This window comes from Pelmatolapia mariae, linkage group LG22 (assembly GCF_036321145.2).
Source record: "Pelmatolapia mariae isolate MD_Pm_ZW linkage group LG22, Pm_UMD_F_2, whole genome shotgun sequence".
Lineage (NCBI taxonomy): Eukaryota > Metazoa > Chordata > Actinopteri > Cichliformes > Cichlidae > Pelmatolapia > Pelmatolapia mariae.
In genome coordinates, this window is record NC_086245.2 from 20,460,665 (window position 1) to 20,532,408 (window position 71,744).

Below are 71,744 nucleotides of genomic sequence, written 5' to 3' on the forward strand. Positions count from 1 at the left end.
ATGTTGCTCTCTGATGTATCCATCAGACTGTGAATGCTGTGTGAATGTTAGTTAGCAACAACTTAGGAAAAAGTGCTTGTGTGATTGGGTGAATGAACAAGTGTAAAGTGCTTTGAAATCTCAGAGTAGAAAAGCGCTCTGTAAGAACCAGTCCATTTACATGAACAGTCAATCACTTCAACTCTGAGATGAAGAAATAAAATCCTTTAACCACCCTTTAAAGATTGTGTTATAAAAATTTTTATTTTTTTCCTCAAAACCTTACTGACCTCCATAAAGAAGGCAGATGGATGTGGTCTGATGGTTGTGCAGTAGATTTTGTCTACTGGGATGCAGGACAACCAGATAACTGATGCAAAGAAGTGGAATGACTGCCCGTGTTCTGCCATTTTACCTTCTGTTCGTGCAGTATGGATAAACTGCACTCAGAAACAAAAATTTACATTTTCCCTGCACCGTTGATGCTGTCTGTCTTTAGTGTGTTTTTGCAAAAGTCACAAAATTCCACGGATGTCGATTTTCATAAATGTGGAATCAACCACTAGCAGCTGCACTCAAAGGGAATATTTACTCATCGTTTCAATGTCAAAATTTATGAAAGCAAAGACTGTTTTTGGTGCACAAATAAATGGTTAAAACTGCTCTAAAGTAAAAGGAACGAAAAGCTGTAAATGAAAACTCATGATCAGTTCCTTCATTGTGTATCTCTGGGGTTACGAGACACGTCTGCGACATCAGTTACCACATTTCATCTGTAGTTGTTGACAAACACTAAGTATTACAAAAGGAAACAAATGGAGATAATACACATCTACCTTTATCATTACCAGGAAAAACTCAAGTCCTGTTAGGATCTGTTGTTTGGCTTTATCCCAAAACACACATACACACAGAGAAGTATATCACTGAGGAGGTGAGGAGAGAGGTACAGCAGTGAGTGTCTACAGCCACAGCCTGTAAAGTTAACATCCAAAGAAGAGGTTTGACTGTTCTTCAGGAAACATACAAAGAGGACCACTTACCTACGGTATGCAAACTTATGGTATGTGTACAGCAACTGGTCTACTTTTGCAACCTAAATGGGCTTTTAGCCACTGTTAGCCACTGTAGCTGTCAGTAGTGATAAAGACTCCAAAAATAAAAGCAAAACTAGAGAAAATCAGTAAGAAGGGACAAGAAGAGAGCAACGATTTGTAAAATCATTCCCTTCTTGATGATCTTTTTCCAGTTGTCAATTTCATTTGCGCCAAAGTCATGTGAAATGGATCCACAAGATTCATGCTTCCTAAATTGACAGATTAGCAGATAAACTTTAGGAACTGATGATTGTGACATTGAAATTACTTATACATGTGATTCTTCAGTGCTACCATAAATTTTCTTTTATTTAATTTGTTTATTTTGAGAAGTGTATAAGTGGGTTCACTGGAAGGAAAGAAAGGAAGGAATCTTCTTGCATGGAGAGGAGGAGGGGGTTTATTCAGTCTTTGTTTACTGGAGCAGCTCAGGAGTTTCTCCTTTTCTCTTCCCACATAGCAAGCAGGTATGGCCCGGATCTGGTATCAAGCCGGCACTGCTGACTGACTTCTGGCATGACAAGACATATGTCATCCAGATATGGGCCAGGCCTGGCATAGATGGCACTGTCTATGTCATGGTATGCCACATCTGACTCGATTGTTGTTTAGTTTATGTGGCCCAGGGTCATAGAAAACAGGTCTGGCCCGGATCTGGCATCAAGCTGGCACTTCTGACTGACTGGTGTCATGGCAGTGTATGTCAACCAGATGTGGGCCAGGTCTGGCAATGATGCACTATTTATGTTCCTATTTTCCTATTTTAGTTAGAAGATCCAAATGCCATGTTGCAATACTATACTGCTATGGTAGCCAATGTTTCAAATTCAGGTTTGACAGGTTTGTGAGTTTACACTTTATCCCAAATCTAGTGAGGGTTTACTTATCTTTACAGTGGGTAGCTGTAGCTCAGGTGGTAGAGCAGATCACCTATTGATCGGAAGGTTAGTGGTTCGATCCCTGGTTCTTCCAGTCTGCATGTCAAGAGTGTGAGTGTTAATGTGTACGAATGTAGTTAGGAAGCACTCAGTTAAGAGAAAGTGTCTGATTGGGTGAATGTGGCATGACTCTGGGTGCTCCTTCTGAGTCTCCTCATTGACTACAGTACAGGATAGAATGAAAAGAAGTTTCATGTCTAGTGTTGTTGATGTCATGATGCTGCAGTGCACTCACACAGTGGTGTTGCCAGCGTGGTTTGTCATTAATAGCCTAATCAGACGTTTGTTGCTGCGGCAGAAAGAAGAGGTAATTTCATGACACAAATCCTTGGTGCAGATTTAAAACAAACTTTAACCGAAATATAGCAAAAGTTCAAACTGTTCTGAAATTTGCGGACATTGCAGTGACTTCTAAAGTGTCCGCTTATATTTTCTAATAATAGTGTCAATAACATTAGTTATTGACGTGTGTTCAGTCTGGCTCTGGGTGCTCCTTCTGAGGCTCCGTCTGATGGCAATGAAGTGAAGCTCCAACTGTAACTGTCTCATATTCTGACTGCTCTTTTCTCTACTTTTACCTTTATTTGTGTCTTTATTTATTTCACTGTGAGAACATGTTGTTCATGTTTCTGATGTTTCTGTTTCAGCAGATTCTGTGATACAAAATTCTTGGTGTTGGACTGTAGCATAGATTTTTTCCCAATGTCTATGCTGTAGAGTTATGATAAAAACTTGCTTGTAAACACAATAAAGGCAGCTTACTTCTCTGCATGTTTTAACTTTCACAGTGTCAACTGTGCAGATATACTTCTCTGATGTGCTGGAGAGCCAAACAATGGTGGAACAAATGAACACTGTGTTCACTAACTTGTCGGACTTAAAGAAGTGGAATGATCAGCAATGTTCTGTCAATTTACCTTCTGTTTGTGGAACACGGATAAGCTGCCCTTAGAAACTGAAATGTACATTTAACCTGCACTGTTTATTATATCTGTCTTTATGTGTTTGTGCAAAAGTCACAAAATTTCACCAGCCTTGATTTTCATGAATCTGGAATCAACAATTGGCATTTGGCAAGGGGATATTTACTCATCGCAAAGACTGTTTTTGGCACATAAATAAATGATTAAAACGGCTCTGAATTAAAAGGAATGAAAAGTTATAATAAAAAATCATGAAAATTCATGACCAGTGCCTCCACTGTGTATTTCTGGGGTTACAAGGCATGTGACAAGTGTGCAAGCACATGCCCGCAACATCAGTTACCCCAATTTCATCAGTACACAATTATTGAAGCTGAGTATATCAAAAGGAGGCAAATGGAGAAAAGCCTCTTCTACCTTTATCATTACCAAAAATAACTCAAATCTTATTAAGATTTATTTATTAAGATTTATTTAATTCATTCATTAATTTATTTATTCTAAAAAGAAAACAAGACAGGAGTATACCACTGAGGAGGCCAAGGGAGAGGTACAACAGTGAGTGTCTACAACCATCTGCAAAGTGAAAAAGTTAACGAAAAAAAAAAGAAGAAGCTTTGAATGTTCTTCAGGAAATCTGGAGAACCTTTCCTGAAGACTGAAGTCATACCAAATATTGATTTTCAAGCTTCCCTCCCTCCTGCTTTAACAGCAGCAGATTAAATGTGCACATCTAATCTTACTGCACAAAGGTGTCAGTACATTTCGTCATAGATTTCTTCCTCGTGCATTAGGTTTTATTGAAGTTATCATCTTGTTTTTATCAGGAAAAAAAAAGGTTGTTGATGGTGTGTTGATGCTTTTCTATAGTCCTGTCCAGCTCTTCTCAGGTAACAGCCTTTCTCCTGGTATCTCCTACACACTCTTGAGACTGTGCCCGGGACTCACAGCAGACCTTCTTGCAAGAGAATGTATGGCTGTGCTAACACTGGCTTTCTGGCTGTAAATCTGTGTCCCTATTATTTGCCTAGAGAATTCACACACACTGTCACTGTCATTGTTTACATTCCTCCAATCTGACGCAGAGACTGTGAGTGATGTCATCCACTCCACTGTTGCTAAAGTGCAACAGTACCTACTGTATGGAAAAAAAGAGAATGTACACAAACTTGTCATTTGCCAAGTTCATTTGCACCAAAGCATGTGAAATGGATTCAAAATATTTATGCTTCCTAAATGGACAGATTAGCAGGTAAACTTCAGAAAATGATGTTCATGAATCATACTGTGATGCTTCAGTGCTACCATACATTGTAGTTTATTTGATTTGTTTTTTTAATTTAATGAGCTCCCAGAACTTCTTCTGTATTTTACATGTTTATTTCTTAGAATTTATGAGTTGTGCTGACAGATTTCTTTCTTTGCCATGTAGAAAAACAATATGTAACTTCTTCACACTGACAGAAAGGGGAGTTTCACTGGTCCGGCCCACTTAAGATCAAAGTGGGCTGTGTGTGGCCCAAGGTGTAAAATGAGTTTGGGGCTGGCTATAAATTGGGACCCATCAAGACCATCATGGCTCCTCCAATTTCCAGCTTCCAACCCGGCTGTGTCTTTGTGTATTGTGTCTGATAAAGTTTGTTTATCTATAAGGGCTAGAATAGTTATTTGTGTATATATTGTACATATTAGTTATTGCCAAATGAAGCTTTCTGAAGCATTGAAAGTAGTGTTGAAAAAGGGTTCATGACTCAAAGCTTTTTAACACTGTCCTCTTTGGTGGCATCTAGTGGCCAGAAATATGAAGAGCTAATTAAATGAATTTTTAAATGAAATTAAACGAACTGCTTCATTATCATTTCCCACTCTACAGAGCTAATTTAACAGGTTGTGTTTAGTATCATTTGTCATTTCTGTCTGATATGGGGCTACCACTGTAGGTTTTGGGGTAAAATAAATGTTTTCTCTATTTGATGAATAAATCAAATAGAAATAGAATCCGCCATCTGGTGTGGGGGACCAGGAGAAAGAGCTGGCTGTATGCTTCTCTCCACCCCAGAGTAAACAGAAACATCTCTTGGATCTGGGGGCGGATTGCCCCTCTGGGGGTGATGGTACCTGGAATACCAAAAAGCACCACTGAACAACACAGGAAATCATTCCTGCCCGTGGCCATCTCCCTGTACAACTCCTCCATCTAATACACTGTAAACACTGCAATAGTTACACCCTTTTTGAAGACGCTATTTCTACTTTCCTGTAATATTCCTGTCAATATTCTTGATATTTATTTATAATCACTGCTGTTAATCCTTGAATATATTAGTGCTATTTTTAGATGTAAATCTGTAACAAAAACTAATCCCATACGGCTTGTGTCACAAATTTGATTGATGACCCTAGCCTTGACCTTTTGACCCCTCGCCCCCCCCCTTCCCCCCCTCGCCCCTCCGGAAGTGTGTAATTTGATCCATAATCGCGTCACGTGTTGCGGCACCTGTTGTTTTTGAAAAAATAAAAAAAAGTTTTTAGAGGGAGGGGGGTCTGTGGAGGAAAGAGAATAAAAACAGAGAGGAGGGCGGCGCACTATACTATCCTATGCACAGACGAGGAGATGGATCCTTTCATTCTGCAGCCCTGCGTTCCTCTGTACTTGGACGGGGAAGAGATCTGCTCTCCCGAGGCCGTAAGCATGGGAGGCAGCAGCGGCGAGTGGTCTTCGTGGATTATCAGCGACACTCCCGTCACCGTCTACAGTAACAGATCTGAAGCAACCGATGCTCCGCGGAAAGAAGGGAGAAATAAGAACATCTTCATGTTCCGCAGCCAGATACCTGCTCCGAGGAGCTTGCGGGGAGAATGGACTCTGCCTTTTGAGGGCTGTGGAAAGTGGGGCTACATATTCAGATACAGCATATTTACTATTGAAGGCCTCAATCCAGACCTTTTGACCCTACCAGAAATACTCCGGAAGTGTCTAGTCATTTTCAGACCTGTTGCAACATGTTCCATAAGCATGAGGGGAGGGGTATGGTTGCTGGGGAGATCAGAGAGGGAGGGAGGGTTCCTGAAGCATAGGGGTGACGCAGCTGTTGAGTCAGTGCTGTGTAGAGAGACAGAGCGGCAGTTAGTTTTCCACAAACTCATAGTTTGAATTCTGTTTAAATATTATGACAATTTTCTCTGTATTTCATTTTTTAACAATAGCGGATGCATTTTACTTTCTTAAGATGCACCGGCGCTTGTAATGAAAAGAAGAACTTTCTATCCGCTTGTAACCTACAGACCACCTACCTCGTATGTGTAAACCTTAGAGGAAAAAAAAGCGCTGCGCACATATTCAGAAATCGGCCTTACTTAAACAATTAAAACACCAGGTATTTTGGTTTTGTGCAGCCACTGCTTGTCAGACCAAAGTAAAAAGTTTTTCTTCATTTTTTGAGCTACTTTTACAATGGGTTTTCTATGGGGCGCCGTTTGTAAAGTGAAACATGCTGAAATTAACGGCAACATTTTTCCACATTTAGCTCAAAACCTTACAAAAACATGTTTTTTCTTACAAAAACATGTTTTTTCGAGTAATTTTTTACAACATTTAGTAAAATATTTGTAACTTTTCATCAAATGTTAAATATTAAATCTAAATGTTAAATGTTAAATCTAAATGTTAAATGTTAAATCTAAATGTTAAATATTAAATCTAAATGTTAAATGTTAAATCTAAATATTATATTTAAATCTAAATGTTAAATGTTAAATCTAAATGTTAAATGTTAAATCTAAATGTTAAATATTAAATCTAAATATTATATTTAAATCTAAATGTTAAATCTAAATGTTAAATGTTAAATCTAAATATATTTAAATCTAAATGTTAAATGTTAAATCTAAATGTTAAATGTTAAATCTAAATGTTACAGAAAACTAAATATTAGGCTAACATGCAAATTTATTGTACGGATCAACGGAAATACCAAAATAAAAGCTTTCCAAAAACCTCCAGCACAAAAGTGTGCCAGTAGTGGTCAGAGATTGTGTCTGCTCTCCCCCCTCACTTCTCCCCGCCATGAGCTGCTTCACTTCTTGCCTACGAGCAGCGATTTTGCTGGACATATGCTGCAGCGATTGTGAAGTGGAGACTGCAGCTGCTGAGAGTGCACTACTGCTGAACCTTTGGATGGCCGACAAAACGGATCTTCCGATGTTTTCAGCTAAATCGCTGGACGTGCCTTCTCATGGTCCGGGCCGGGTTATGGCTGAATTCCAGTGGAATAACGGTCCCGCCGTAATAGACGTTCCAGCCATGTGTTCCAGCCCTAAACCTAACCTTATCCCTAACCATAACCTTATTCCTAACCTTAACTAGCAGTTAAATGACGTAAAATAGTGTTTTCCAAAGCGATTTTCAGAAAATGAACGAACGTGTGCAGATTGAGTCCAAACGGTTCTCATCTGCTCTCCTTTTTCTGATGCCGTCATTTAGGAACGTGTTGGGTACCCGAAAGCATAAAATGTTGACGATTTGTCACCTAGCGTAAAATATTACGCTTAGGGAGTGAGAACGTGTCTGACCACTACCAGCACACTTTTGCGCTGGAGGTTTTCGGAAAGCTTTTATTTTGGTATTTCCGTTGATCCGTACAATAAATTTGCATGTTAGCCTAAACATTTAGATTTAACATTTAACATTTAGATTTAACATTTAACATTTAGATTTAACATTTAGATTTAGATTTAAATATAATATTTAGATTTAACATTTAACATTTAGATTTAACATTTAGATTTAGATTTAAATATAACATTTAGATTTAACATTTAGCATTTAGATTTAAATATAATATTTAGATTTAACATTTAACATTTAGATTTAACATTTAGATTTAGATTTAAATATAACATTTAGATTTAACATTTAACATTTAGATTTAAATATAATATTTAGATTTAACATTTAACATTTAGATTTAACATTTAGATTTAGATTTAAATATAATATTTAGATTTAACATTTAACATTTAGATTTAACATTTAACATTTAGATTTAACATTTAGATTTAGATTTAAATATAACATTTAGATTTAACATTTAGCATTTAGATTTAAATATAATATTTAGATTTAACATTTAACATTTAGATTTAGATTTAAATATAACATTTAGATTTAACATTTAACATTTAGATTTAAATATAATATTTAGATTTAACATTTAACATTTAGATTTAACATTTAACATTTAGATTTAACATTTAGATTTATATTTAAATATCACATTTAGATTTAACATTTAGCATTTAGATTTAAATATAATATTTAGATTTAACATTTAACATTTAGATTTAACATTTAGATTTAGATTTAAATATAACATTTAGATTTAACATTTAACATTTAGATTTAAATATAATATTTAGATTTAACATTTAACATTTAGATTTAACATTTAACATTTAGATTTAACATTTAGATTTAGATTTAAATATAACATTTAGATTTAACATTTAGATTTAATATTTAACATTTAGATTTAACATTTAAAATTGTGTTTTAAATATGAAAAGTTACAAATATTTTACTAAATGTTGTAAAAAAGGACTCGTTTTGAGCTAAATGTGAAAAAATGTTGCCGTTAATTTCACTTTACAAACGGCGCCCCATAGAAAACACCCTCTCAGGCAGCTATAAAAGAAAGCAGGACCAACTCTCTGCAGAAATCTGAACATCCTGTAGGACAGACCTTCCCAAAGTGTGGGGCCCGCCCCCTAGGGGGGGCGCAGAGCCATTGCAGGGGGGGCGCGGCATGAAAGAGGGGGGGAAACAAAACGCTTGGACGCTGCTAGCACGGCGGCCACAGAAACGCAAAGCAGGAGATGAAGCATCGCTGAATATGTTTCCAAACCAACTTCATTCTAAGCCAAAGACTAGAAAATATGGTGACGCATATCTTCCCTTTGGTTTCACCTGCACAAGTGCTGAGGTAGGTCTCCCCTGTAGAATTGGTTTTCCCTGTGTCGGGAGCAGCGCTGGGCTCTTCAAATCACAGACAAACAGTATCCCACAGCTGTTTATGTTTTTGAACCCATTTTGCACAGAGAGACATTTTTTGAAAAATGTATTGATAGCAATGTTGAATATTATTACACAGGGGAAAAACAACTACACGTAAAATAATTACACTGTGAGGCCTCTGCCTTTCTAAATGGAGGGACAGTAACTGCGTGTGTGTATGTAAGCGTGTAAAACCTGCAGACAGTCAGATTAACAGTATTGTGCCTCTATCTGCCATTCTGCAATTCATCTCATGTAAACAATAACGTGGCGCACAGCGTGAAGTGAAAAAAGGCACATACCTTTGACGTTGCTTGATGAACTCTGCATTCCTCATCCACACGTAAACGCAAAAAAGGAGTTTAAAAAAATCTCCGTTTTCGGTGATTCGAAACACCGTTTACGTGTGGACGAAACAGCTGCGTTTCCAAAAATCCCTTGTAGGTGTGGACGTAGCGTGAAAGAGTTAGTAGTTTATTTTATTACTACCTGTAATTTATTGCAGATTACTTGTATTTGCTTAATTTTTTACTAAATGTTTGAGGTGTGAAATAAACCGCAATGGAGCAAAATATGGATGTGTGTGGTTGGTGGATGTGTGCGCGCGTGTGCGTGCGCGCGTGGGGGGGGGGGGCGCAAACATTTTTCTTGTAAACAAAGGGGGGCCCAGCAAAAAAAGTTTGGGAACCACTGCTGTAGGAAGAAGCTTCAGGAGCTCCTGATCATCTTTGAGACTTAAAGCTCCAACATGTTCTTGCTCCTCTTCTTATTTGGGTTGCTCTGGGTGCTGAGTCCTCTTTAATGTTGAGATTTTGTTCTGTCTTTGTTTATTATTATTCTTCTTATTACAACTCTGACCTTTCATGTTTGTTTAATCATTATGCTGAAAAGGCCTTTGATCATATCATAAATGCAGAATTACAGCAACAACAGTCACGTTCTTCTGAGCCTGCCAGGAGGACGTGGCTGTTCAGCAATTATTAAGTTCATTAGAATTTTTACTGCCTGGTGTTAGTTATGTTTACAATGAAGAGTTTTTTTTCCATTTGGCCAATGATATCACAGTGATCAGTGAAAACACCCTCTCAGGCAGCTATAAAAGAAAGCATCTCCAACTCTCTGCAGGAATCCTGTACAAAGAAGCTTCAGCAGCTCCTCATCACCTTTGAGACTTAAAGCTCCAACATGATCTTGCTCCTCTTTCTGTTCAGTCTGGCTCTGGGTGCTCCTTCTGAGTCTCCTGGTGGCAGTGAAGTGAAGCTACAACTCGGTAACTGTCCTATTCTGACTCTTCCCTCCCTTCCTTTATTTTAACTTTATTTGTGTGTGTGTGTGTGTGTGTGTGTGTGTGTGTGTGTGTGTGTGTGTGTGTGTGTGTGTGTGTGTGTGTGTGTTTATTATCTTAATCACATTTTAATCAAACACTCCAAGATTTTCTTCTGTGTCTGTTTCAGCAGTCAGTGATACAAAATTCTTGGTGTTGCATTGTAACATAGATTTTTTTTTCCCCATGTCAAATGGGTCCGACTATAATGTAGAGTTATGATAAAGACCTGCTTGCAAACATAATAAGAGCAGCTTACTTCTCTGCATGTTTTAACTTTTGCTGTGTCAACTGTGCAGACATGCTTTTCTGATATTTTTCAGACGTTACATCAAAGAAAAAAATTCAGCCATACTGACAAAAACAGTTCTTGTTTGTTTTTCATCAAGTTCTGACTGCTGTGTCTTCTTCAGATGACCACAGAGTTAAACTACTGCGTGGAAGCTGTCCCATGTTCTGGTACAGTTTCAATGGCCGCTGCTACAAATATGTGGCCACACACATGAGCTGGGCTGATGCAGAGCTCTACTGTGTGTCACAGCGAGCCAACCTGGTGTCTATCTACAGCGAGGAGGAACAGGAGTTTGTTAAATCATTAATTAAGAACTTTGATCATGCTGAGGGATACACCTGGATTGGACTGAGTGACCTCCATAAAGAAGGCAGATGGATGTGGTCTGATGGTTGTGCAGTGAGTTTCGTCTACTGGGATGCTGGCGAGCCAAACAACAGTGGAACAAATGAGCACTGTGTTCACACTAATGTGCGTGAAGCAAAGAAGTGGAATGATCACCAATGTTCTCTCAATTTAGCTTCTGTTTGTGCAACACAAATAACCTGCCCTTAGAAACTGAAATGTATTTTTTCCCTGTATTGTACAGAAGCAAATAGTTTTTGGCACATTAATAAATGTTTAAAACTGCTCTCAATTAAAGAAAAAAACAAATATACATGAAAATTCTTCATCAGTGCCTCCACTGTTTAACTCTGGGGTTACAGGACCTATGACAAAACATGCAAGCGTGTAACTGGTGTCACAGACATGCGCTTGCATGTTTCATCAGTATGCAGTTAGTATTTCAAATAGGGATGAATGCAGAAAATACACCTCCTCACTGATCTTCCCAGAATAACTTAAAGTCTAATTACAGTTTTTATCAATCGATTTGGCTCAATTACCACAGCAGAAATGTCTTCATGCAGTTCTCAAAACAGTGAGGGCATTTTTTCATAACACAGGCTCAACTGCACAAAACACGTTGATTTTAACAATAATTTTTTCACATTTCGCAATGTTTTGGTGGCTGTAGCTTAGGTGGTAGAGCAGGTCACAAACACAGGTTTGTGGATTGATCCCAGTCTGCTCCAGTCTACATGCCAAATATTCTTGGGCAAGATACTAACCCCATGTTGCTCTCTGATGTATCCATCAGACTGTGAATGCTGTGTGAATGTTAGTTAGTAACAGCTTAGGAAAAAGTGCTTGTGTGATTGGGTGAATGAACAAGTGTAAAGCGCTTTGAAGTCTCGGAGTAGAAAAGCACTCTGTAAGAACCAGTCCATTTACATGAACAGTCAATCACTTCAACTCTGAGATGAAGAAATAAAATCCTTTAACCACCCTTTAAAGATTGTGTTATAAAAAAATTTATTTTTTTCCTCAAAACCTTACTGACCTCCATAAAGAAGGCAGATGGATGTGGTCTGATGGTTGTGCAGTAGATTTTGTCTACTGGGATGCAGGACAACCAGATAACTGATGCAAAGAAGTGGAATGACTGCCCGTGTTCTGCCATTTTACCTTCTGTTCATGCAGTATGGATAAACTGCCCTCAGAAACTAAAATTTACATTTTCCCTGCACCGTTGATGCTGTCTGTCTTTAGTGTGTTTTTGCAAAAGTCACAAAATTCCACGGACGTCGATTTTCATAAATGTGGAAACAACCACTGGCAGCTGCACTCAAAGAGAATATTTACTCATCGTTTCAATATCAAAATTTATGAAAGCAAAGACTGTTTTTGGTGCACGAACAAATGGTTAAAACCTCTCTAAAGTAAAAAGAATGAAAAGCTGTAAATGAAAATTCATGATCAGTTCCTTCATTGTGTATCTCTGGGGTTACGAGACACATGTCTGTGAATCAGTTACCACATTTCATCTGTAGTAGTTAATAAACACTAAGTATTACAAAAGTAGACAAATGGAGATGATACACATAATTACCTTTATCATCACTGCCAGAAAAAACTCAAGTCTAGTTAAGATCTGCTGTTTGGCTTCATCCTAAAAAACACACACACAGAAGTATATCACTGAGTAGAGTCAGTCTTTGTTTACTGGAGCAGCTCAGCAGTTTCTCCTTTTCTCTTATTGTTCTACCTCTAACCTGTAAGTTTGATTAATCTTATGTTGATAAGGCCTTTTATGATACAATAGATGTCCAACTATGGCCTTTTTTTAAGCTTATGTTAAATATTCCTAGTGTTTTTCTCTTCTTTGACTTTAACTAATTAACTTCAGTAGTTATAATTATTATTATTTTATATACATGCATCTATGGATTCTTTCTTATCTTTTCTTTTTTTTTCTTAAGAGCATTAGAGCAATAGATTTGAGCCTGGAGGAGTCTGGAGGTGGAAAGAGAGTCTTTAACCATAACCAGGGGTTAAAGTGGGCTGGAAGGATCCTGAACTGTGTTCTGGTTCCTTCGATTAATGAGCAGTTAAATCTGATAGGCAGATGAATGTGTATTACTGGGAATCAGTTAAATTATCATGTAATGCAGCCTGGTGTTGAGTCCACTGATAGAGTAAGAAGAAAATAAAGACATCTGACGGCTCGCTTATCTGTACATGATGCGCTGCTGAACTATGTTCTTCTGAAATGTCTTGAAAAACAAACTGAAGAAACATATGTTATTTTTTTGTTATTCAGAGGTTGCATGAAAATACTATAACAGGCAGTTTTGTTCAGGCTAAACTAGTTTATACTGATAAACTGTGCTGGGCTGCTCCACTGCAGGCTGTGGTGTCCATGGTCAATGTTAGGATGTGCATCAAGGGTAAGAGACATGAATTTATATTTAAAGTGATGATGCTTTATGATGTCAGTGAAATGAGTTTGTGAGACATCTGCTTATATCTTGTTGAATTCAGCTGAAAATCCTGTCCTTGGCATGGATGCACCAGCAAACATTCACTAGGAAAAAAAGTGTGCATGGTACCATGTTAGATATTTAACCATGTCATTTACTGTAAAAATAAATTACATATATTGTATAACAAATATATTATAAAACGATATGTTGTAAACAACTGATATTAACAAAACATATCTGATAATTATTCTGTCATTTAAAAATTAAACAGCAAATCTGGTGTTTGTTAAACTTTGTGTCTGATTTTCTTAAAATCTCAGAACTCCATAAACTCATTAATGTGGCACTAAATCATTCTTTAAATTTGATTGTAGGAATGTTGTCAGGTCACTAAATACTACGGCCCCAGTACCTGAACTTTGCTGTAGTTTTATTGTATCATAAAGGTCCTTCTTGGCAAAGTGAAACCTTTAGATCAGATCTCAAAACGTGAGCTCTTCACTCTCCTTTTTTTTTTTTTATATAACAGTAAAGCCTCATCAAAATGAGTTAACTATGGAGGCCAATGTAGAGTCACTAAAGACCTCTGTCTATACAAACCACTGGCAGACATGTTATTTTAAAAACAACTTAAATAAAATGATATGGTGGGAGTTAAGATGAGAGCTGGAGGATGAAGAAAGCTTCAAGACCACATTTCACATTTCAGTGTAGAAAGCGACACAAACCCCCCACGTGAATGCCAGACATCTGCAGGACAGCCTAGCTGGCACAGCAGTGGTAATGATCTGCTTTAATCTAAACGTCTATTTACTGCAATGGTTTTATTTAGTTTGGCTTTTTTAAAAATGTAATAGACACAAGGGCATTTAAACATTTGTACAAGCTGCAAGATTAAGTGTATAACTCTTACAGTTACATAGACAGTCTTTCTTTTTTATTGACTCTGAACAGGCCGGCCACAGTCACTTCATTTATATGTGTTCACTGCAATAAAAAGTGTGCACATGGTTTGTTTTGGATTTGTTTACTGAGAATGGTTGTACACTTCTATTTCGTCTTCCTGATATAGTAACCTATTCTGTTTAGCATTTTGCTGATGATGTGATTTTATAATATAATAAAACAATAAATACTCAGACAAACAAACAACGAAGTTCTCTGGAAAAGGCCAGAGCTCAACACGTGTCAATAAGTAAAGGATGACTTTGAGTTGTGGATAATTTTACCCAAACACACTTGAATCATTTTTGCAAAAAAAAGACTTCAAGCTCAACGATGATCTCATAAATAAATAATATGTCTGTCCTGAGACCTTCTGTTAGAAATGAAGTAAGCTAACTAACACTAGGAAAGTCAAGCAGTTTCATTCATATGGACTTCACTATGAGTTTAATTTCCACCTGTTTTGCTTTTCTTTTTTGAAGAATAGAGCTTACTTATAGCGGACCCATCCTACTGTCTCTTTCTCCTGCTGAGGTCCAGTTCTAGGCTCCGCATCAGCTGGGAGCGTGTGCACCTGGACCAAACCAAAACATGAAATAAGGAGGGGGGAGGCTGACTGGTTATTATTGTTGTTGCCAAAAACAAAACTACACTAATTGCCCTCTCTGTTATAGCTCAGGTCTATTTTTTGTAATATACTTACTACTATTACTATAATTACTACATAGAATAAAAAGTAGCTATTTCTGGCTCTCTCCTTTTGCATATTTACACAGAGGCAGTCATATTCAATATGCAATCAAATAATAAATCAATTCATTGATATCCATTGATGTCTATATAAAGCACTGTGAGATCATAAAAAGCTTGATAAACATTAAATGTTAATGACATTGACATTTGGAAAAATGTTTTAAAATTTGAATGTCTGTTTTCTGTAGATGTGGCATTGAAAAATGTTTCTTATTAAATTTAAATAAGAACAAATTTTTAAAAAGGAAATAAATAAACAAATTGCAGTAATCCAGTATTAAAAAATCCATTTATAAACCAAAGGTCCTAATTGTATTATTTAATTTATTTTTATAATTTTATTTATTTCAACTTTGCCTGCCATAGTAGAGTCAAATATCTCTGAGTTGACTACATAGAGAGGATCCTTCCTCCTGAGCGAGGGGAGAGTTTAATCTGTCCTTGTTTACTGGAGCAGCTCAGGAGTTTCTATTTGGTCCTTCCTGTTAGAGATCTGATTCACTCAGTTCTTTGGACTTTGATGTATTTTTCTGGCTCATTTTTAGTGTTATTTTTTGTGGAGATAGTGACACGACAGTGGAGAGTTTTGGGCCATTTGGCCAATGATATCACAGTGATCAGTGAAACGACCCTCTCAGGCAGCTATAAAAGAAAGCAGCTCCAACTCTCTGCAGGAATCCCATACAAAGGGTGGAGTGCCCACTCCGGGTCAGGGACAGTTATTATGTGTAAAGTATCAACATGTCCTTTGAATAGCTGATTCTGTCAATCTGGGATGTTTTATTGATAACAAAAGATCAGTCTGTCCATAAAGATGAATGTTAAAATGCAAAGAGAAGTAAACTGCTCTTTCATTAATGAGCAGGTCTTCATCATAACTCTGTGGTGTTGTAGAACCCATTTGGGCATGGCAAAAATATGCATTTCAAAATCCAACATAAACATCAGAGACATGGGGAAAAAAGTGTTCTTGGACACACACACACAAATAAAGAAAAAGTAAAGAAAAGAGGAGTCAGGGTATAGGACAGTTGCCAAGTTGTCATCAGAAGGAGACTCAGAAGGATCAAACAAGAGGAGGAGAAAGATCATGTTGGAGCTTTAGCTCTCAAAGTGTGATGAATGGCTGCTGAACCTTCTTTGTACAAGATGGTGAGATTTCTACAGAGCTTAAGCACTGCTTTCTTTTATAGCTGCCTGAGGCTATGTCCACATGTACCACACATAAACTGCGTTTTGGGTCACTGAAAACAGATTTTTAAAAAGGGTGGAGACTTTCAAAAAACTTCGTTTTTGCGTTTACGTGTGGATGAGGAAGACAGAGATTTAGTCATGCAACCTTAAAGGTGTGCGCCTTTTTTCATATCAAGCTGTGCGCCATGTTATTGTTTAAATGAGATGAATTTCTACAATGGCTGATAGATACAAAATACTCTTGCTTTTAATCTTACTATCTGCAGTTTTTACACGCTTACATATACACATGCAGTTACTGCCCCTCAATTTAGAAAGACAGAGGCGGCTTCTAGATTCAGCATAGACGCTCTCGCAACCCAAATCCCGGTGCCAAAGTCATCGTCGGTTTTGAATAAATACATTTTTTTCAATTTAAATTTATGTATGCTATAGAATATATATACTGGATGTGCTGGGTATACAAGTCTGGCCTAAGTCTTCGGTCAGAAAGACTGCAGCAGTACAGGAGTTTAGTTTACTGTCTTTAATTAAGCTCCACAGAAGAATTGGTTACATAAGAGCTTGCCATGTTTAATCCAAATGTGATGCAGCCAGATATGAACTTATAGTTGTAGCAGATGCAGTATATGTGACCATAGCTGGACTGGCCATCGGGCATACCGGGCATTTGCCCGGTGGGCCGCTGCCGATTTTTTGTTTTTATGGGCCGATGGATTTTTTTTTAATTTTTTTTTTAGGAAGGGTATACATAATGAAAGGTGTTGGCCAATTGGTCATGATCGACTCTGGGCTGGACCAATTACAGTCGAGGAGGCCGGATGCACCCTCCCTCTTGTTTAGCAATCTTATAGACGAACTAAAGAAAATGGAGAACAAAAAAAGGAAAGGTGTTTATGAAAATATCACTAAATCTGTCATTTATTAATTTTAATATTAATTAATGATCATGTCTCACCTCTAGTGTTCTTGGTCTTAATTTAAGGTTTCTACCATGTGTTGTAGATAGTTCAGGAGGTTAACTCGACCAAGCAGTCTTTTTGTTTCCGCTATGTACTGTTTAAAATCCAGAATAGGGAGGATGGTGTAGGTTTAAGTTTATTAGATTGATACATATGTACCAACAAGGCAGTGTACATCAAAGCAGTTGTTTTCATGCAAAGGCTTTATGGTTTTTCCTATAGCAATTGACAGATCACGTGACTTTCGCGCATTGCATGCCGGGAACTCGTGGCAAAACAATCCAAGTACCGCATCAAATGCAAGCATTTGCAGCACCGCAAAACGTTCATTCTCCGGTTCCAATACCTTCTTGGTTTTTCTTTGCCGCACAAAAAAGGAATGTACAAAACGAAGGAGAACAATGCCGGACCGTACAAAGACAGACTCGACGAAAAGGCAAAGAAAAGATACGAGGAAAAAATCAAAGGAGTGAAAGGGTCAGACCCTTACGAGCACACAGAGTGGACAAAAGACGTTAGCGTGCTGCCCAACTTTCACCACGCTCAGATTTATAATTATATGGTTCTTGGAGTGAGTGCATACACTCATGAAGTTTTTAGTAACTTCAGGTCACTGCAACAAGCCCAGGTACAGTTTACCGACGGATGGGTACAGGACCTTGAAATGCACCGTGTAGAACACAAGACCATCGTACGAACAAAGGTAAGTTTACCAGTCTCACAAATCGTCGTCATAAATACACATTCGTTAACCGTTTATTAATATAACCTTTGAGCTGAACGGTAATTAATTAGTAGTGGAAATAATTTCTGGTACGCATTACAGAAATGTAGCAGTGACAATAATATTGTATGTTGTAATCGCACTGGACAATTAGTGATACAAAACAACTGTTTTATCCTGTGAATAAAAGTATATGTTTTTGTCAATGTACCGTGGTAATAACAGAAGCGAAACGCAATATTGTGTCAGGACAATTCACTATTTATGCACAATAAATAAAGGAGCATAGCGCCACAATTTCTGTTCTTGCTTGTAACCTATATCACCAATTATGTTAAGAAAAATGACGTATTAACTACTACAAAACACTGACCTTTGTGGGAATGCTTGGAGCAGACTAACATGTGAGCTGGAGTGTTCTGAGACGTTATATTTGGTATATCCAGACCATCCGTCGGCTCTTACTTCGGAAACATGGCTTAAAAAATTTCTCTTCAACGACGTAATCCGATAAAAAACTATCTCTTTACCCGTCGGCTTCCCGTGGCTGTCATGCGACCGGCTATTGCAGTTAATAATACAACAGCTTCTTGCCATTTTTTGGGTTTCTTTTTATCGCTGTGTAACTGAGTTCAATTGAAAGCCTGCGTGCGCTAGTACCGCTTGCCACAAGTTCCCAGAATCCTTTGCGGTTTTACCCCTGAATGACGTCACATTTTCAATCTCTATCCTGGTGGGCCGGTCTCTAGTCAAAATGCCCGGGCCGATTTTTTGTCCCAGTCCAGCCCTGGCTGGATGTAATTATTGCAGGAGATTCTGGCCATGGTATTAACTTAGAGCAACTTAATTAAATAAGCCTACCAACATGGTATCAATATACCGAGGCATAACTTTAGCTTTAACGTGCACAAACAACTATAGCTATTATCATACAGTTAACCTGTCAAAGGTAATAACACATACAGGTTCATTAACGCACACGTAATCACACAAAACTGCGTTACAACTGCCATGCTCTGCCGCTGCTCCTTTCGTCTCTCGCTCTTCCTCTGCGTGATGCGCACATGACCACTGATGCGCTCATTCCCTTTGGGTGCGCTTGATTCCTGCCTCTAGACGTCCTGAGGCCGAGTCAGCAGGGAATTTGCACATATGCTGTATGCATTTTGTCCATTCCAAAGTTGTGAGTCTACACCGGCCAAAATACTGTTTTTAATAATTAACATTTGAAATGATGAAGGCACAAAATTAGCTGCCTTCCCAGAAAAACACAAAAACATTTCAGAAGTACTTAAGGGTTTGTGAGGGCACAAAACACTGTTTACTCTTTCCCTCCCGGGCTTCTAGACTTCTAATTGGCCAACATTTCTACACAGTTAGGATTTGGCATGTTCTTGACAGCGCTTGATTTCGTTTTTAGTGTTTACATGTGGACGGAGATATGTTCTTTAACCTGCTCACTGCTTTCTTTCATAGCTTCCTGAGAGTGTGCTTTCACTTCTGGTGTGACATCATTGGTCACATGCACCAAAGCAGTATTTAGATATGAACACAAAGGAAAAAAAATAGCAAAAAAATAAGCAAAAAATTAAAAAACAAAGAAAACAAGCACAAAGGGACTTAAAAGTGATTCACTTTTAAGTCACAGCGATTCTGCTGTAGAAACATGAACAGGACCAAAAAAAAGAACTGTCCCATTATTTTCCTCCACTCCTGGCCCAAACACTCATAAATGCAAAAACAGATGAAAGAAGAGGGCTCTTCCTTTTTGCATTTTACAGAAAATTTTGATTTAAAAAGTGAGAGATGATGCTCTTTAATGTAAGGAATTTGTTCTGTCTTTGTTTATGAGAGCAGCTCTGCTTGCCCCTTCTTGTTACAACTGTCCTGTTTCTTTAATCATTATGCTGAAAAGGCCTTTGATCAAATCATAAATATAGAATTACAGCAAAAACAGTCACGTTCTCCTGGAAGTACCAAGAAAATGTGACTGTTCAACAACTTTTAACTTTTTTGGCATGTGATATTTTTTCTGGCTTATGTTTATTGTTATTGTGTACAGTGGAAAGCTTTGGTCCATGTGGCCAATGATGTCACACCAGCAGTGAAATCACACTCTCACTCAAGTATAAAAAAAAAGCAGCTTCAACTCTGCAGAAATCCTGTACAAAGAAGCTTCAGCAGCTCCTCATCAAACTTTGAGACTTAAAGCTCCAACATGATCTTGCTCCTCTTCTTGTTCGGTCTGGCTCTGGGTGCTCCCTTTGAGGCTCCGTCTGATGGCGGTGAAGTGAAGCTACAGCTTGGTAACTGTCTCATATTCTGACTCCTATTTTCTCTACATTTACCTTTATTTGTGTCTTTTTTTTTTTTATTTCATTCCGAGAACATGTTGTTTATGTTTCTGTTGTTTCTGTTTCAGCAGATTCTGTGATACAAAATTCTTGGTGTTGGACTGTAGCATCGATTTTTTTCCCCATGTTTATGCTGTAGAGTTATGATAAAAACTTGCTTGTAAACACAATAAGAGCAGCTGACTTCTCTGCATGTTTTGACTTTCACAGTGTCAACTGTGCAGATATACTTCTCTGATGTAACCTCTCTGAATAATATCAAAGAAAAAAGTCAGTCACAAGGTGTCACCCTAAAACCTATTTCAGTATTAATAGAACTAAAATAGTTCAGTTCTATTTCAGTCACACTGACAAAAACAGTTCTTGTTTGTTTTTCATTAAGTTCTGACTGCTGTGTCTTCTTTAGATGACCACAGAGTTAAACTACTGCATGGAAACTGTCCCATGTTCTGGTACAGCTTCAATGGCCGCTGCTACAAATATGTGGCCACACACATGAGCTGGGCTGATGCAGAGCTCTACTGTGTGTCACAGCGAGCCAACCTGGTGTCTATCTACAGTGAGGAGGAAGAGGAGTTTGTTAAATCATTAATTAAGAACTTTGACCATGCTCAGCGATACACCTGGATTGGACTGAGTGACATTCATAAAGAAGTCAGATGGATGTGGTCTGATGGTTGTGCAGTGAATTTCACCCACTGGAATGGTGGTTAGCCAAACAACGGATTTGGAGGAAAAACTGAACACTGTGGTCACGCTATCGGTTACTTAAAGAAGTGGAATGATCAGCAATGATCTCTCAATTTACCTTCTGTTTGTGCAACACGGATAAACTGCTCTTAGAAAGTGAAATGTACACCAAATGTACATGTAAACCTGCACTGTTTATGCTATCTGCCTTTTGTGTGTTTGTGCAAAAGTCACAAAATTTCACGAAACTTGATTTTCATAAATCTGGAATCAACAATTGGCAATTGAATATTTACTCATCGCAAAGACTGTTGTTGGCACATGTACATCTCCTCCATCTAATACACTGTAAACACTGCAATAGTTACACGCTTTTTGCACACGCTCTTTCTACTTTTCTGTAACATTCCTGTAAATATTCTTGATATTTATTTATAATCACCTCTGTTAATCCTTGTATACATTAGTGTTATTTTTAAACGTGTAAGTCTGTAACATATTGTATCATTTAATTAGTTTAGTCTGTTATTGGCGCAACTATAACCCACATAATTTCCTTAGGAATTAATAAAGTATGCTGATTCTGATTCTGATTATGTTGTTTGCTGACCTGTTCATCTTTTTGTAGGTGTGTAAAAGCAAAAGTTTTATCCAATTTCATATTATGACAACTGTGACACAAAATATACAATATCAATTGTATATAACCGAAACAACACACTGGGTTCCAATTTAGGGATCTACAGTTCTCAGCTAGCGCTCTTTGACTCTGAAAGTGAGTCAAAGGAGTGAGTGTGACACATGAAGTTCAAGTACACTTCTGGTTTTACATTTGAGAGAAGCAGCGCAGCACTGACCTGCTCTTCTGCTCCCTTCAAGTTGTCACAAAAGATGACATAACATAATTTCACATTCCAGCATTGCAACTTCAAAGGACAAACATCTTTTCTTCTTCTGTACACTTCTACATCGCTGAATAAGCAATATAGTATAATAAACTGAATATGTATGGTTAGTCACTTTGCTTTGTAAGACAGTTAATGTTAGGTAGCTATATCTGATTTTATGATTCCACTACTGCTACTCTCACACTTCCAAATTAATGATTAGGTACATGCTTAACACTAAAGAAATGCTTGAACATTATCAGTGTTTCGTGTGGCTGCTATTTTATCAAATTAAGCAAATTGGCCTATCCCATCTACCATAGGGCGAGAGGCAGGGTACACCCTGGACAGATCGCCAGTCTGACAAAGGGCATGTTATTAGCAGTACAAGAATAAAGATTTTACCATTAATAGAAAATTTAACATTAGCTGCATAACATACAGACACTGTGTTTAGTGTTTCATAATTGAAGGAGGCATTAAAAAAAGCTCATACAAAAAATATACTGCAGTAGTTAGGTCGTTAGTTATAGGTGCAAAAACTTCATTTGTTGAAAGGTAGGAGGGAATTAACACTTTATTAACATTCAACCTGGTCTTAATAAGCAACAATACAAACAACTCTCCCAGTCCCCACAGACTATGAAGTTTTTTTACTGTTCAAGCAAGAGATTATTAACAACCATATCTATATTTTTTTTAATTTTCTATATCTTTTTTTCTAATTGTGCATTCAAAGCATCATCATCATCATCATCATCATCGTATGACCCCTCAGCCTGAATGTAGCAAATAAACCAGGCAACATTTATTGGACCTGGCAGGGACCACCTGAATGCCCTTCCCAGCTTTCTTAAGACTGACGATAAATAAATAAATAAACGTTTTAATTACGTGATTTGTAAAATTGACACTGGGAAAGTTTACACTGGATAAAAAAACAAACAATATTAATACTGGACATTTCTTGTAAATCAATGCAGTGATTTTAAGACCAAAAGCAACTTTTACACACAGGTAAGAGAGTCCAGAGCATCACAGCAGATTCTTCAATCCATTCAAACAGCTCCAACTCCCCACAGCAGGCCATCGACTTCCACACCTCGGCCCAAATATCACTGTCTGTGCCCTGGTATGATTTAAACACACATCCTCTTGGAAGAAATAATTAACAGAAAGTATTTACATGACACTGTTATGAAAAAAATCTTCTTTGTACTTCAGGACAACATTACAGTTTTTTTAGTGCTTTATCATTTTAGTGCTTGTCGTTCAGCTAACGCCATCATTTGCATTACATTGAAACTATCTTCACAGCTTAGTGACAAATAAAGGCCTTCCTTCTACAGACAAGCAGCAACTGCCATCTCTACCTGTCTGTAAAACGCTCAGTAAATGCCATTAATGTGTTTTGTCTTTTAATAAAATTAATCAAAGAAGATTTGATTCTGATTGCAATCCAGAGTATATTAATAAAACTGGTCTTAAGATATCTGCAAACTTTGTGACATCATGTTGAATTTATAAGTGTAAAGTGTAACTTAAAAATATGCAGAAGTCATTTCCACTTAATGGAAATGACTTCTCGATGAAAATTCAGAATATGCTTATGTTTAGTTTTTTTAGGTTTGCTAAATAAGACAAAACAGTTTTCGGCTCAGAGCTGTGTTCATGAAAACTCTGGCATCACAATATCACTCTTGGTATCTTGGTGTAATTGGGAGAGATTCTACTTTTAACAATTTTTTTCAACAAAAACTCAACCACAAGTAGAAAAACTTTAAATTTATAGAATTAACAACAGTCTAGATGGTATTTTATTTTATTAGTCTTCTAATGTCCCGTAAGGTATCCATGAGATTGCCTTGTGAGTTTAGATGAATGTGAAGTGAGGAAACAGTCCTGTGTTCTGGTACAGCTTCAGTGGCCATTGCTGCAGTTATACAGCCAAATTTATGACCTGGGCTGATGCAGAGCTGCACTGTGTGCAGTGTTGGGCAAGTTACTTTGAAAAAGTAATTCAATTATAGTTACTAGTTACTTCTTCAAAAAAGTAAGTAACTGAGTTACAATATTCTAAAAGTAATTACTTACTTGAAAAGTAACTACTGCGTTACTTTAAAAAAAAAGTTTAACCCTCTGGGGTCCAGGGTATAATTGGCCATTTTTAACTACTTTTGATTTTCCCTCCACATTTCACCTTTAAAAACTATTTAATTTGCCTTGTTTGGTATCATCCTTTTCAGCACAACCTCACGTGTCTGAATTTACAATTATGTTTTCATTTTGACATACTGTATTAACACAATTGATCTAAAATCAGACAAAAAACATAAAATCAGAGTAGAAAAAGTTATATTTTTTACTGTAACAACCACAAACATCTTTAATGAATCATATTTCATAGCTTTAAATGCAAATATAAATTGTCAATTTTAAAATCCTATGCACAAGTTTACTTTTACCCTTTTTTTAAATAACCATTTCAAACTATTTACAGAACAATCAGCTGTTCTGCATTCAATAAGATGCCACACAAATTATTTGTGCCACTCCAAATATTTCTGTCCACTATAAAGGAGAACATCACAGCCTGATACCTGCAGGTCTGACAGCAGCAGGTGTATCACTCCTTTTTCTACCTGGAGACAGCAGTCGCCTCATTGTTCTGACACACAACACAAAACTATCCACAACACTACACACTAACTACACAAGACAACACATTAACTACACACTCCAAACACGCTAAACGTCACAAATCTCTCACATCTCAAAACTCGCTCTCTCTCTTTTTCTGCTCTCTCTCTCTCTCTCTCTCGCCGTCACTCCTAAAACTTCTGCTGTTTTTTTGTTTGTTTTTTTGGTCATAAGCACAGAGTGCTTGCTAGTGCTGTCCTTAGACAGTAAACGTGACGAAACTATTGAGAAAAAAACGCCGCGTATATCTTGTTTATCGTGACTCTGGTTTTACGTGGCCTATCAACATAATTTATAAACTGGTATATATCACCTTGTTGCTTTGTCTTTAAGTGGTCATGTGATTGGCTTACCACGACTACTTTATTCTTCCTCAGTCAAACAGCAGCACTCATGCGACTGTTTTGCCCCCTTAGCTCCAGGTGTTGTGCTAGACAGTGATCGTGATTTTCGCGTCCGCGGGAGCGCGCAGCTGCTTAAAGCTGTAGCGCCCAGATTACTTACATAGTCAGCTACTTCTGTGCAACTGATATAAGATGCGGTAAGCTGAACACAGCTTCAACTGTCTGTTTGTTGAAAAATAGTAACGGACCGCGTTTCCTTGTTAGTAACTGTAACGGCGTTGTAACGATAGGAATAGTAATTAGTTAGATTACTCGTTACTGAAAAAAGTAATGCTGTTAGTAACGCCGTTACTTGTAACGCCGTTATTCCCATCACTGACTGTGTGTCAGAGCCAACCTGGTGTCTATCCACAGTTTGGAAGGAGATTGAGTTTTTTAAACTGCTACTCCAAAACTTTGATCCTGCTCATAAACATACCTGAATTGGACTCAGTGACTCAGTCAGGATGGATTTGGGTTAATGCAACTGAAGTCAGCTTTGTTCTTAGAAATGATGGAGAGCTGAGCAACAGAGTGTATAATGAGCACTGTGTGCATTTCAACCAGGCCACAGACTTGTTATGAAACAACAACACATTTGAAAACATTCTCTTGTGTTTGCTGAACTCTCGCACTGAGCAGCTTATTACTGATTTAACTCACTGATTTTACATCTGTGGTTCTGTGGTGATGATTAAGTGTGCTTAAGTACAAAAGTGTCAAAATTGTATTTCCAGGTGTGCTTGACACTAACACAAACAAGCTCAAAACATTTGGATAAAATCACTGCACTATTTTTCCTAATTTAACAATGAAATAAATAAAGATTTAATGTAAAGAGTGTAAACAAATCCAATCTAACCACTGCCCTTCATCATTATCATTCACATTCATAGGCAAAAATATTATTCAGATGCCTTTGAAATCTCAGACCTTCCTACTATCAGAGTTATCTTCCAGGCATGGAAGCAAAAAAGAAAGAAATCCTCTTGCATGGAGCGAGTTTGTTGTCTCTCTGTTTACTAAAGCAGCTCTGGAGTTTCTTCTTTTCTCTTCCTGTAAAAGCTCTGACCTGTCTGTTTACTTAATCAATGCCTTTTATGACACAATTGAATATAATTGCACAGTAAAAACAGTCACAGTCACGTGTTGGTATTCGTTGGAATTCAATGGTCTTTTCTGGCTTGTGTTTAATGTTGTTTACAGTGGAGAGTTCTGGTCAGTTTGGCCAGTGATGTCACACCAGCAGTGAAAACACCCTCTCAGGCAGCTATAAAAGAAAGCAGCATGAACTCTTTGGAGGAATCCTGTACAAAGAAGCTTCAGTAGCTCCTCATCACACTTTGAGACTTAAAGCTCCAACATGATCATGCTCCTCTTCCTGTTCAGTCTGGCTCTGGGTGCTCCTTCTGAGGCTCCTTCTGATGGCAGTGAAGTGAAGCTACAACGTGGTAACTGTCCTGTACTTTGGCTAATCGTTTCTTTATTTACTTTGACCTTTATTTGTGTTTTTTGTAATTTTAGCACCTTTTAGTTAAACACTCCAAGAATATGTTTGTTTTATGTTTCTGATGTTTTTTGTTTCAGCAGGTACTGTGATACAAAAACGATTATTGAAGCATTATAACATGGATTTTTAATCTTCCCATATCAGATGGTTTCTCCTAAGTCATAGAGTTATGATAAAGACCTGCTAATAAACATGATAAGAGCCACTTTGTTCTCTGTGTATTTCAACTTTCGCCTTGATGGACAAGCTTTCATCTTTGACTTTGGCACTATAAATAATCTCCAGAAGGGGATCTGTCAACACTTCAGATTAAGTAGATGATCATATTTTCCTTTTGATGCTTAACTGTGTTGGCTTCTACCGTTTGCTAACTATGGCCCAGTTTATTTATTGTATCATAAAAGTCCTTCTTGGCAAAATGAAACATTTAGATTAGATGTTAAAACGTGAACTCTCCACTCCCTTTTTTCATAACAGGAAACCTGCATAAAATTGGATCAATTATGGAAGGCCTACTTAGAGTAACTAAATAACTTTCTATACAGTAGTTTCTATATACCAACCACTTGAAGGCTATAAAAAGATAGATGTGCACTTACAGTTGTCAGTTTCCACTGTTAGAAATGTTACCAGGAAACTTCAGTAAAGGGATATGGTGGAAGCTCAGATGAACAAAGCTTTAAGACGATCACACAAACCTCTCACGAGTGCCAAATATCTGCAGGACAGTGTAGCTGACACAGCAGTGGTAATGATCTGCTTTTAGATTAGTCTGGTTACTGCAGGGGTTTTATTTTGGATGCTTTACAATTGTAATAGACACAAGGGTGCTTAGACATTTGTGTACACTGTAAATATCTCAAAGTGGAAAAGTAAAAAAAAAAAATACAAACACAGTCTTTTTTAATTAATCTAAACAGGCCAGCCACAATCACTTTATTTATGTCATGATCCTGGGCCATGTTGGCCCAGCATTCTTAGTTTTTCGTGTGTTTTGGGAATTGTTCTTTATTTATGCCTTGGTTTCTAGGTTCTGTTAAGATGTTTCTTATTTGATTACCCCCTGTGTGCCCCTCTGTGTATCTGAGCCCTCGTTTCCCCTCCTTGTGTTTCATTCAATGTTTTCCCCAGCCCGTTATGTCTGTCCTCTCTCTCTCCGCCTGTCTGAACCTCTGTGCACTTCCTGTTTTCTTTGACAGTCCCTCGTCAGTATGCGTCACGTTGTGTTCACTCCTGCCCTGTCTCGTTATGATTATCAGTGTCACCTGTGTTCCCCGTGTATTCCCACTTCCCTCGTTAACCCTCTGTGTATTTATGTCTGCGTCTCCCTCAGTTCTGTGTCGCGTTCTCCCTCATACTGTGTGGATCTCCCCGTGTCTCTCTGTGAGTTTAGTTTGTGATTTTCCAGTTTAGTTTAGGTTGCTTTTGTATGCTTTTTCCCAGCCTGCAAATAAAGCTGTGGTTTTGAGTTCATCCCTTGTGTCTACGAGTTTGCGTTTGGGTCCTCTCCCTGCTCCCACACAGCCAGTCCATGACAATTTATATGTGTTCACTGTTGTAAAAAAACAAAGTGCACAGGTTTTGTTTTGTATTTTTTTACTGGAAAGGATCATGAACTTCTGTTTCCTCTTCCTGGTACAGTCATTTATTCTGTTTTCTTTTTGCTGATAATGTGATTTTATAATATAATAAAACCATAACTATTCAGACAAACAAACAGTGAAGTAAATCTACTAAACCAAAGGTCCTAATAGTTTATCTATTTTGTCATTTACTCCAATCAGGCCTGCCATAGCAGTCACACATCTCTGGGTCCAGTACTAAGAGAGGATCCTCTTGATTGTGTGGAGTTCATTCTGTCTTTGTTTAATGGACCAATTCAGTAATTCTGCATAAATGCAGAATTACAGCAAAACAGTCACGTTCTTCTGAGTCTGCCAGGAGGACGTGGCTGTTCAGCAATTATTAATTTCATTAGAATGTGATGGTCTTTACTGCCTTGTGTTAGTGATGTTTTAAATGAAGAGTTTTTTTTCCATTTGGCCAATGATATCACAGTGATCAATGAAAACACCCTCTCAGGCAGCTATAAAAGAAAGCAGCTCCAACTCTCTGCAGGAATCCCGTACAAAGAAGCTTCAGCAGCTCTTCATCAAAGTTTGAGACTTAAAGCTCCAACATGATCTTGCTCCTCTTCTTGTTTGGACTGGCTCTTGGTGCTCCTTCTGAGTCTCCTGATAAAAATGAACTGAAGCTCCAACTTGGTAACTGTCACACATTCTGACTCTTCTATCCCTTCCTTTATTTTAGCTTTATTTGTGTGTGTGTTTAATTTTCTCTTAATCACAATTTAGTCAAACACTCCAAAAACATGTTGTTCAGATTTCTCATATCTCTGTTTCAGCAGTCAGTGTTACAAAATTCTTGGTGTTAGATTGTTTTGTTTTGGATTTTTTTCCCTCCGTCACATTGGTTCAACTAGACCGTAAAGTTATGATAAAGACTTGCTGGTAAACATAATAAGTGCAGCTCATTTCTCTGCATGTTTTAACTTTGACAGTGTCAACTGTACAGACATGCTTCTCTGATCTACCCTCTGAAAAATATATTTTTTCTAAAATGTCAGTCACACTGACAAAAACAGTTATTAGTTTTTATTTCATCAAGTTCTGACTGCTGTGTCTTCTTCAGATGACCACAGAGTTCAACTACTGCGTGGAAGCTGTCCCATGTTCTGGTACAGCTTCAATGGCCGCTGCTACAAATATGTGGCCACACACATGAGCTGGGCTGATGCAGAGCTCTACTGTGTGTCACAGCGAGCCAACCTGGTGTCTATCTACAGTGAGGAGGAACAGGAGTTTGTTAAATCATTAATTAAGAACTTTGATCATGCTGAGGGATACACCTGGATTGGACTGAGTGACATCCATAAAGAAGGCAGATGGATGTGGTCTGATGGTTGTGCAGTGAGTTTTGTCTACTGGTATGCTGGCGAGCCAAACAACAGTGGAACAAATGAGCACTGTGTTCACACCAACTTGTCGGACTTAAAGAAGTGGAATGATCGCAAATGTTCTCTCATTTTGCCTTCTGTTTGTGCAACACGGACAAACTGCTCTTAGAAACTAAAATGTGTATTTTCCCTGCATTGTACAAAAGCAAATATTTTTTTTGCACATGAATGTTTAAAACTGCTCCAAAGTAAAATGAATAAACAATTATACATGAAAATTCATCATCAGTGCCTCCACTGTTTAACTCTGAGGTTACAGGGCCTATGTCAAAACATGCAAGCGTGTAACTGGTGTCACAGACATGCGCTTGCATGTTTCATCAGCACGCAGTTAGTATTTCAAATAGGGATGAATGCAGAAAATACACCTCCTTATTGATCTTCCCAGAATAACCTAAAATCTTGTTTTGTACAGCAGATAAGTCTTTATGCAATTTTCAAAACAGTGAGGGCATTTTTTCATAACACAGGCTCAACTGCACAAAATACGTTGATTTTTAACAATAATTTTTCCACATTCGTCAAAATTTGACACGCCTTTTCGTGGCTGTAGCTCAGGTGGTAGAGCAGGTCACCTACTAATCAGACAGTTGGTGGTTCGATTCCAGTCTGCTCCAATCTGCATGCCAAATATGTTTATTTTTTTCCTCAAAACCTTACTGACCTCCATAAAGAAGGCAGATAGATGTGGTCTGATGGTTGTGCAGTAGATTATGTCTAATGGGATCCAGGACAACCAGACAACTGACGCAAAGAAGTGGAATGACTGCCCGTGTTCTGTCAGTTTACCTTCTGTCCATGCAATATGGATAAACTGCCCTCAGAAACTGTTTGTGCAAAAGTCACAAAATTCCATGGACCTCGATTTTCATAAATGTGGAAACAACCACTGGCAGCTGCATTCAAAGGGAATATTTACTCATCGTTTCAATGTCAAAATTCATGAAAGCAGAGACTGTTTTTGGTGAACAAATAAATGGTTAAAACTGAAGTGAAAGGAATGAAAAGCTGTAAATGAAAATTCATGATCAGTTCCTCCATTGTGTATCTCTGGGGTTACAAGACACGTCTGCGACATCAGTAACCACATTTAATCAGTAGTATTTAATAAACACTAAGTATTACAAAAGGAGACAAATGGAGATAATACACATCTACCTTTATCATTACCAGAAAAACTCAAATCTAGTTAAGATCTGTTGTTTGGCTTCATCCTAAAAAACACACAGAAGTATATCACTGAGGAGGTGAGGAGAGAGGTACAGCAGTGAGTGTCTACAGCCACAGCCTGTAAAGCTAACATTCAATGAAGAGGTTTGACTGTTCTTCAGGAAACATACAAAGAGGACCACTTACCTACGGTATGCAAACTTATGGTATGTGTACAGCAACTGGTCTACTTTTGCAACCTAAATGGGCTTTTAGCCACTGTTAGCCACTGTAGGTACCAGTAGTGATAAAAACTCCAAAAATAAAAGCAAAACAAGAGAAAATCAGTAAGAAGGGACAAGAAGAGAGCAACAGTTTGTAAAATCACTCCCTTCTTGATGATCTTTTTCCAGTTGTCAGCTTCATTTCCATGTGAAATGGATTCACAATATTTATGCTTCCTAAATTGACAGATTAGCAGATAAACTTTAGGAACTGATGTTTATGACATTGAAATGACTTATACATGTGATTCTTCAGTGCTACCATAAATGTTATTTTATTTTATTTATTTATTATGAGGAGTGTAGAAGTGGGTTCACTGGAAGGAAAGGAAGGAAGGAATCTTCTTGCATGGAGAGGAGGAGGGGGTTTATTCAGTCTTTGTTTACTGGAGCAGCTCAGCAGTTTCTCCTTTTCTCTTATTGTTCTACCTCTGACCTGTAAGTTTGATTAATTATTATGTTGATAAGACCTTTTATGATACAATAGATGTCCAACTATGGCCTTTTTCAAGCTTATGTTAAATATTCCCATCTATGGATTCTTTCTTATCTTTTCTTTTTTTTCTTAAGAGCATTAGAGAAATAGATTAACGCCCAGTATCAGGGACTCCTGAACTGTATTCTGGTTCCTTCGATTAATGAGCAGTTAAATCTGATAGGCAGATGAATGTGTATTACTGGGAATCAGTTAAATTATCATGTAATGCAGTCTGGTGATGAGTCCACTGACAAAGACACTTTATAAGTAACAAGAAAATAAAGACATTTGACGGCTCGCTTATCTGTACATGATGCGCTGCTGAACTATGTTCTTCTGAAATGTCTTGAAAAACAAACTGAAGAAACATATGTTATTTTTTTGTTATTCAGAGGTTGCATGAAAATACTATAACAGGCAGTTTTGTTCAGGCTAAACTAGTTTATACTGATAAACTGTGCTGGGCTGCTCCACTGCAGGCTGTGGTGTTCATGGTCAATGTTAGGATGCACATCAAGGGTAAGAGACATGAATTTATATTTAAAGTGATGATGCTGATTAGTTCAACTCACCAATTTACCTTTTATACCAGCTTTATGATGTCAATGAGTTTGTGAGACATATGCTTATATCTGATGTATAGCTGAAAATCCTGTCCTTGGCATGGATGGACCAGAAAACATTCACTCTCTGCAGAAATCTGAACATCCTGTACAAAGAAGCTTCAGCAGCTCTTCATCACACTTTGAGACTTAAAGCTCCAACATGATCTTGCTCCTCTTCTTGTTCAGTCTGACTCTGGGTGCTCCTTCTGAGTCTCCTCATTGACTACAGTACAGGATAGAATGAAAAGAGGTTTCATGTCCAGTGTTGTTGATGTCATGATGTTGCAGTGCACTCACACAGTGGTGTTGCTGCTTCAGCAGTGTGGTTTGTCATCAATAGACTAATAAGACTTTTGTTGCTGCGGCAGAAAGAAGACGAAGAGGTAATTTCATGACACAAATCAATGGTGCAGATTTAAAACAGACTTCAACTGAAATATAGCAAAAGTTCAAACTGTTCTGAAATTTGACAGTGACTTCTAAAGTGTCCGCTTATTTTTTCTAGAAATAGCGTCAATAACATTAGCTAATGTAGTTTAAATCACTAGAGATTATTATCTAATTTTAACCTTTTCATGTCATGATAGGCTGTGTGGCAGGCAGGCAGGAAAAAGGACCCAAAATGCAGGACTCTCAGAGTCAGGACTTAAAGCAAACTTAAAGAAATAATTCTCTAACTTTTTTAACAATCTTTAAGCCAATGCCTCGGGTTGGATAACCAAAGGCTCGATACTAAAACCAGTGTAATATATTGAAATCACTTATTATTCACTCTGACTTGTTCTTAGACATTACAATAGGTCATCCAACTAATTAGGTTGCTTTTGGAGGTAACATCGTAATGTGTATCCAGTTGATGTGAGATTTGACTAAGTGTCAAATCTGACTGAGTGAAGCGTTTAAGGACAAAGTTTTGGCACTTTGAGCCAATTATGCACTAGTTCTGATACTGAACTATTACAAGCTTAAGATGTGATTTTTTTCAGTATTAATTTTCTTGCAATTTGCAGAAAATTGTGTGCCACAGACTTTGTACTTCACATTTGAGTTATTTAAATATTCTCCTCCTGGAAGTGAAAATGCACATGCCATTGGGTCAGTTGTAAAAGTACCTCACAATTGTCGGTCACAAACCAACACTGACTCTTCAATAAATCCAACCACTATTTAACATTAAAAGAAGGCTTTGTGCTGCTGCAGACATTAGTCAGTCTGGTCCTAAATGTTCCTCTTGCCTCAAAATTCCTTTGTAATGAAGGGACTTTTTTCACCTGCTCTTCTCTATTCCGAAGTTGGTGTTTGGGATGGGAATCAAAAAGAATTTAGCAATTCCAGCTCCATTATCAATATTATTTATCAGTTTGATTCCTTAACAGTCCTCATTGGTTCTCACTGGCTCTACTTTGAGAGTCACCATCATCACTAAGTAGTGTATGTTTCTTAATTACTCCCAGAAGCAAATAATTCATTATGCTACTTGTTACATTACTTTCTCGTTTCTCCATGAAACATGACTTGAAACACACTGTCTCATAATTACCATTTAACAGTATAAACCTGGGGGTGCAGTCCCACACACAAACACAAATCACTATCCTAATGAGATCCTAATGAGAATCTTTCTCTTGGCATTTCATTTTTCACACAGTAGCTTGAATGGCTGGTTATCTGAACGAAACAGAAGCAAGAAGAGGAACAAGATCAAGCTTTTTGTCAGAGTCACAAAGTTCAGCTGCTCTGAGATCCTGAAGGTGACACAGAGTAACAGGATGCCTTTTCTTATATCCTTCAAAAAGGGTTTCTGTACAGCTGACATTATGCTATTGGTGACATGCATTTGGCAAAAAAAAAAAAAAAAAACCAGCAACAAAACTTTACTTATGCAGAACAGCAAGATGGGCATAAGTGAAAACAGGGTACCAGGTCATCTGGAGATGGCCTTTGAGGTATGTGATTACATATGAACAATATTAGAACCTCTGTTTTTAAAAAATACCCGTGTATGTGTGGACGTAGCCTGAGAGGGTGTTTTCACTGCTGGTTTGACATCATTGGCCAAGTAGCCCAAAACTCTCCACTGTAAACAACACTAAACATTAGCCACAAAAGGCCGTTGAATTTCCAACTAAATTAACATGTAAATGTGTTTGTGTTGTGTCATAAACGATATTGATTAATCAAACAGATCAGGCCAGAACTTACACAGGAAGAAAAAATCTCCTGAGCTTAGTAGTAAACAAACAGAGAACAAACTCCCTCCATGCCACAGGATTTCTTTCTTTTGTTTTGTCTTTTCTTTTTTTACATGCTTTAGTGAAAATTAAAGTGACAAGAGGAGCACTTGAGAGATATCAACAAGATGACCCACAATAGGGGAGAAGATCTTGAGTTAGTAGCCACAGACCACTGCTCTTTTTTTGTCTCTTCTTGCTGATTTTTCTCTAGTTTTGCTTTTGTTAGTGTCTTTTTCATTGCTGGTAGCATGAGACAGAACAGACCTTTCGGGTTGCACATCAGTCTACTGAGGAAAATGAAGTAAAGCTACAGCTTGGTAACTGTCCCACACTCTGGCTCCTCTTTTCCTTTAAATGCACTTTTATCACGTCCCCCCACCCAGGATGCAGTAAAAGGACTAGATGTTACAATCCCTGATAATGCATTGCTTCAAATGGAGAAAGTCTTGAGGGATTGCTGCTATGAGGAAAGGCAGCCCAGAAACTTTACCAGCGGGACACATCGTTGTGTGCCTCAACTCCATAGCGTCCTTGGATAGAAAAGGGATACAAAAGGTGATAGAGAGAAGTAAGACAAAAGAGACAAGATAGTAGAGAGGAGCGCTGGAAGGGGGGCACCTGATCTGGCATCCCACACCTCCCTGCTGGATCGGGCTGTAGGCTCTACCTCCCCAAGTCCTCCCAGAAAAGGGGAAAAGAGCAGAGGGCAGAAGAGCTGAACATTTTTTCTTTTCTTGTTTTTTTTCAATACTCTGTTAGGTTTCACTACCATCAGGTTAGCTGCACAGCCCCCAGGAGGCCCTGAGACAGCTGTATCAGTCAACCAGTAAAATTTCTAGTGTTAGGTTTTCTTCCCTTTTGACACTGTCTACTGAGGCAGTTCCATGTTTCAAACCTCCAGCAGAACCAGGCTAAGGGAGGGGCAGCCATTTGCTGCAACTGGTGGAACTTTAACCTTTGTCAAAAAGGAAAGCTTAATATTAAAAGTATAGAGGTTATCTGTCTCCTGAATAGCTGGTTCCACAGAGGAGCCTTTAGCCAGAAGGCTCTGTGTCCCATTCTACTTGAATTACCCTCAAAACCACAAGTAAACCAGCAGTCTGAGAGCGACACACTTTATTGCTCTGGATTTAGTAGGGAGCCGATGGAGAGAAGCTAATATCTAATGTTTCTTTCTATTCTCTGAAGTACATACAGAAAAGCAGCCTGACACCAGGTCTCCCCTTTAGGATCTCAGCAGTACAGATCAGTTTTGTTTCTGTCACTAAATAAAAATAATCTTTTTCCTCTTCTTGTTTCTGTCTTCTTCAGATGACTGGGCAGTGAAGCTGCAGCATGGAAACTGTCTATGATTGTACGCGAGAGTTCTGGGACACTGAACATGGGACAGGATGGCTGTTGTCTGATGGCTGTTTGGTACATTTTTTTTTTAACTGGAAAACAGGTGGGCCAAACAATTACTAGTTATTAGTTTTGCGTCTGTGTAAAACAAAAAGTCTGTGCTTAGAAATTAAGATACTAATTCATCATGAACATGCTATGGTAAAATGTATAAATGATGCTCTTTAATGTAAGGAATTTGATCTGTCTTTGTTTATGAGAGCAGCTCTACTTGCCTTGTCTTGTTACAACTGTCCTGTTTCTTTAATCATTATGCTGAAAAGGCCTTTGATCAAACCATAAATATAGAATTACATCAAAAACAGTCACGTTCTCCTGGAAGTACCAAGAAACGTGACTGTTCAACAACTATTAACTTTTTGGCATGTGATGTTTTTTTCAGGCTTATGTTTATTGTTATTGTGTATTGTGTGATTATTATATTATCTTATGCCACGTTATACCCCTAATTAAAGATTGTGAAATCATTATGTAGTTTTAGTTTGCATTATTCTCCTGACTTAGAAGAAGGTGATAACTATTACATTTATTAAACTGATTAGTATTACATTAGATTGCCGATTTATGGTGAATGAATGATATTGTTTTATGATGCATTATACTGCTGAGTTATAAGAAACACTATTTTCAGAGAATCATGGCCTTATTTGTCTGATTAGAAAAGAACAGAACATACTGCAAAAGAAGCCAAGGTCATAACTTAGGCTCACTGAGAGAGAGAAAAAATGTGGATGTTTAGGTTTTATGACTTTGGAGGGGGGTTGAAGCTATAAGAATGTGAGAAACGCTCAGACACGTCGAGATCAGGCGGACACCCTCCCGTGCTCATCTCCCCTCCGGATGGTTTATGCTCAAAAGTGTTGTATGGAATAATGAGAATTGTATGGAATAAAATGATTGTTGATTGAGCATTTATACACCGAGTGTTGTCCTTCCTTTAGCCCAAAGATGAAAGAATTGGGAGAATTTAACAGTATACAATGGAAAGCATTGGTCCATGTGGCCAATGATGTCACACCAGCAGTGAAATCACACTCTCACTCAGCTATAAAAGAAAGCAGCTTCAACTCTGCAGAAATCTAAACATCCTGTACAAAGAAGCATCAGCAGCTCTTCATCACACTTTGAGACTTAAAGCTCCAACATGATCATCCTCCTCTTCCTGTTCAGTCTGGCTCTGGGTGCTCCTTCTGAGGCTCCTTCTGATGGCAATGAAGTGAAGCTCCAACTTGGTAACTGTCCTATATTCTGACTCTTCCCTCCCTTCTTGTATTTTAACTTTATTTGTGTGTGGGTTGTTGTTTTTGTTCCAATTATTTTAATCACATTAAAATAGGTGTGGGCTCCAGGGGATCCAAGGTTGGGAGGACAAGGGGAAAACACTCGCTCCTCTTCGGTCACTCACTGCTTGCTGCCAGCCACTCTCCAATCACTCACGACAAGGGATCCTCTCAGGGTAAACAGGGACGAGTCCAGGGAATCTGAGTCACACAACAATCCAGTGATGAATAGCTGACATCCCTCTGCTTAAATGCTGACAGTGCAAATGAGACTCAGGTGTTTCCACTTCACGGGTGCGTGGGCTGAGAGTGTGAATCCGCAATGAGTTCCACCCAGGCGAGAGAGAGAGAGATAAAGAGAGAACTAGAGATAATGATGCTACTGATCAGCTACTTGCTGATCCACCGGGCCGTGGCATTCAGAGGGTACATCAAAGAAAAAATGTCAGTCACACAGTCAGTCAAACAGTTATTATTTGTTTTTCATCAAGTTCTGACTGCTGTGTCTTCTTCAGATGAACACAGAGCTAAACTACTGCGTGGAAGCTGTCCCATGTTCTGGTACAGCTTCAGTGGTCGCTGCTACAAATATGTAGCCACACACATGAGCTGGGCTGATGCAGAGCTCTACTGTGTGTCACAGCGAGCCAACATGGTGTCTATCCACAGTGAGGAGGAAGAGGAGTTTGTTAAATCATTAATTAAGAACTTTGACCATGCTGAGCGATACAACTGGATTGGACTTAGTGACATCCATAAAGAAGGCAGGATGGGTGTGCAGTGAGTTTTGTATACTGGCATGCTGGACAACCAGACAACAGTGGAACAAATGAACACTGTGGTCACACTAAAGTGTTTGATGCAAAGAACCAATGTTCCAATTTAGCCTCTGTTTGTGCAACACAGATAACCTACCCTTAGATACTTAAATGTACATTAAACCTCCACTGTTTATGCTATTATCTTTCTTTTGTGTGTTTGTGTGAAAGTTTCAAAATTCCACTAATCTTGATTTTCATAAAGCACTGGCAGCTGCACTCAAAGGAAATATTTTGTCATTATTTTAATCTGAAATCTCAAAATTTATGGAAGGGAAGACTGGAGTTCCATCAGTTTCTTCTTTGCTGTTTCATATATCATATCTTTACCTTTTCCATTTCCTTTCTGCCCACTGCCCTCTTTCCTTAAAAACTCCCTACCTCCACAGTTATGTCATCTGGACCAGCTGCCTTTCCACTAGCTGCCCTCACTCCCTCCTTACTAATCCTCTGCATTTCCTGATGTCCTCATGTCTCTCTCATTTTCTTCATTCACGAGCTCCTCAAAGTATTCCTTCCATCATTCTCTTAACTTGTTAGTACATTTCTGTTTCTATCGTTATCAGTGTTGGTCAAGTTTCTCAAAAATAGTAATTAGTTACTAATTACTGATTACTTCTCCAAGAAAATAGTCCTGTTACGTTACTGATTACAAATTTTCAAAAGTAATTCGTTACTTTATTACTTGATACACAACCTGAATACGTAATAAAGCAATAGACCTTTCAGCCCAATTCTAGTTTTTTCTGCTTATTCCAGCATAAAAATAAAGTCATTTTTGTGTTTGCACTCACTCTTTCAAATAGATGCACGTAAAACACAGCAGAAAATAAATAAAATCAAAGATTCAGCGGCACTAATTCTTGTCACTCTTAAATCTTTTTTCACCTGTTTAGCAGAAGCAGGGCCATTGGGGGGTAGCCCGGTGCCCCGGGGGTTTCTCTGTCAATTTCACATTCCTGTGGCGGCGTGCTATGTACTTGCTCAGATTTGAAGTTGAATTTTTCGCTGTAGAAAGAAGTTTTCTTCCCACACAGAGTGTACAGCAGACACTAATGTTTTTGTCACTTTTTAAAGAATCAAACTCAAAGTAATGTCAGTACTTCCAAGCTTTAAACGCCACATGGTCGTACTCTCTCCTGCACTCCATATTATCCATTGTTGATCTACACACGTCTGTTGCTGTCACAGATGTCGCACACTTGTAAGGGTGGGCCATTTGTCATGAGAAACTCTCACAAACAAAATCACGGTTTAGTAATGCAGTAACACAGCGTGCTTACGAGAAAGTAACAGTAATCTAATTACTTTTTTGCAGTAGTAATCCCTTACTTTATTTGAAAACAGTAATGGGATTACACGTTACTGCCCATCTCTGATCGTTATCAACGCTAACCTACTGCACATCTTTTCCAGCTGACTTTCTACCTAGCCAATTGATATTTGTTCTTTTCTCATTCCTTATGTCCATCCTCACATTGTCACTTTGCCTTTGTCACCTCTCTTGTTGCTGTCCACCTAGCCTCTCAGTACTCCTGTCTACAGGGTGAGCCATTTATATGGATACACCGTAATAACATGGGAATGGTTGGTGATATTAAAGTCCTGTTTGTGGCACATTAGTTTATGTGAGGGGGCAAACTCCTCAAGATGGGTGGTGGTCTCGTAGGGTGTCTTGCATTGAAATCTGCTGCAATGACCCGGTTACTGCTTTCACCAGATATCAACACAATTTCGATACGCTCCACACGTGTTAACCTCTTCGACATGTCAATGGCTGTGAACAAAGAGAAACTTGTAAATAACTCATGAAAGAATAAAGTTACGGTGAAACCAAGCACACCATTGTTTTTCTTGTGACATTACCAATAAGTTTGATGTGTCACATGGACCTCTTCCTATTGAAAAAACAAAAAGTTGTATCCAAGATGGCCGACTTCTAAATGGCCACCATGGTCACCACCCATCTTTTTTTTTCTTTTTTTTTTTTTCTTTTTTTTCAAACCTGTCCCGTTTGGTTCTTTTGCCATCAGAATTATTGTCTAAAGGCGAAGAAAGATGCCCAACGGATTTACTTTACCAAATGGACCATCCCAGCCTTGCCGTAATGGTCCATTTGATTTACCTTTTATTGTTTATTTTATTTTATTTTTTTTTTACTTGCTAGATACGGGACAGGGGAAAAGAAAAGGGAGAAAGAAAGAGGGGGGAAAAAACAAAACAAACAAAAAAAAAAACAGCGGAGAAGAGGGACGGGGATAAAGGGCAAAAAACAAAAACCAACAAAATAAGCAGACAAAAAATACATATATCGATCACCTGGATCACCTGTTGAGAAAGAAAAAAGAAAACAAGCAGAAGAAAACGAGAGTAATAGAATAAACAACATCACAATGATATATGGGAATATAACACTACATACTTAATATTAAACATTATTGTGCAGCACGTAAGATCGACAGCGCACAGTGTGCTTTGAGGTAGGAGCCAAAAAGGGTGTAGTTTGTGTGTGTGATCACCTGTGTGTACACCTGTGAGCATGAGCGCGCTTGTATTTAAAAGGTTCCTTAATGTAATGATCTGCTAGAGGGTGTGGTCACCACCCATCTTGAGGAGTTTGCCCCCTCACATATACTAATGTGCCACAAACAGGACTTTAATATCACCAACCATTCCCATGTTATTACGATGTATCCATATAAATGGCCAACCCTGTACCCTGCAAATTCTGCATAAGATGCAGTCTACCTGCATACACTCTCCTCCACTTTTGTTCCTCTCTCTCCTTGAATTACATGCTCATCAAAGCCATTTCCATCATTTTGACAAAATCCACTGCATTTCTCTCCTATAATGGCCTCAGAATCGCTATACAAAAAGTGAAATGAAAATTTAAACTTGAATCAATTAATTGCTGGTTTCTATCAGTGAAAGGCATATTTTAGATACAATGCAAATGCTCAGGTCAGGCAGAGAGCACTCCAAATGTGCAACAATAGTGTATGCGTGTGTGAAATATGCAAGAAATATGTGGTGCTCTACTCTAAACATTTTTGGGTAATAAGGCCAGTAAAAAGCTGCTGTAGGAAAGCGATCTGGAGCTTTGGCACTGTGATTAAAACTATTAATTATGGAACACTCTGGTTTTCCAAATAAATAAGCAGACATAGCCCCCCAGTAACAATTGACCCACCCTTATAGCACAGAGAAGTAAACTTATTATTTAAGTGGGAATGCCAAGATGAAAGAAATCAAATACCAATCCCAAAGTAACAGCCTGTCTCCTGGTATCTCCTACACACTCCTGAGACTGTGCCTGGAACACAAAGCAAACCCTCATACAACTGCGTGAATGAACAATCCTGGAGGAACTGGTCTGTGCAATTTGTCCAACCTGAAAGTGCTGTTCTGTCTCATGCTACCAGCAGTGACAAAGACACTAACAAAAGCAAAAACTAGAAAAAATAATCAGTAAGAAGAAACAAGAAAAAGAGGGTGGTCTGTGGTTCCCAACTGAAGATTTGTTACCTTATTGTTGATGCCTCTCAAGTGCATCTCTTTTCACTTTCATTTTCACTAAAGCATGTAAAAAAGAAAAGAGAAGACAAGAAGAAAGAAAGAAAGAAGAAAAGATCTTGCATCAAGGGAGTTTGTTTTTTCACTGCTTACTAGCGCAGTTTAGGAGTTTCTAATTTTTTCTTCCTGTAAAAGCCCTGACCTTGATCTGTTTGATTAATCAATGCCTTTTATGACACTATAGAATATAATTATACTGCAAAAGCAGTCACATTCATATGCTGATTCCTCTGGAATTCAATGGCCTTTTGTGGCTAATGTTTAGTGTTGTTTACAGTGGAGAGTTTTGGTCCATTTGGCCAATGACAACACACCAGCAGTGAAACACCCTCTCAGGCAGCTATAAAAGAAATTTCTGCATAAATCTGAACATCCTGTACAAAGAAGTTTCAGCAGCTCCTCATCACACTTTGAGACTTAAAGCTCCAACATGATCTTGCTCCTCTTCTTGTTCGGTCTGACTCTGGGTGCTCCTTCTGAGTCTCCTTCTGAGGCTCCATCTGATGACACTGAAGTGATGCTACAACTCGGTAACTGTCCCATACTCTGGCTCCTCTTTTCTTTACTTTTTCTCTATTTGTGTGTTTTTTGTCTAAACATGATTTAGTTAAACACTCCAAGAACCCTTCTTTCCCATGTCTCTGATGTTTTTGTTGGATTTTGAAATGCAGCAAAAACATTTCAAAGTCATGCCAAATGGGTTCTGCGACACCACAGAGTTATAATGAAGACCTGCTCACTAATGAAATAGCAGTTTACTTCTCTTTGCATTTTAACATTCACCTTTATGGACAGACTGATCTTTTGTTATCAATAAAACATCCCAGATTGGCAGAACCGGGTTTTCAGAGGACATGTTGATACTTCAGATTAAGTGGATGTAATGTGCTGAAATACTGACTGCCTAAAGTTAACTAATACATAACTTCTCACAAAATGAGACTGTATAGATAATACCTGTTATATCAAGGCCCTGTGGCATTCACACAGTGACACAGAATAACAAACACATGTATAAATTTTTCAGAGTACTAACAGTGAAGCTTTGTATTGGTCAGCTGAGTTCAGCAGAAGATGGAGACATTGTTACGATGAGCGTTTTCTGTCTAAACCACCACATGACAGTTTCAGTATTTTAATGAAAGTTATGTTGTTGTTTTTGTTGTTGTTGTTGTTGTTATGTTGTTGCTGTTGTTTTAAAGAAATCATGAATTTCACAAGCAGACATTGTGAAGGTCGTATACTTCTAATATTGTTAATATATAATCACGTTCCTCAAAGGCCACCTCCAGGTGGACCTGGTTTCCTGTTTTCACTTATGTCCATCTTCTATGTAGTTCTGTATGAGTAAAGGGTTTTTGTTTGTTTTTTGCCAAATAGATATTAAGAAGCCCTTTTTAAAGCATATACAAAAAGGCAGACTGTTACTTTGTGTCACTTTCAGGATCTCAGAGCTACTCTGAGCAGCTGAACTTTGTGACAAAAAGCATGTTCTTGTTCATCTTCTTGTTTCTGTTTCGTTTAGATAACCATAAAGTGAAATTACTGCGTGGAAACTGTCCGATGTTCTGGTGGAACTTCAATGGCCGCTGCTACAAATATGTGGCCACACGCATGACCTGGGCTGATGCAGAGCTCTACTGTGTGTCACAGCGAGCCAACCTGGTGTCTATCTACAGTGAGGAGGAAGAAAATTTTGTCAGATCCTTCATCAAGAACTTTGACCACACTGAGGAACGCACCTGGATTGGACTCAGTGACCTCCATAAAGAAGGCAGATGGATGTGGTCTGATGGTTGTGCAGTGAGTTTCACCTACTGGAGTCCAAAACAACCAGATAACTGGCAAGGAATCGAACACTGTGGTCACAACAACTTTGAGACAAATAATAAGAAGTGGAATGATGTACCGTGTTCTGTAACTTATACCTCTGTTTGTGCTACTCGTGTAGCTTGCCCATAGCAACTGAGAATCTTACATATTCAACAATTTCTTTAATTTTACTAACTTTAATTTTTATGATTGCTGGATCAACAACTGTAAATATTACCATTGTGAAGTCATATCTTAATTCTAAATCTATATCTTATTCTATCTTTATCTTTAATTTTATTATAGTTTTGTGACATTTTAGAAGAAGCTGAACTGTCTGATATTGAATCCAAGCTGAACATTAAGCTTCATAAATGAATCCAGACAGTGATATAACAACAGTGTGCATCTCATGATTAAAGCTTTTTGGTCTGGCTCTGGGGGTGTTCTTGCATTCAAATGAACTTAAAGTAAAACTACTGAGTGCTAACTATCCCATGTAATTTTAGAACTACATATATACAAGATACACAGATGGAAACACTAGCAAAACTCACCACTTGTTTCCAAAAATTTACAAAGCCTGAGTGTTGTTGCTGTACTAGTCAAGTTGCAGGCGTTTGACTCCAGGCAGGTGCATTTCTCAGTGAGTGAGGCAGGAACTTCAGCTGGGTAACTAGGAAACAGACAAGGACAACTGAACAAAATTTACAAAACTCATCATCAAACAAGTTTAGTCAATTTGCCACCATAGTGAAGTCACGTTGCCACAGCTAGTCCTTAAATACACAGTACAGATAAAAGCAATGAGTTGCAGGTGTGTGAGCACGCCTGGGAAAGGGCAGCATTGCCCACGGGCAGAGGCGCAGGTTATCTGCTCACCTCTTCATCACCTAAGATGCACGGACATCAACAGTAGCTGTTCAGTGGACATCAAAAACGCTACAAAACAACTCCTTCAGTGGACCAAAATTGGACATCCAAAACTGACAGATAAACGATGTCACTCTGACATCTGTTTACACAGTGGGAAAGGTCATCCAATTAATTAGGCTGCTTTTGAAAGTTTGCAAATGTTAAAAGAGGTGACGACAAACAGCATATTTCATTAATATTAATTATTTACCACTGTATGCATGAGATTATGATTTGACCCCCCTAAAAGTTTGAACCTAAAATCGCCTCCAAAGGAAAGAACAAAGCTCTTCCTTATTAAATTTTATAGAAAAACTTAAAGAAAATGAGAGCTAATGCTCTTTAATGTAGGGAATTAGCTCGCTCTGTGTTTGCTAGAGCAGGTCTACTTGTCTCTTTCTGTTACTGTGACCTTTCCTGTTTGTTTAATCATTATGCTGCAAAGGCCTTTGACCATACCATAATTATACAATTACAGCAAAAACAGTCACACTCTCCTGGAAGTACCAAGAAAATGTTACTGCTTAACAACTATTAAGTTCTTTGCCACCTCATGATTTTCTTTGTCTTCTGTTTTGATTTATTGTGTCCAACGGAAAGCTTTGTCCATGTGGCAAATGATATCACACCAGCAGTGAAAACACCCTCTCAGGGAGCTACATAAGAAAGCAGCTTCAAATTTGATTTCAGAAATATGAACATCCTGTACAGCGAAGCCTAAGCAGCACCAGCAACACTTTAAGACTTAAAGCTCCAACATGATCTAGCTCCTCTTCTTGTTTGGTCTGACTCTGGGTGCTCCTACTGAGTCTCCTTCTGATCACAATGTAGTCAAGCTGCTTGGTAACTGTCCCACATTCTGACCCCTCTTTTCTCTACTTCTTCCTTTATTTGTGTCTTTTGTTTTTCACTCCAAGAACATGTTGTTCATGCTTTTATTTCTTCTGTTTCAGCAGTCAGTGACACAAAATTCTTCGTGTTGCATTGTACCATAGATTTTTTTTTCCCAATGTCAGATGGGTTCTACTATACTGTAGTGTTATGATAATGACTTGCTGGTAAACATAATAAGAGCAGCTTACTTCTCTGCATGCTTTAACTTGCTGAAGTGCTTCTCTGATGTGAGAATATCAGTGAAAATTTTTCAGTCATACTGGCAAAAACATAATTTCTTCCATTCTTACTTTTTCATCAAGTTCTGTGTCTTCTTCAGATGACCACAGAGTTCAACTACTGTGTGGAAGCTTTCCCATGTTCTGGTACAGCTTCAATGGCCACTGCTACAAATATGTGGCCACACACATGAGCTGGGCTGATGCAGAGCTCTACTGTGTGTCACAGCGAGCCAACCTGGTGTCTATCCACAGCGACCAGGAAGAGGAGTTTGTTAAATCATTAATTAAGAACTTTGACCATGCTGAGCGATACACCTGGATTGGACTGAGTGACCTCCATAAAGATCTGTCATTTTACCATCTCTCCATGCAATATGGATAAACTGCCCTCAGAAGCTAAAATTTATATTTAACCTGCACTGTTTATGCTGTCTGTCTGTTGTGTGTTTTTGCAAAAGTCACAAAATTCCATGGATGTCGATTTTCATAAATGTGGAATCAACCACTGGCAGCTACACTCAAAGGGAATATTTACTCATCGTTTCAATGTCAAAATTTATGAAAGCAAAGACTGTTTTTGGTGCATGAATAAATGGTTAAAACTGCTCTAAAGTAAAAGGAATGAAAAGCTATAAATGAAAACTCGTGATCAGTGCCTTTATTGTGTATCTCTGGGGTCACGAGGCACATGTCTGCAACATCAGTAATCACATTTCATAATTAGCAATTAATAAAGACTTAGTATTACAAAAGGAGACAAATGGAGATGATACACATCTACCTTTATCATTACTAAAAAAAGACTCAAATCTAGTTAAGATCTGTTGTTTGGTTTCAACCTAAAAAACACAAACACAGAAGTATATCACTGAGGAGGTGAGGAGAGAGGTAGAGCAGTGAGTGTCTACAGCCACAGCCTGTACAGCTAACATCTAAAGAAGAGGTTCGACTGTTCTTCAGGAAACATGGAGAATGATTCCTGATAACTACTTAAAGAATTGGAAAGAAAGCTTTTTTGAAGGTTAAATGTGGTCATGTCAATATTGACTTTCAAGCTTGTTAGAATTATGCAACAGGTTTTGCCTTATACACTCTATTTCTGTTTGCACACATATCAATAAATCACTGCATCTATTTCTCATCTTTCTAGCAAACAGTGTTCATTTTAACAGCAAAGTCTGATTTAGTTTTAGTCATAATTTAGGCGTAATGTAGGCTAACTCTAAAGTTGTTTCAGTTGACTAAAATATATAGTGTAAATGTTTGTCACGTTTTTACAGAGAGAGTTGCTCCACACAGTTGCAAAATGTGTCTACGTCCACTCTTCTCTTCGTCTCAAGTGTTAATATTTTGTTCTGTTTTCATTAAAAGCCCCCTTCCTCCCACTTTCACAGCAGTAGATCAAATGTGGACATCTAACTTTACTGCACAAGTAGTTCAAATTGGATTTTGTCTCTCCCGAACATTAGTATCTCATTTTTATTTAAATTTTTTAACGTTAAATTAAATTTAAACTATGATGAAATGCATTTCATCATAGCTTTGTGCCTTATGCATTAGTTTTTATGTTAGTTATCATGTTGTTTTCATCAGAAAAAATGTATGTTGACTATAACACCAGGGGAAAGAGGACAGCTTATACAGCAACTGGTCTACTTTTGTAACCTGAATGGGCTCCTGGCCACTGTTAGCCACTGTAGCTACCTGTAGTGATAAATACAGTGCTCCCTCGCTATAACGCGGTTCACCTTTCGTGGCCTTGCTGTTTCGCGGATTTTTTTTTTGTGCAATTTTGCTTCTTTTTTTTTTCTTTTTTTTTTAACAGCGTATTGTGTCCTGATTGGCTGTAGACCATTGTCGTGCATTATCTCCTGTACAGTACAGAATGCGTTCAGCTTGTCAAATTTACATAAATCTTCGATCGCTAGCACTGTGACTCTGAAGTGCTGTACTGTATGTTTGTAAGTTTTCTCCCCAACAAACACAACAATGTTTTGCACCGAGGGTGCCATTGGTTTCATTCTATAATTCATTCTATAATACTGGACTTATTTTTCTACGAAGTTTTTAACTTTGAGAGTGTTTAAACAAGAGAGAAAAGTGTGAAAATGTTCATGCCTGTCTGAGAAAAGTGTATAAAGTATGTAGTGAGGGTTTTTACAGCTTTAAAACATCTGTAATAATTAAAAAAAAATAAAGATGGCTACTTTGCGGATTTCACTTATCGCAGGTTATTTTTGGGACGCAACTCCCGCGATAAACGAGGGACCACTGTACACCAAAAATAAAAGCAAAACTAGAGAAAATCCGTACGAAGAGACAACAGTTTGTAAAATCACTCCCTTCTTGATGATCTTTTTCCAGTTGTCAATTTCATTTGCACCAAAGCATGTGAAATGGATTCACAATATTTGTGCTTACTAAACTGACAGATTAGCAGATAACTTTAAGAAAATGATGTTCATGACATTTAAATTACTTATACTGTGATTCTTCAGTGCTATCATAAAATGTAGTTTATTTATTTATTTATTTATTTTGAGCAATGTATAAGTGGGTTCACTGTAAAGAAAGAAGGAATCCTCTTGCATGGTCCTGCAGTCTTTGTTTAATGGAGCAGCTCAGCAGTTTCTCCTTTTCTCTTATTGTTATCTCTTATTTCTCTACCTCTGACTCGTAAGTTTGATTAAATATTATGTTGATAAGGCTTTTTATGATACAATAGATGTGCAACTATTGCCTTTTTTCAAGCTTATGTTAAATATTACCAGTGTCTTTCTCTCATTTGACTTAACTTCAGTAGTTATAATTATTATTATTTTATATACTTGCATCTATGGATTCTTTCTTATTGTTTCTTTTTTTTCTTAAGAGAACTGGAGCAATAAATTTACAGTCAATATCAGGGACTCTGGAGGTGGCAAGAGAGACTTTAACCATAACCAGGGGTTAAAGTGGGTTGGAACAATCCTGAACTGTGTTCTGGTTCCTTCAGTTGATGAGCAATTCAGTCTGATAGACAGACGAATGTGTATTACTAGGAATTAGTTAATTTATTGTGTACTGCAGCCTGGTGTTGAGTCCACTGACAGAGACACTTGCTCGGTAAGAAGAAAATAAAGACATCTGACGGCTCGCTTATCTGTACACGATGTGCTGCTGAACTATGTTCTTCTGAAGTGTCTTGAAAAACAAACTGAAGAAACATATGTAAAAAAAAAAATGTTGTTATTCAGAGGTTGCATGAAAATACTATAACAGGCAGTTTTATTCAGGCTAAGCTAGTTTATAGTGATGAACTGTGCTGAGCTGCTCCACTGCAGGCTGTGGTGTTCATGGTCAATGTTAGGATGCACATCAAGGGTAAGAGACATGAATTTATATTTAAAGTGATGATACTGATTAGTTCAACTCACCAATTTACTTTTTATACCAGCTTTATGGTCTCAAGGAAATTAGTTTGAGAAATATCTGTTTATATCTTGTTGAATTCAGTTGGCTAAATTCACAAAGAGCCGTGAACATTAGAAAAGTGCAGGTCAGCAGATAACAGTCGGACATAACAGGGGCAAGTGGGAATTTTATATACATATAGCCACTTTGGGTGGCTGTAGCTCAGGTGGTGGAGCAGGTGGTGATTTAGTAATTGGAAGGGTCTAGTTTGATCCCTAGCTGCTCCAGTCTACGTGCTAAATATCCTTGGCCAAGATAATAACCCCAAGTTGCTGTCTTATGCATCAACTGAAGTATGAGCGTGTGTGAATGTTCTGTCTTTGTTTATGAGAGCAGCTCTACTTGCCCCTTCCTGTTACAACTGTCCTGTTTCTTTAATCATTATGCTGAAAAGGCCTTTGATCAAACCATAAATATAGAATTACATCAAAAACAGTCACGTTCTCCTGGAAGTACCAAGAAACGTGACTGTTCAACAGCTATTAACTTTTTGGCATGTGATGTTTTTCTGGCTTATGTTTATTGTTATTGTGTACAGTGGAAAGCTTTGGTTCATGTGGCCAATGATGTCACACCGCAGTGAAATCACACTCTCACTCAGCTATAAAAGAAAGCAGCTTCAACGCTGCAGAAATCTGAACATCCTGTACAAAGAAGCTTCAGCAGCTCCTCATCACACTTTGAGACTTAAAGCTCCAACATGATCTTGCTCCTCTTCTTGTTCGGTCTGACTCTGGGTGCTCCTTCTGAGGCTCCGTCTGATGAAAATGAAGTGAAGCTCCAACTTGGTAACTGTCTCATATTCTGACTGCTCTTTTCTCTACTTTTACCTTTATTTGTGTCTTTATTTATTTCACTCCAAGAACATGTTGTTCATATTTCTGATGTTTCTATTTCAGCAGAGTCAGTGATACAAAATTCTACAAAATTCCCAATATCAGATGGGTTCTACTCTTGTTAATCTCGTTAAAGTGACGTTAAAGCCATAACCGCATTAACGCGGCAAATCTCCGTTAGCAAGTTATCGCGGACCGCCCCGTCCGTGGGGCTGGACGGCACTAATGCATTAACGAGCTAACCGTGCTAAGGCTTTGACGCCTTGCACCTTCCCGCGTTGATGCGGTTATGGTGTTAAAGTCATTTTAATGAGATTAACGCTGACAGCACTAGTTCTACTATACCACAGAGTTATGATAATGACTTGCTGGTAAGCACAATAAGAGCAGCTTACTTCTCTGCATGCTTTAACTTGCACAGTGTCAACTGTGCAGACATGCTTGTCTGATGTGCCGTCTCTGAAGAATACCAAAGAAAAAAGTCTGTCACACTGACAAAAACATGATCCCTTTCATTCCTACTTTTTCATCAAGTTCTTACTGCTGTGTCTTCTTCAGATGACCACAGAGTTCAACTACTGCGTGGAAGCTGTCCCATGTTCTGGTACAGCTTCAATGGCCGCTGCTACAAATATGTGGCCACTCACATGAGCTGGGCTGATGCAGAGCTCTACTGTGTGTCACAGCGAGCCAACCTGGTGTCTATCTACAGCAACGAGGAAGAGGAGTTTGTTAAATCTTTGATTAAGAACTTTGACCATGCTGAGGGACGCACCTGGATTGGACTGAGTGACCTCCATAAAGAAGGCAGATGGATGTGGTCTGATGGTTGTGCAGTGAGTTTCGTCTACTGGCATGCAGGACAACCAGACAACGCAGGAACAAATGAACACTGTGTTCACACTAACTATTCAAACTTAAAGAAGTGGAATGATCACCAATGTTCTCTCAATTTAGCTTCTGTTTGTGCAACACGCATAAGCTGCCCTTAGAAACTGAAAATACTTTTAATCTGCACTATTTGGGCTGGAACGATCCTGAACTGTGTTCTGGTTCCTTCAATTAATGAGCAACTCAATCTGATAGACAGATGAATGTGTATTACTGGGAATGAGTTAATTTATTGTGTACTGCAGCCTGGTGTTGAGTCCAGTGACAGAGACACTTTATAAGTAACAAGAAAATAAAGACATCTTACGGCTCACTTATCTGTACATGATGTGCTGCTGACAGTGGCGGTCCTAGCCTGTTTGGTGCCCCTGGCGAACACTCCGTCTGCCCCCCCCCCCCCCCCCCCCCCCCCCCCCCCACACACACACACACACACAAAACATATTAAGGATTATACATTAACATAAAACTGTTGTCGGACCCACACTGAATTTCCCCAGAGAAACACATACACCCACACACACATATAAAGAGAGAGAGAGTATGCATTGTATGCAAACAGCTACCAAACAGCCATCATAATTCGTCATACAATGAGAACAGAACAAATCAACAACTGACAATGACTAATTAATATTAAAATCTGTGACATAATGTATTGTTTGGAGTTTAGTCTGTTGCTGTTACTATTTTTACCATTTCTTTTTGGAGCAACTGTAATCCACATTATTTCCTTAGGGATTAATAAAGTATTCTGATTCTGATTGTTTCAGGATGACCTGCCATTATCCAGTGACACATCTGCTTACCTGTATCTTTTGCTCGTTTCTCCTCCTCTTCTTTTCTCTTTTTTCTAAACTGAGCACCTGATGGCTTTGAACTTTTCTTGTCCATCTTCCATTGGTTTTAATTTTGCACTCCAGTATGAACACCCATCCCCCAACCCGAGGATCACCACAACATCACCTAACAGACCTACACCTTAGTTCACAGATTCACTTTGTCTATGGTTTATTTCTGGGATTTCGCACAACCCAGGATTCAAATCATGAATACATAATGGGCTTGGATTTACAGCATTATGAATGAAATGTGCTCTATTTGGAAGCAGCCGCCCCCTCCCCTTTCGACGAGTTATGTGTGAGACTTTAAATCATCAAACTGTAAATTTTACATTTTAAATTGTTATTGATCCCTTTACCCCTGGTCCTAAAGTGTATATTTATTTTCTTACTCTTCTTATATTTATTGTTTGTTTACTTGCACTGCTGTAACTGGAGCCTCGTCGTCTCGTCTCTCTATATACTGGACTGTATGTAACGGAGATGACAATAAAGTTTACTTTGACTTCAGCAGCGAGCAGGCGCACCGAGGGCTCTCGCGCTCACTTTTCGTGTATAGAATTTCGAAAAAACATCGGTGCAAATTATAAGTCTGTATCATGATGTCTGCTGTTTTCGTGTTTGTTGTTTTGTTTTTATTTAGTTTTATTTTGCGAGTTAGTTATTAGATGCTGCTCCAGCCAGCCAGAGAATCCCCCGCCGCCCCACCCTCTCCTCCCTGTGCCGCAAGCAGCAGGCGCACCTCGCAAACGGAGGGCGCCCTTACTCCCAGCAAATGGGCGAAAACCGATCGGTGCCTATGCCATTCCCAATATGCGCTGGCTGATGTCGGGGCAGCATGAGTACGAGCAATTTTTTATTTTTTTATTTTTTTTGATTACGGTGCCCGTAATGCCGCCCCCCACCACGATGCCGCCCCGGGCAACCGCCCGTGTCGCCCGTATCAAAAACCGCTACTGGCTGCTGAACTATGTTCTTCTGAAGTGGCTTGAAAAACAAACTGCAGAAACATATGTTTATATGTTTTTTTAGTGATGAACTGTGCTGGTGTGCTCCACTGCAGGCTGTGGTGTTCATGGTCTATGTTAGGATGTGCATCAAGGATAAGAGACACAAAAAGCTTGATAAAGACTAAATGTATTCAAAAATCATGCAGTTTGTGGAGATAGGCTAAGTGACTAATCTAAATTGCCCATAGGTGTGAATGCGGGAGGGAATGTGAGTGCAAATGGTTGTCTGTCTCTGTGTGTTAGCCCTGCGACAGACTGGCGACCTGTCCAGGGTGTACCGCCTCTCGCCCTATGACAGCTGGGATAGGCTCCAGCGCCCCCCACAACCCTGAAAAGGATAAGCAGAAGCGAATGGATGGAATTCAAAAATCCATCTATAAACCAAAGGTCCAAATTATGTTATTTAATTTATTTTAAAATTTGTATTTACTTCAACTTTACTGGCTGCCATAGTAGGGTCACATATCTCTGGGTTGACTACATAGACAGGATCCTTCTGAGAGGGGAGAGTTCAATCTGTCTTTGTTCACTGGAGCAGCTCAGGAGTTTCTATTTGGTCCTTCGTGTTAGAGATCTGATTCACCCATTCTGATTATTCATTATGCTGATATAGCTTTATGGTACCATAAACATAAATTACACATCAGCTCAGTTCATTGGAATTTGATGTATTTTTCTGGCTCATTTTTAGTGTTATTGTTTACAGTGGAGTGAAAACACCCTCTCAGGCAGCTATAAAAGAAAGCAGGACCAAATCTCTGCAGAAATCTGAACATCCTGTACAAAGAAGCTTCAGCAGCACTTCATCACACTTTGAGACTTAAAGCTCCGACATGATCTTGCTCCTCTTCCTGCTCGGTCTGGCTCTGGGTGCTCCTTCTGAGTCTCCTTCTGATGACAATGAAGTAAAGCTCCAACTTGGTAACTGTCCCACATTCTGGCTACTCTTTTCCTTCATTTACTCGTTGTAGTTTATTTTTTGTGGGGGTTTTCTTTTTTGTTTTTGTCTTTTTAATATTATTTAGCATATCATTAGATTTTAAATGCACTTTTATCATCTTTCTTGTTTTGTTTTGTTTTTTTCAGGAGAAATGTGTGTTAGTGTAATTGGGGATACATGCATTAATTTGGTTCCACGTTTCAAACCTCCAGCAGAACCAGGCTCAGAGAGGAGCAGCCATTTGTTGGTGGTGGAACTTTAGACTTCATCAAAAAGAAAAGCTTAATATTAAAAGTAAGATTATCTGTGCCTTGAATCCAAACTGCAACCTGGTTCCACAGTAGGAGGCTTAAAGCAGAAAGCTCTGCCTCCCATTCTACTTTCAATTACCCTCAAAACCACAAGTAAACCAACAGTCTGAGAGCGAAGCACTCTATCGGTCTTAAAAGATGATGTAGCCTGAGTATTTAATACACTGTATATGAGGAGATGGATTTTTAATTTTAATCTGGATTTAGCAGGGAGCTGATGCAGAGAAGCTAATATGTAATGTTTCTTTCTATTCCCTGAAGTACATACAGAAAAGCAGCCTGACACCAGGTCTCTTCAGGTTTCTTCTGTTACTAAAAAACAAATCATGATCTTTTTCCTCTTCTTGTTTCTGTCATTTTCAGATGACCAAGCAGTGAAGCTCCTGAGAGGAAACTGTCCCCCGTTCTGGTGGAACTTCAATGGCCGCTGCTATAAGTATGAAGCTACACCAATGAGCTGGTCTGATGCAGAGTTCCAGTGTTTGTCACAGCGAGCCAACTTAGTGTCTATCCACAACATGGAGGAAGAGAACTTCGTCGGAACCCTGATCGGGAACTTCGATCATGCTCAGAGAGCCACCTGGATTGGACTCAGTGACGTCCACAGAGAGGGCAGATGGATGTGGTCTGATGGCTCTGTGGTAGATTTCTTTAACTGGAAAACAGGCGAGCCAAACAAATAAAATAATTTTGGTAACAAACATGTTCTGAAAAGGATTCAGATTATATAATCATAATAATCTACATGCTCACTGTGCTTTTAGTTACAGAAGCTTTCTGAGGTCTTTCCAAGATAAAAACAAACAAACAAAGACGTTACTAACAAAACATGAAATTTAATGATCAGTACCTCTATTGTGTAGTTATGTGCATGAACAGACTATTGTATAATATGCAGCCAGGTCAAGTCATGTTTCTTTGGGGGGGGGGGAAGCACTCTTGCTTTCACACTACACACACTAAAAAACTAAAAATCTTCAAAAAGGTGAGAAAAGGTGCACAATGTTTTCCCTGAATTCAAAGGCAGCAGTTCAGCAAATCAGTGCTTAGAGGACATTAGAGCCAGTGTCTCTAACACACCCTGCTATCAATATATGATAAAAGTAACCGGTGCATGACAGAGTGGCCAGAATCCAAACACACGCTTGTCTGCACAGTCAGCTTAATGAGACTTAACAACTTTCACAAAACAGTAACTGAGAATTTTTTTTCAGTTGTTTTTTGAAGTATTAATGTTTACAAATTTGAATCTTCACAGCTGGAATTTAAGTACCTGTTATGAACGTTATGGCCACTTGAGGGCAGCAGAAGAAAAAGGTCCTGATGTCAGATGCTTTAATTATCAGGTGTCTTACTTTTACATCCATTACGATGAGCGTTGTTGGAAGCATTTGTGTATGACAAATAACATGTTAGATACTCTGTTCTGGTTTTATAGCTCTAGTTTTCTAGACTTAAAGCTTCAACATGATCTTGCTCCTCTTGTGACTCTGGGTGCTGAGTCCTCTTTAATATTGAGAATTTTTTCAGTCTTTGTTTATTAGAGCAGTAAGTAGAGCTTGTGAGCTGCTCTCTTCCTGTTACAACTCTGACCTTTCATGTTTGATTAATCATTATGCTGAAAAGGCCTTTGATCATATCATAAATGCAGAATTACAGCAAATACAGTCCCGTTCTTCTGAGCCTGCCAGGAGGACGTGGCTGTTCCGCAATTATTAATTTCTTTAGAATCTGATGGTGTTTACTGCCTGGTGTTAGTGATGTTTACAATGGAGAATTTTGTTCCATTTGGCCAATGATATCACAGTGATCAGGGAAAACACCCTCTCAGACAGCTATAAAAGAAAACAGCTCCAACTCTGCAGGAATCCTGTACAAAGAAGCTTCAGCAGCTCTTCATCACACTTTGAGACTTTAAGCTCCAACATGGTCTTGCTCCTCTTCCTGTTCAGTCTGGCTCTGGGTGCTCCTTCTGAGTCTCCTTCTGATGACAATGAAGTGAAGCTACAACTTGGTAACCGTCCTATATTCTGACTCTTCCCTCCCTTCTTGTATTTTAACTTTATTTGTGTGTTTTTTTTTTATTATTATTTTAATCACATTTTAGTCAAACACTCCAGGATTTTCTGCTTGTTATGTTTCAGCAGTCAGTGATACAAAATTCTTGGTGTTGGATTGTAACACAAATTTTTTGCCCATGTCAGATGGGTTCTACTATACCGTAGAGTTATTATAAAGACTGCTTATAAACACAATAAGAGCAGCTTACTTCTCTGCATGTTTTAACTTTCACAGTGTCAATTGTGCAGACATGCTTATCTAATATTCTTCAGTGTCACGATTCACTGAGGACTCACACGCAGGACTCTTCAACTTGAGAAGATCACAGTGGCATTTATTACACGTTTCACTAGGTGTATGTACAGACAGGCGGGGAATAGTGCTATATACAAGGTGACAGGGGTATGGGATCCAGAGGATCCAAGCTGGGGAGGACAGGGCGAAAACACTTGCTCCTGTTCGGTCACTCACTGCTTGCTTCCAGTCACTCTCCAATCACTCACGGCAAGGAATCCTCTCAGGGTAAACAGAGACGGATCCAGGCAATCCGAGTCACACAACAATCCAGCGATGAATAGCTGACATCCCTCTGCTTAAATGCTGACAGCGCAAATGAGACTCAGGTGTTTCCACTTCACGGGTGCGTGGGCCGAGGGTGTGAATCCGCAATGAGTTCCGCACCAGCGAGAGAGAGAGATAAAGAGAGAACTAGAGACAATAATGCTACTGATCAGCTACTTGCTGATCCACCGGGCCGTGACATTCAGAGGGTACATCAAAGAAAAAATGTCAGTCACACAGTCAGTCAAACAGTTACTAGTGCATGGAAACTGTCCCATGTTCTGGTACAGAACATGGGACAGTCTAATGCGTGTGCAGTGAGTTTTGTCTACTGGCATGCAGGACAACCAGACAAAGATGGAACAAATGAGCACTGTGTTCACACTAACATGTTTGACGCAAAGAAGTGGAATGATCACCAATGTTCTGTCAATTTCGCTTTTGTTTGTGCAACGCAGATAACTTGCCCTTAGATACTTAAATGTACATTAAACCTGCACTGTTTATGCTATCTGTCTTTTGTGTGTTTGTGTGACAGCCTCAAAATTCCACTAATCTTGATTTTCATATCAACCACTGGCAGCTGCACTCGAAGGAAATATTTATTCATCATTTTCATCTCAAAATTTATGGAAGGGAAGACTGGAGTTCCATCAGTTTCTTATTTGCTGTTTCACAAATCATATCTTTACCTTTTCCATTTCCTTTCTACCCACTGCCCTCTTTCCTTAAAAACTCCCTACCTCCACAATTATGTCATCTGGACCAGCTGCCTTTCCACGAGCTGCCCTCACTCCCTCCTTACTAATCCTCTGCATTTCCTGATGTCCTCATGTCTCTCTTATTTTCTTCATTCCATCACTCTCTTAACTTGTTGGTACATTTCTGTTTCTATCGTTATCTGTGGTCAAGTTACTTAAAAATAGTCATTAGTAATTAGTTAGTAGTAATTAGTAATTAGTTAGTGATTACTAGTTACTAATTACTGATTAAAATTAAATTATATGCAACAGTCTTTAACTCGAAGAAATTTGTTTAACATTTCAACCTATTTTCTGCTTATTCCAGCATATAAAATGAAATCATTTTTTGTGTTTACACTCACTTTTTCAAATAGATGCAAGTAAAACAAAGCAAAAAAATAAATAAAATAAAGATTCAGCTGCACTAAGTCTTAAATCAGTTTTCACCTGTTTACCTGGAGCGGGGCCATTAGAGGATTGCCCGGTGCCCCAGCGTTCATGTCAGTGGGGGGATCCGGGGTTTCTCTGTTAATTTCACATTCCTGTGGCGGCGTGCTATGTGCTTGCTCAGATTTGAAGTTGAATTTTTTGCTGTAGAAAGAAGTTTTCTTCCCACACAGAGTGTACAGCGGACGCTAATGTTTTTGTCACTTTTTACAGAATCAAACTCAAAGTAATTTCAGTACTTCTAAGCTTTAAACATGACATGGTCGTACTCTCTCCTGCACTCCATATTATCCATTGCTGATCTACACACGTCTGTAGCTGTCACAGATGTCGCAAGCGCTTATGTCATTGTCATGAGACACAAACAAAATCATGACGGTTTAGTAGTGCACTAACGCAGTGTGCTTTCGAGAAAGTAACAGTAATCTATTTACTTTTTTGCAATCCCTTACTTTATTTGAAAAAAGTAATCAGATTACGCATTATAGCCAATCTCTGATCGTTATCAACGCTAACCTACTGCACATCTTTTCCAGCTAACTCTCTACCTAGCCAATTAATATATTTGTTCTTTTCTCATTCCTTATGTCCATCCTCACATTGTCACTTTTCCTTCGTCACCTCTCTTGTTGCTGTCCACCTAGCCTCTCAGTACTCCTGTCTACTTTCTTGATCTGCATGACTATCCCACTTTTTCTTCGCTTTGAATACTTTCCTGTGTCCTCTTTTCTCTGTTCACAGGATACTCCAAACACCTCAGCGTTTTCCCTCAACACTTCAGTAGTACTTCCCCATTTATCTGTCAACTCTTTCACCATTGAATTCATGCCTCTCCCTTCACTAACATCTTCTTCATTTCCAAACCATTCGATGTTGCCTAGCTATATTGTCTCCTGGCATCACTTTGCAGTCTCCTATCTCTTTCATATTGCAAATTCTGCATGCAATCCACCTGCGTACACTCTCCTCCACTTTTGTTCCTCCCTGCCAGGGTTCCTGGGTCATTGACCCAGTGTTTTCAGTTTATTCATGTTCTCTCTTTAGTTTCCATATGTTCACATTTCCTGTTTTATTATGTTAGCAATTTGTCAGTGTCTGTGCTTTATGTTTTAATTCTACTTTGTGTGTCATTAGTCAGATTATGTCCAGCTGTGTACTCACAAACCTCTCATCATATGTTGAGACTTAAAGCTCCAATATGATCTTGCTCCTCTTCTTGTTCGGTCTGACTCTGGGTGCTCCTTCTGAGTCTTCTGAGTCTCCTTCTGATGACAACTTGGTGTCTGTCCCATACTCTGGCTCCTCTTTACTTTTTCTTTATTTGTGTGTTTTTGGACTAAATGTGATTCAGTTAAACACTCCAATAACCCATTTCAAAGTCATGCCAGATGGGTTCTGCGACACCACAGAGTTATGATGAAGACCTGCTCACTAATGAAAGAGCAGTTTACTTCTCTTTGCATTTTAACATTCATCTTTATGGACAGACTGATCTTTTGTTATCAATAAAACATCCCAGATTGTCAGAACCGGTTATTCAGAGGACACGTTGATACTTCAGATTAAGTGGATGTAATGTGCTAACTAATACTTAACTTCTCACAAAATGAGACTGTATAGATAATACCTGTTATATCAAGGCCCTGTGGCATTCACACAGTGACACAGAATAACAAACACATGTATAAATTTTTCAGAGTACTAACAGTGAACCTTTGTATTGGTCAGCTGAGTTCAGCAGAAGATGGAGACATTGTTACGATGAGCGTTTTCTGTCTAAACCACCACATAACAGATTCAGTATTTTAATGAAAGTTATGTTGTTGCTGTTTTTGTTGCTGTTGTTTTAAAGAAATCGTGAATTTCACAAGCAGACATTATGAAGGTCGTATACTTCTAATATTGTTAATATATAATCACGTTCCTCAAAGGCCACCTCCAGGTGGACCTGGTATCCTGTTTTCACTTATGTCCATCTTCTATGTAGTTCTGTATGAGTAAAGGGGTTTTTGTTTATTTTTTGCCAAATAGATATGAAGAAGCCTTTTTGAAGCATATACGAAAAGGCAGCCTGTTACTTTGTGGCACGTTCAGGATCTCAGAGCTACTCTGAGCAGCTGAACTTTGTGATAAAAAGCATGTTATTGTTCATCTTCTTGTTTCTGTTTTCTTTAGATAACCAGAAAGTGAAACTACTGCGTGGGAACTGTCCCATGTTCTGGTGGAACTTCAATGGCCGCTGCTACAAATATGTGGCCACACACATGACCTGGGCTGATGCAGAGCTCTACTGTGTGTCACAGCGAGCCAACCTGGTGTCTATCTACAGTGAGGAGGAAGAGGAGTTTGTAAAATCTTTGATTAAGAACTTTGACCATGCTGAGGGACGCACCTGGATTGGACTGAGTGACCTCCATAAAGAAGGCAGATGGATGTGGTCTGATGGTTGTGCAGTGAGTTTTGTCTACTGGCATGCTGCAGAGCCAAACAATGGTGGAGGAGCTGAACACTGTGGTCACAACAACTATGATACAAATAAGAAGTGGAATGATGTACCGTGTTCTGTAACTTATACCTCTGTTTGTGCTACTCGTGTAGCTTGCCCATAGCAACTGAGAATCTTACATATTCAAAGACTTTATAACTTTCATGTTAATTATTGCTGGATCAACAACTGTAAATATCACCTAAGTCATACCTTAATTCTAAATCTATATCTTATTCTGTCAAAATCTTTAATTTTATCACAGTTTTGTGACATTTTAGAAGAAGCTGAACTGTCTGATATTGAATCCAAGCTGAACATTAAGCTTCATAAATGAATCCAGACAGTGATATAACAACAGTGTGCATCTCATGATTAAAGCTTTTCGATCTGGCTCTGGGGGTGTTCTTGCATTCAAATGAACTTAAAGTAAAACTACTGAGTGCTAACTATCCCATGTAATTTTAGAACTACATATATACAAGATACACAGATGGAAACACTAGCAAAACTCACCACTTGTTTCCAAAAATTTACAAAGCCTGAGTGTTGTTGCTGTACTAGTCAAGTTGCAGGCGTTTGACTCCAGGCAGGTGCATTTCTCAGTGAGTGAGGCAGGAACTTCAGGTGGGTAACTAGGAAGCAGACAAGGACAACTGAACAAAATTTACAAAAGTCATCATCAAACAAGTTTAGTCAATTTGCCACCATAGTGAAGTCAAGTTGCCACAGCTAGTCCTTAAATACACAGTACAGATAAAAGCAATGAGTTGCAGGTGTGTGAGCACGCCTGGGAAAGGGCAGCATTGCCCACGGGTAGAGGCGCAGGTTATCTGCTCACCTCTTCATCACCTAAGATGCACGGACATCAACAGTAGCTGTTCAGTGGACATCAAAAACGTTACAAAACAACTCCTTCAGTGGACCAAAATTGGACATCCAAAAATGACGACATCTGTTTACACAGTGGGAAAGCTCATCCAATTAATAAGTCTTCTTTTGAAAGTTTGCAAATGTGAAAAGAGGTGACGACCATCAGCATATTCCATTAATATTAATTATTTAGCACTATATGCATGAGATTATGATTTGACCCCCCTAAAAGTTTGAACCTAAAATCGCCTCCAAAGGAAAGAACAAAGCTCTTCCTTATTAAATTTTATAGAAAAACTTAAAGAAAATGAGAGCTAATGCTCTTTAATGTCGGGAATTAGCTCGCTGTCTGTTTACTAGAGCAGGTCTACTTGTCTCTTTCTGTTACTGTGACCTTTCCTGTTTGTTTAATCATTATGCTGCAAAGGCCTTTGATCATACCATAAATATACAATTACAGCAAAAACAGTCACACTCTCCTGGAAGTACCAAGAAAATGTTACTGCTTAACAACTATTAAGTTCTTTGCCACCTCATGATTTCTTTTTGTCTTTTGTTTTCTTTTATTGTGTCCAACGGAAAGCTTTGTCCATGTGGCAAATGATATCACACCAGCAGTGAAAACACCCTCTCAGGGAGCTACATAAGAAGGCAGCTTCAAATTTGAATTCAGAAATATGAACATCCTGTACAGCGAAGCCTAAGCAGCACTTCATCACAATTTGAGACTTAAAGCTCCAACATGATCTAGCTCCTCTTCTTGTTTGGTCTGACTCTGGGTGCTCCTTCTGAGTCTCCTTCTGATGACAATGTAGTCAAGCTGCTTGGTAACTGTCCCACATTCTGACCCCTCTTTTCTCTACTTTTTCCTTTATTTGTGTCTTTTGTTTTTCACTCCAAGAACATGTTTTTCATGCTTTTATTTCTTCTGTTTCAGCAGTGAGTGACACAAAATTCTTGGTGTTGGATTGTAGCATAGATTTTTTTTCCCCCAATGTCAGATGTCAAAGGCAGATCTGTCATTTTACCTTCTTCCATGCAATATGGATAAACTGCCCTCAGAAGCTAAAATTTATATTTAACCTGCACTGTTTATGCTGTCTGCCTGTTGTGCGTTTTTGCAAAAGTTACAAAATTCCACGGATGTCGATTTTCATAAATGTGGAATCAACCACTGCCAACTGCACTCAAAGGGAATATTTACTCATCATTTCAATGTCAAAATTTATGAAAGCAAAGACTGTTTTTGGTGCATGAATAAATGGTTAAAACTGCTCTAAAGTAAAAGGAATGAAAAGCTATAAATGAAAACTCGTGATCAGTGCCTTTATTGTGTATCTCTGGGGTAACGAGGCACATGTCTGCAACATCAGTAATCACATTTCATAATTAGCAGTTAATAAAGACTTAGTATTACAAAAGGAGACAAATGGAGATGATACACATCTACCTTTATCATTACCAGAAAAAACTCAAATCTAGTTAAGATCTGTTGTTTGGTTTATCACTGAGGAGGTGAGGAGAGAGGTATAGCAGTGAGTGTCTACAGCCACAGCCTGTACAGCTAATGTAACACTTCTGGAGTCGTTACAGTATACTAGGACCAGTTAGGTTCGACTACTAGAGTAGTAATGAGTGTAGCATGTGATAAAGACCACAGACCAGAAAATAAGTTTAAATTGCCGGCTTATTATTTTGACAAACAGAGAATGGACAGTTGACACACATTACATAAAACATTCAATATCGCATTTTTAAGGAAAACAAGATATTTACTTTCCCTTTTTTAGTTCAGTAATTCCTGTTAATTTATCCTATTTATCTCAAAACCTTTTATTTGGCTTTAAAAGGATGTTATTTTCAACCTAGGTTATTGTCTTATTTATTTCAAGTTCTAAGTTCAAGTTTATCCTTTGATCTATTTGAGTTAACACAGAGTTATTTTAAATCAAGTTCAGTTCTTTTAGGCCCAAGATTTAATTTAATCTTGGTCTAGGTTCACCTTTAAATTTCAACCATTCCTTATTTTGTGTTAAACCCAACAAAATTATTTACATTTCCATTAACACCATTACAGCATTAAAATGTAAGGTTGACCAAAATAAATTACAAAAAACATGTAAAAACTGAAAACAATTCAGCAAAAGGCTGAACAAATCCCTTAAACAAACAAATAAACAAAAGAAAATTGTCTCTGTGTCCTTTAACTATAAATCCTGGAATTGCTCTGAATGATTATCCAGTGCTTTGAAAGTCCACTGTTCTTTTGCAGAGGTGTATGGATTAATCCTACCAGTTTTTTAGTGAAAGAGTTCAACGTCCAGCAGGGGGCGGTTTCCTTTTTCCTGCTTGGTACAGTTCAATGGGTCCCTGGGTGGCTCGCCATCTTGTTTCTCGCTCAGCGGATCAAACTCCGATTCTAGCTCGGCATTTCCCAATCCAACCCTTAATGGCCTACCATAACAACAAAGCAATATGCATAAACATTTGAAAATATCACACGGGTAGCCCTTAAATAACAGTAAAAGTCCGTTTTTTCCAGCTTATTTAGCCGTAAATGAGGTGACGCCAATATGGCGCGCTGAAACACCATCAAAGGCCTTTGAACTGCAGCCTGTGTGTCGGTTAAACACCAATCCACCGTTTTTTAACATAAAACAGCATAAATCTGCTACCTTGACTTTCCCTTTGCATGAAATAAACAATATAATACAACAAAACATTTCTTGTATGAAATAAAATACAATTTCTAAACTCACCAAGTCCCGTTCAGTTACGTTCACAACGTCACCAAAGCAAGGACAGGTCGGAAAAACAAAAATATATTCTCCAGAGTACAAAAATGGTTTTATGTAGACTTCTGGCTTGTTTTTACTATTTTTTCACTCGTTTAGCAGCAGCTCCGCAAGGACTGTCTGCATTTCTCCCTCTCCAGCATCAAAAAGAAGGAACAACCCGATTGGGTGTGGCTGATCACAGGAGTCACGCTGCAGCGTACCCTTTCACAATAAGAGTCTGAACACATATTTTAGCCATTTTACCTTAATTAACATAAAAACACCATAAATTAGCAAGTTTTTAAACCTTTTAACATGTTTTTAAACACAAATGAAATCTTATACCATGAATTATATCATTGCTGATGTTTTTAATGAATTTTCTTAACCATTATGATCTATTTATTGACTATTTATCACCTGTAATATATTTCTTATGACTGTTTTTACTAACAGGCTTTTATTTATTGACAGCTATGTTAACCAGGGTTACACCAACATCTAAAGAAGAGGTTTGACTGTTTTTCAGGAAACATGGAGAATGATTCCTGATAACTACTTAAAGAATTGGAAAGAAAGCTTTTTTGAAGGTTAAATGTGGTCATGTCAATATTGACTTTCAAGCTTGTTAGAATTATGCAACAGGTTTTGCCTTATACACTCTATTTCTGTTTGCACACATATCAATAAATCACTGCATCTATTTCTCATCTTTCTAGCAAACAGTGTTCATTTTAACAGCGAAGTCTGATTTAGTTTTAGTCATAATTTAGGCGTAATGTAGGCTAACTCTAAAGTGGATTCAGTTGACTAAAATATATAGTGTAAATGTTTGTCACGTTTTTACAGAGAGAGTTGCTCCACACAGTTGCAAAATGTGTCTACGTCCACTCTTCTCTTCGTCTCAAGTGTTAATATTTTTGTTCTGCTTTCATTAAAAGCCCCCTTCCTCCCACTTTCACAGCAGCAGATCAAATGTGGACATCTAACTTTACTGCACAAGTAGTTCGAATTGGATTTTGTCTCTCCCGAACATTAGTATCTCATTTTTATTTAAATTTTTTAACGTTAAGTTAAATTTAAATGTCAATGCATTTCATCATAGCTTTGTGCCTTATGCATTAGTTTTTATGTTAGTTATCATGTTGTTTTCATCAGGAAAAATGTATGTTGACTATAACACCAAGTGAAAGAGGACCACTTATACAGCAACTGGTCTACTTTTGTAACCTGAATGGGCTCCTGGCCACTGTTAGCCACTGTAGCTACCAGTAGTGATAAATACAGTGCTCCCTCGCTATAAGGCGGTTCACCTTTCACGGCCTTGCTGTTTCACGGATTTTTTTTTGTGCAATTTTGCTTCTTCTTTTTTTTTTTTTTAACAGCGTATTGTGTCCTGATTGGCTGTAGACCATTGTCTACAAAATGTAGTTTATTTGATTTATTTATTTATTTATTCTGAGCAATGTATAAGTGGGTTCACTGTAAAGAAAGAAGGAATCCTCTTGCATGGTCCTGCAGTCTTTGTTTAATGGAGCAGCTCAGCAGTTTCTCCTTTTCTCTTATTGTTATCTCTTATTTCTCTACCTCTGACTCGTAAGTTTGATTAAATATTATGTTGATAAGGCTTTTTATGATACAATAGATGTGCAACTATTGCCTTTTTTCAAGCTTATGTTAAATATTACCAGTGTCTTTCTCTCATTTGACTTAACTTCAGTAGTTATAATTATTATTATTTTATATACTTGCATCTATGGATTCTTTCTTATTGTTTCTTTTTTTTTCTTAAGAGAACTGGAGCAATAAATTTACAGCCAATATCGGGGACTCTGGAGGTGGCAAGAGAGTCTTTAACCATAACCAGGGGTTAAAGTGGGCTGGAACAATCCTGAACTGTGTTCTGGTTCCTTCAGTTGACGAGCAATTCAGTCTGATAGACAGACGAATGTGTATTACTAGGAATTAGTTAATTTATTGTGTACTGCAGCCTGGTGTTGAGTCCACTGACAGAGACACTTGCTCGGTAAGAAGAAAATAAAGACATCTGACGGCTCGCTTATCTGTACACGATGTGCTGCTGAACTATGTTCTTCTGAAGTGTCTTGAAAAACAAACTGAAGAAACATATGTTAATTTTTTTTTGTTATTCAGAGGTTGCATGAAAATACTATAACAGGCAGTTTTATTCAGGCTAAGCTAGTTTATACTGATGAACTGTGCTGAGCTGCTCCACTGCAGGCTGTGGTGTTCATGGTCAATGTTAGGATGCACATCAAGGGTAAGAGACATGAATTTATATTTAAAGAGATGATACTGATTAGTTCAACTCACCAATTTACTTTTTATACCAGCTTTATGGTCTCAAGGAAATTAGTTTGTAAAATATCTGTTTATATCTTGTTGAATTCAGTTGGCTAAATTCACAAAGAGCCGTGAACATTAGAAAAGTGCAGGTCAGCAGATAACAGTCGGACATAACAGGGGCAAGTGGGAATTTTATATACATATAGCCACTTTGGGTGGCTGTAGCTCAGGTGGTGGAGCAGGTGGTGATTTACTAATTGGAAGGGTCTAGTTTGATCCCTAGCTGCTCCAGTCTACGTGCTAAATATCCTTGGCCAAGATAATAACCCCAAGTTGCTGTCTTATGCATCAACTGAAGTATGAGCGTGTGTGAATGTTCTGTCTTTGTTTATGAGAGCAGCTCTGCTTGCCCCTTCCTGTTACAACTGTCCTGTTTCTTTAATCATTATGCTGAAAAGACCTTTGATCAAACCATAAATATAGAATTACATCAAAAACAGTCACGTTCTCCTGGAAGTACCAAGAAACGTGACTGTTCAACAGCTATTAACTTTTTGGCATGTGATGTTTTTCTGGCTTATGTTTATTGTTATTGTGTACAGTGGAAAGCTTTGGTCCATGTGGCCAATGATGTCACATCGGGAGTGAAATCACACTCTCACTCAGCTATAAAAGAAAGCAGCTTCAACTCTGCAGAAATCTGAACATCCTGTACAAAGAAGCTTCAGCAGCTCCTCATCAAAGGTTGAGACTTAAAGCTCCAACATGATCTTGCTCCTCTTCTTGTTCGGTCTGGCTCTGGGTGCTCCTTCTGAGTCTCCTTCTGATGACAACGAAGTGAAGCTACAACTTGGTAACCGTCCTATGTTTTTTTATGTTTCTGATGTTTTTTGTTTCAGCATGTAGTGTTATAAAAAATTATTAGTGTAGGATTATAATATGGATTTATTTCCTTCCCATACCAGATGGCTTCTGCTAAATTATAGAGTTGTGATAAAGACCTGCCAATAACCATAATAAGCCCCACTTTTTTCTCTGCGTATTTTAACTTTCACATTGATGTACAGACTTTCATCTTTGACTTTGGCAATACAAAAAACGTAGATAAAGTTAGATAATAGTTAACTTCTTACAAAGTGAAGCTGCGTACACAGTAACAGTCATTTTAACTTTCACTGTGGCAATTATTTGTACTTTTAAATTGGAAATGACAGAGATGTAACCACACCTCTGTGAATAGTTCAGGGGTTTAATAATGAAGATGTGAAGGCTTGAAAGCTAGACCAAAGAAAACAATCTGTCACCAGGTGTTACCCTTGAGATACCAGAACTGACCAGCTTTATTTCTGCAAAAACATGATCTCTTTAACTCTTACTTTTTCACCCAATCCTAACTGTGTCTGTGTCTTCTTCAGATGACCACAGAGTTCAACTACTGCATGGAAACTGTCCCATGTTCTGGTGGAACTTCAATGGCCGCTGCTACAAATATGTCGCCGCACACTTGAGCTGGGCTGATGCAGAGCTCTACTGTGTGTCACAGGGAGCCAACCTGGTGTCTATCCACAATGAGGAGGAACAGAACTTTGTCAGAACCTTAGTTAAGAACTTTGACCACACTGAGGGAGTCACATGGATTGGACTCAGTGACCTTCATAAAGAAGGCAGATGGATGTGGTCTGATGGTTGTGCAGTTCGGTTTGTCCACTGGTGTCCACACCAGCCAGACAACTGGAAGGGAATTGAACACTGTGGTCACATCAACTATTCAAACGTAAAGAAGTGGAATGACTACTCATGTTCTACAATTTCACCTTCTGTTTGTGCAACACGAATAACCTGTCCTAAAACGTAAAACAAAACAAAAATATACATTTAACCTTCAATGTTTCTGTTATATGTCTTTTATATGTTTGTGTGACACTGACAAAATTCCATTGACCTTGATTTTCCTAAATGTGAAATCAACAACTAGCAATAAAGAAATAAATAAAGAAAAGTATGTTGTATTTTGCTGTGCTTTTCATCCCGTCTGCTGCAGCCTTAGTGGTATTTAGTGTACCGAGACCAAGGAAAGAATCAATGTAAAATAAATTTGAAACACGGCGATATACCCTGGTAAACAGTGATACACCCTCTCAGTACAGAAAATCCAACGTTAACCCTGAAGTTGGGTTTCTAGTCTACTCTTTGAAGAGGATGAAGAGTGGAAAGGCAGTTGGTCCAGATAACATACCCATGATAATACAGAGAGGAGTGGACTATGTAACCAGAATGTTTAACACAGTCTTGGAAAGTGAGAGGATACCTCGGAAATGAAGAAGAAGTATACTGGTACCGATTTTCAACAACAATGGTGATGTGCAGAGCTTTAGTAACTACAGAGGAATAAAGCTCATCACCCATACCATGAAGATATGAAAAATAGTTTATGAAGCTATGTTACGACCCGGCTCAAAAGCTGCAACATAAAAAAGGAGACGAATACCAGAGTGTAGGTGAGAAGAGGTTTTATCTTAAAATGGAATACCAGGTTGGCTAAAATGGCTAGTGCCACCAAGGCAAAGACAAGTGAGCTCCCTGGGAAGCTTGCCTCAGGTATGCTTTTATCCACACCTGACTAGGTGTGGCCAATTAGCACCAGCTGAACACATTGAGATGATTAGGGGCTGCAGAGGGACGTAACAAGCTAGTTTAAGAAAAGCAGAAGTATGCAAAGAAAAAGCACTACAGATATCAGGTTGTTAGGTGACGATGTGTGAACCCTGCTTCCAGGTCCAAACTACTCTGCATTTATTAAGGCTGTTGTGTTTTTAACACCTTTTAATGCTTTGTATCTTGTTCTATTTAATCAGAAAAAGTGATCACTATCTGCCTCTTTCGGCTTTTATTTCCACAATTCATTAGCAGCATGTTTTTTAAAGCTTAGTTTTTAAAACCTTATGATGTAACCGCAGCATTAATGACTAACCTCGTACTGTGGATGGATTATCTCCGTTGTTCTCCTGACTGAAGTTTGCCAGTTGCATTTGTCGCTAACCATCGGGAACCCTTGCGTTAACTTTCATTGAGTGGAAAAAAGTTAGTGTTCATCCTCCAGCTTCACTGCGTTTATATTATGCTAACCATAGCTGTGTCGCGACTCGCTAGTGATCACGTAGCACATTGTTATATACCAGCTAGTCCAACTTCAGTAACCCTTAAAACATGGCTGTTTAGTTTTCTATCTTCATTTATGTCGGAAGTGATGGCTGATCTGTACTTTTTAATTTTTCAGAAATCCCTCAGTCATAACATGGTATATCACCTTTAGATGGAAACTAGTGAGCTAACTCCCTCTGTTAAACTTTGTAAATTCTGTTTTTTTGAATGCCTGGATGTTAAACTTACTTGTTACACCTTGTAGAGCAGCGACATTTTATTACACATTAGATGAATTTAGACAGTTTGTAACTCTTAGTTATCCCGCAGTGTTCGTTTCACTTTGGGACAAGAAGCAGAGTGTTACGACCCGGCTCGGAATGACCGTAACAAGAGCGGGGTGTCCCGCGACTTCCCACGCCCAAACAGACACAGCCACAGCAGACTTTTAACAATAATTTATTCACGGCAATGGCACTCAGTACAACTATAGTGGGAGTGTATGATTTCAGGGTGAGCTAAGGCCAACACAACAAACAAAACCCAACCTAGGCTTCGGTTCCCCTTTGACCTCTTCAAGAAAAAAACAAAAAAAATGACACAGTCTGACCTCCCTGGTCTAACAACACAGGAGAGAACAAAGCTTCCCAAAATAATCGGCAGCTCACCCCTACTTGCTCCGCACTTCACACACATGCCCAAATTTAACTAAGTAGCTATGGTTGCGGCTGTTCCACCTGGACCTGAGGCAAGCGCACGGGAAGTTTTCCACACCCCACACACCGCGGCTCTTCAATCGTCCTTTTATAGATCACGTCCACAGCGGGAGCCAGTTACATCAGGCCGTTCCTTCCATCCACCAATCACAGCTGAGCCCCTGCACAGGTGAATTGGCATACACACATTAAGAAACAAACAAACTAACAACACACGCACGTAACACAGAGTTTGGACCCAGAAACAGCTAATGATGTCAGACTTAAAGACTGGATAATGTTTGCTTTGAGAGTGTTGATGGAGAAGTACAGAGGAGGTCAGAAGTTGTGGTGCAGCTCACTGTGTCTTGGTGGATCTCGAGACAGAATGTGATAGAGTGCCAAGACAGAAACTGTAGTACTGTATGAGGAAGTCAGAAGTGGCAGACAAGTATGTGAGAGTGGTGCAGAACATCTATAAGGACAGAGAGACAGCACGAGTTACGCAGTATTAGTGTGGACGTGTGATTACATCAGAGATCGGCTCTTTGCTCCTTCGTATTTGGTAGATGAGGTCAGGCAGGACGCTCTATGGACTGTGATGTTCGCAGATCACATTGTGAACTGTAGTGAGAGTAGGGAGCAGGTGGAGGAGAGCCTGGAGAGGTGGGGGTATGCTCTGAGGAGAAGAGGGATTAAAGCAGAAGCAAGACAGAATACATGCGTGTGAATAAGAAGGAAACAAGTGTAACAGTGAAGCTACAAGGAGCCGAGGAAGTGAAGGATACATTTAAATATGTGGGATCAACCATCCAAAGCTACAGAAAGTGCACCAGAGAGTTGAAGAGTAGAGTGGAGTCAGGGTGGAGTGGGTGGAAAAAGGTGTCAGAGGTGAGGTGTGACATTAAGACAGCAGCAAGAGTGAAAGGGAAGATTTAAAAGATGGTAGTGAAGCAGTTCTCACTACCATGAAGCATGATTTTAGATATGATTGCACTGACAAAAGGACAGGAGTCTGAGTTGAAAATGTTAAGATTCTCATCTCATTCTCATCAGAATGGTCAATAAGAAATGAGTACATCAGAGGGACAGCTCAGGTTGACCCATTTAGACAAAATTAGAGAGGCGATGCTTACATGGTTTGGAGATGTACAGAGGGGGACAGGGTATATATGAATATATAGTCATACAGTATGTTAGCAAAATGAGAGTTTATTATACAGATATAGCTAAGTTAGATAAGAGTGAATGTCTAACAAAGTCAGGTGGCATACATATTAACTATCATATTAACTGGCATTGTGGCAGTCATTTGTAGTTTTGACTTGTATGTGACAGACATTTAACCACACCTCTGTATATACATATATATCACTCAGGCTTTGTCACAGTATCTGTTTTGGGGCTTTTGTCATTTATTTTGGGTCCTCCTTTGAATACCTAACAGTAACTAACACTATCCTTAAACTGTAGTCAGTGTATCCATTCAGAAAATCCTGTCTGAATGCTAGGTTTACATGTTATGCGATGGCATGGCTGCACCAGCAAAGATTCACTAAGAAGAAGAAAAATCACACAAATGTTCAAGGCCAAAAAAAGTTAAATGGAGTAATTATCATGGTTTGGGGCTTTTTTGATTGCTCATGATCCCTGTTACTTATTTTAAATAGCCTAACATTCTCACTTGCCTGAGAAATGTCCCAAGAAAAACCAAAAGAACATTATTCTCATAAGGTCACATAGTTTTTAGATGTTTAACTGTGTTGGTTTCTACCTGTTTCTAACTATGGCGGACCAGTACCAGTTTCCTTCTAAAAGATCCTTTAAGACTTGAAGCTACTGAGGGTCATGCCCTCTTTCCGCACTCCCTAGCTGAAAGCCTCTCTCATTTTCCATCTCTTTGTGTATGTTCAAGAAACTTCAGTAAAGAGATATGGTGGAAGTTGAGATGAAAAAAGCTTTAAGACTGCACTTTACATTTTAGAATAGAAAGTGAGGCAAACCCCCCACATGAGTGCCAAATAGCTGCAGGACAGCCTAGCTGGCACAGCAGTGGTTATGATCTGCTTTTAGTTTAAACGTTTATTTATTGCAGGGATTTCATTTTGGAGAATTTAAAAATGTAATAGACAAAAGGGAGCTTAAACATTTGTATGCACAGTAAATATTTCAAA

At 38.5% G+C, this 71,744-nt stretch overlaps 6 protein-coding genes and 1 pseudogene across 6 annotated transcripts; all 7 read left to right on the top strand.

The window, feature by feature from the left end:
- Positions 1 to 10,174: 10,174 nt before the first annotated feature.
- On the top strand, positions 10,175 to 11,160 carry LOC135932224 (lactose-binding lectin l-2-like). The gene is made up of 2 exons (XM_065469587.1): positions 10,175 to 10,238; positions 10,727 to 11,160. Exons 1-2 carry the CDS (start codon positions 10,175 to 10,177, stop codon positions 11,158 to 11,160), a joined length of 498 nt encoding a protein of 165 aa, XP_065325659.1.
- A 9,048-nt stretch (positions 11,161 to 20,208) lies between these two features.
- On the top strand, positions 20,209 to 21,187 carry LOC135932858 (lactose-binding lectin l-2-like; annotated as a pseudogene).
- A 7,506-nt stretch (positions 21,188 to 28,693) lies between these two features.
- Positions 28,694 to 29,639, top strand: LOC135932867 (lactose-binding lectin l-2-like). Its single transcript, XM_065470580.1, has 2 exons — positions 28,694 to 28,778; positions 29,218 to 29,639. Exons 1-2 carry the CDS (start codon positions 28,694 to 28,696, stop codon positions 29,637 to 29,639), a joined length of 507 nt encoding a protein of 168 aa, XP_065326652.1.
- Positions 29,640 to 41,785: 12,146 nt separating this feature from the next.
- Positions 41,786 to 43,317, top strand: LOC135932227 (lactose-binding lectin l-2-like). Its single transcript, XM_065469591.1, has 2 exons — positions 41,786 to 41,849; positions 42,884 to 43,317. The coding sequence occupies exons 1-2, from the start codon at positions 41,786 to 41,788 to the stop codon at positions 43,315 to 43,317; spliced, it is 498 nt and encodes a 165-aa protein (XP_065325663.1).
- A 6,033-nt stretch (positions 43,318 to 49,350) lies between these two features.
- LOC135932232 (lactose-binding lectin l-2-like) lies at positions 49,351 to 50,478 on the top strand. Its single transcript, XM_065469595.1, has 2 exons — positions 49,351 to 49,406; positions 50,055 to 50,478. Exons 1-2 carry the CDS (start codon positions 49,351 to 49,353, stop codon positions 50,476 to 50,478), a joined length of 480 nt encoding a protein of 159 aa, XP_065325667.1.
- An 8,012-nt stretch (positions 50,479 to 58,490) lies between these two features.
- LOC135932234 (lactose-binding lectin l-2-like) lies at positions 58,491 to 59,901 on the top strand. The gene is made up of 2 exons (XM_065469597.1): positions 58,491 to 58,571; positions 59,476 to 59,901. The coding sequence occupies exons 1-2, from the start codon at positions 58,491 to 58,493 to the stop codon at positions 59,899 to 59,901; spliced, it is 507 nt and encodes a 168-aa protein (XP_065325669.1).
- Positions 59,902 to 66,499: 6,598 nt separating this feature from the next.
- LOC135932875 (lactose-binding lectin l-2-like) lies at positions 66,500 to 67,589 on the top strand. The gene is made up of 2 exons (XM_065470592.1): positions 66,500 to 66,587; positions 67,162 to 67,589. Exons 1-2 carry the CDS (start codon positions 66,500 to 66,502, stop codon positions 67,587 to 67,589), a joined length of 516 nt encoding a protein of 171 aa, XP_065326664.1.
- The last annotated feature ends 4,155 nt before the right edge of the window (positions 67,590 to 71,744 follow it).

Coding starts and splice junctions, on each gene's coding strand:
- LOC135932867 (XM_065470580.1), top strand. CDS start 28,694: ATGATCTTGCTCCTCTTCTTGTTTGGACTGGCTCTTGGTGCTCCTTCT. Junction 28,779..29,217: donor TGAACTGAAGCTCCAACTTG/GTAACTGTCACA, acceptor ATGACCACAGAG/TTCAACTACTGCGTGGAAGC.
- LOC135932227 (XM_065469591.1), top strand. CDS start 41,786: ATGATCTTGCTCCTCTTCTTGTTCGGTCTGACTCTGGGTGCTCCTTCT. Junction 41,850..42,883: donor TTCTGAGTCTCCTTCTGAGG/CTCCATCTGATG, acceptor TTCGTTTAGATA/ACCATAAAGTGAAATTACTG.
- LOC135932875 (XM_065470592.1), top strand. CDS start 66,500: ATGATCTTGCTCCTCTTCTTGTTCGGTCTGGCTCTGGGTGCTCCTTCT. Junction 66,588..67,161: donor CGAAGTGAAGCTACAACTTG/GTAACCGTCCTA, acceptor ATGACCACAGAG/TTCAACTACTGCATGGAAAC.
- LOC135932232 (XM_065469595.1), top strand. CDS start 49,351: ATGATCTTGCTCCTCTTCTTGTTCGGTCTGACTCTGGGTGCTCCTTCT. Junction 49,407..50,054: donor GGTGCTCCTTCTGAGGCTCC/GTCTGATGAAAA, acceptor AGATGACCACAG/AGTTCAACTACTGCGTGGAA.
- LOC135932224 (XM_065469587.1), top strand. CDS start 10,175: ATGATCTTGCTCCTCTTTCTGTTCAGTCTGGCTCTGGGTGCTCCTTCT. Junction 10,239..10,726: donor TTCTGAGTCTCCTGGTGGCA/GTGAAGTGAAGC, acceptor TGTCTTCTTCAG/ATGACCACAGAGTTAAACTA.
- LOC135932234 (XM_065469597.1), top strand. CDS start 58,491: ATGATCTTGCTCCTCTTCTTGTTCGGTCTGACTCTGGGTGCTCCTTCT. Junction 58,572..59,475: donor CTCCTTCTGATGACAACTTG/GTGTCTGTCCCA, acceptor TTAGATAACCAG/AAAGTGAAACTACTGCGTGG.